Source organism: Gastrolobium bilobum, unplaced genomic scaffold (genome assembly GCF_033153095.1).
Source record: "Gastrolobium bilobum isolate Gb01-03AN ecotype WA unplaced genomic scaffold, APGP_CSIRO_Gbil_v1 utg49207, whole genome shotgun sequence".
Taxonomy (NCBI): domain Eukaryota; kingdom Viridiplantae; phylum Streptophyta; class Magnoliopsida; order Fabales; family Fabaceae; genus Gastrolobium; species Gastrolobium bilobum.
The window spans coordinates 1-71175 of NW_026899065.1; the positions used below are offsets into that span (position 1 = coordinate 1).

At 35.5% G+C, this 71175-nt stretch overlaps 1 protein-coding gene, 2 long non-coding RNA genes and 1 pseudogene across 4 annotated transcripts; 2 read left to right on the plus strand and 2 right to left on the minus strand.

The window, feature by feature from the left end:
* Positions 1-8510: 8510 nt before the first annotated feature.
* LOC133286841 (lysine-specific demethylase JMJ26-like) lies at positions 8511-20319 on the minus strand (annotated as a pseudogene).
* A 96-nt stretch (positions 20320-20415) lies between these two features.
* On the minus strand, positions 20416-21860 carry LOC133286842 (uncharacterized). Of its 2 annotated transcripts, none has more exons than XR_009748179.1 (3): positions 21605-21860; positions 20860-21103; positions 20416-20769 (listed from the first exon to the last, which is right to left on the minus strand). It is a non-coding gene; the product is annotated as an uncharacterized LOC133286842 (long non-coding RNA). The 2 variants fall into 2 exon arrangements; XR_009748180.1 differs by having other exon boundaries at positions 20416-20752; positions 21605-21859.
* A 1471-nt stretch (positions 21861-23331) lies between these two features.
* On the plus strand, positions 23332-25148 carry LOC133286839 (uncharacterized). The gene is made up of 3 exons (XR_009748178.1): positions 23332-23575; positions 24174-24262; positions 24848-25148. It is a non-coding gene; the product is annotated as an uncharacterized LOC133286839 (long non-coding RNA).
* A 34324-nt stretch (positions 25149-59472) lies between these two features.
* Positions 59473-71082, plus strand: LOC133286840 (uncharacterized; the record flags this gene model as incomplete). Its single annotated transcript, XM_061484337.1, has 8 exons — positions 59473-59528; positions 59841-59938; positions 60099-60204; positions 60319-60451; positions 67857-67952; positions 68725-70692; positions 70801-70918; positions 70994-71082. Coding segments are annotated over exons 1-8 (2664 nt in total), but the record flags the coding sequence as incomplete, so codon positions are not given.
* Between the last annotated feature and the right edge of the window lie 93 nt (positions 71083-71175).

The window sequence follows — 71175 nt, forward strand, 5'->3', positions numbered from 1 at the left end:
AGTTTCCAATGAAACTTATCTTTGGCATTTGAGGTTGGGTCACATTAACTCAAACAGGATACACGGTTTGGTTAAAAGTGGGATCTTAAAATCCCTGAACTTTGAACCAATACCAGTATGTGAATCTTGTTTAGAGGGTAAAATGACTAAGAGATCTTTCAAGGCCAAGGGAAATCGTGCCACACATCAGCTGGAATTGGTGCATACTGATGTATGTGGACCAATAAATATCCAGGCCAGAGGCGGGTATCAGTATTTCATCACATTCACTGATGATTACTCTAGATTTGGACATGTGTACCTGATGCGTCATAAGTCTGAAGCTTTTGGAAAATTCCAAGAGTTCAAGGCTGAGGCAGAAAAACATCTTGGTGTTCAAATTAAGACTCTTCGGTATGATCGAGGGGGTGAATACCTATCTGGAGAGTTCAGGTCTTACCTGACCCAGAGGGGATAGTTTCACAATTATCTTCTCCAGGGACACCCCAGCAGAATGGAGTCGCTGAAAGGAGAAATAGAACCCTTTTAGAGATGGCAAGATCGATGCTCAGTTATTCACATTTGCCTGATTCATTCTGGGGATATGCCTTAGAAACTGCTATAAACCTTTTGAACTTGGCTCCATCAAAATCTGTTCTAAAGACTCCAATAGAATTATGGAAAGGGTGTAAGCCCAGCTTGAACCATATTCGGATTTGGGGTGCTCCGACACATGTCTTACAACAGAAGCCAAATAAGATGGACTCTCGTACAGAAATGTGCATGTTTATAGGCTATCCTAAAGGAACCAGAGGCTGGTTATTTTATAGTCCGAAAGAAAAGAAGGTTTTAGTGAGTACACATATGACTTTCTTAGAGGAGGACTATATGGAAAATCACAAGCCGAGGAGTACGGTTATACTTGATGAGCTAGACTCGGATCAAGTTTCGCCTCAACCTCAAGGGGTTCCAGCTTTTATTCCTGTATTTGTTCAAAGAGGGGAAAATATGCCTGTAGTTGAACATACGCAGGAACCAGAGATAGAACCAGAAGTTCAGCATGATAATCAACAAGTGGAGTTACCACTTGTAGAAGAACAAAATCATGAAATGGTTTATCCAGAAATAAATGAGGGTCCTCCTCAAATTGTTAACCCACCAGACTTGAATCATCCTGTAGATGCCTAGCAACAAGTGCAGCACAGTCATAGTGAGAGATTGATTTGTAAACCAGCAAGATATCTTTTGTTGGGTGAATCGAGTCAGGATGTCATCATTGAGAATGATGATGATCCCACTAGTTATGACAAGGCACTAGAAGATGTTGATGCTCAGGAATGGCTTGAGGCTATGAGTCGTGAAATGGATTCTATGTATTCTAACTCAGTTTGGTCTCTTGTAGATGCACCAAAAGGGGTAAGACCCATTGGGTGTAAGTGGATTTACAAGAGAAAGAGAGGATCAGACGGAAAGGTTGAAACCTTCAAAGCTAGATTGGTGGCGAAAGGGTACACCCAAATAGAAGGTGTGGATTATGAAGAAACCTTTTCGTCGGTTGCCATGCTCTAGTCTATCCGGATTCTCTTATCTGTTGCAGCAAATCTTGATTATGAGATTTGGCAAATGGATGTCAAAACTGTTTTTCTAAATGGAAATTTAGAAGAGGAAATCTATATGCAGCAACCAAAAGGGTTTATAGCCAAAGGGCAAGAAGAAATGGTATGCAAGTTGCAAAGGTCCATTTATGGACTTAAGCAAGCATCCAGATCATGGAACATCAGGTTTGATCAAGCCATTAAGTCTTATGGTTTTGAGAAAAGTCCTGATGAACCATGTGTGTATAAAAGGATTCAAGGTAATGCAGTATCTTTTCTGGTACTTTATGTGGATGATATACTCCTTATCGGAAATGATACAGAGGTATTGTTAGGCATAAAGACCTGGCTGAGCAAGCATTTTGATATGAAAGATCTGGGGGAAGCCAATTATATTCTTGGTATTAAACTCTTGCGAGACCGGAAGAATAGGGTTTTGGCATTATCTCAGGTTAATTACATCGACAAAATACTTGCCAGGTTCAGCATGGAGAATTCCAAGAGGGGAATTTTACCTTTCAGGCATGGTATTCATCTCTCTAAGGAGCAATCTCCTAAAACTCCTTAGCAGAGAGAACACATGGGTAGAATACCTTATGCTTCGGCAGTAGGTAGTCTCATGTATGCTATGCTTTGCTCCAGACCAGATATCTGCTATGCAGTGGGAGTAGTAAGCCGGTACCAATCCAATCCTGGAGAGGAACACTGGGTAGCGGTTAAACATATACTCAAGTACCTACGGAGAACGAGAGATTATATGTTGGTCTATTCTAGTGGGAGTCTTGAAACCGTTGGTTATACGGACTCAGATTTCCAAGGAGATATTGACTCAAGAAAGTCCACCTCGGGATATGTGTTCACTCTTAATGGCGGTGCCATTTGTTGGAGGAGTGGCTGACTCTACCACAGAGGCTGAGTATGTAGCTGCTTCTGAGGCTGCAAAGGAAGCCGCATGGTTAAAGAAGTTCCTAACGGACCTTCAGGTGATACCAGGTGTTAGTCGTCCCATCACACTTTACTGTGACAACAGTGGGGCAGTAGCACAGTGCAAGGAACCAAGGTGTCACAAAAGGCAAAAGCACATAGAGAGGAAGTACCACTTGATCCGAGATATCATTGAGAGAGGAGACACAGTGGTTGCCAAGATAGCATCGGATGATAACCTTGCTGACCCTTTTACTAAGAGTTTGCCTGAACGTGTGTTCGAGAGGCATGTTACATCTATGGGTCTTGGGAGGATTCCAGATTTGCTATAGCTTTAGGAGTTAATTTTTCACTTCGTTATTTTGTGCTTTTTTGAGCAAGACATTATGGCTTTGTTATTTTTCTGAATGTTATAAATGAGGTATTTTTCATTTGTATGGCACACTATTTACAAACTCTAAGTTCCGGATCAATTGTGGAGTATATGACCATATGGATACGTTCATGGAGGACATGGTCATAAGTTCTCACAATTGATGAATAGGTTCACAGCTATTAAATTAAGTTGGGCACTTTATTTAGGCTGCAATGTTTTATGAGATGATTTTGTCCGAATCATTATAAAATATTGGTGTGAGTTAATAATTACATTGAAGGGATCAAGGAGAGATTTGATTAAGGTTGTTCTTTCTGTCATAAGGAATCAAATTTCCAGATAACTATAGTTATGTAATTGCCCTTAATCCTGTGTTTATTTTAAATAAATAATTAAATAGTCTTTATTCTTTGATTTACCAACGGGTGAGGTCCGATCTTTTGACGGCCAATAACTCGGTGTTTTGGGAGTGAGATTATTTGATTATCAGTATTTATGAGATAAACAACAAGGAATTTATAGGAAATGTCCCCTTGATATATTTCGGTACTTGGATATTAAAGACACTGGCCAGTGCATGTAATCCATTAGAGAAATTATCAAAGTCAAGGGAATAAATAATTGATTGGGTTACAGAAAACTAATCAATGAATTATAGACATTCTATAAAGGGGCAATGCATATTAATGTTATAAATGTCATTATTCTTGGAGTTCACGTTCGGGTTTTTAGTGGAGTAGCACTGAATTAGATAATCTTGTAAAGATTATCAGGAGCCTTGATCAATGACAAATGGTAGGTCCCCAGGCTAGCTCGAGACAAGGGATGAGGTATATTATCAGATGATGATAGCTTATGGGCTACATGGTCTTGGGTTTACGAACTCAAGTTTGTATATTAAAGAACAAGTGGGAGATTGTTGGATATATGCTCTTTTGGTCACTAAAGTCCTATTGGGCTTCAGTGACACTTGAGCCCATGAGGCTTAGGGTTGAGTTATGTCTAAGACCTAAGGTATATATTCATAGTTTTCTCCTCTTGTGCCTCTAAGGTGAACAGATCATCAGAAACAAACCCAAGAGGCAGACGTTCATCATCTGATCGGTTGCCCACACAACCATCTCATCCTCCTCGAGAGATAGTCTGGAAGATCGATCATAGAGGGAACAACTATTGTTCGTGGTCACATAACTACGCCCTTCCAGGTAATCAAAATGATGAAGGTTAATCTTTTCCCTCGTCGTGTCGGTTCGATGCTCTTCCGCGTTTCTGATGATATACCTACACTTTGGGCCTGATCATCAGCTCTACCTTCTTCTTAGAAAGAGGGGATGTTTAGATTGGATATGGCTACCGTGTGCATGTGTCACTTACAAGAAGCAATGTGTTATGGCTTCTGGCTAAATTCAAGAAATAATAGGTGAAAGTCTAGGCATTTATATTATGGTATAAATTAGTTCCGAATATTTGACTATAAGTTGTTTAATTGGGAAATAAACCTGGTTTCTTTGTTTCCACGGCAATCAAAAGTCAAATTTTGATGTTGACTTGTATATATGGAGTTCCAACTGATTAAGGCTGCTCTAGCAGGTACTTGTTTTTTATGTAAGGAATCTAATTGAGCTAAGGGAACATAACTGCTACTTTTCCATGATTTCAGCAGCAACAATGACCAGAATGGCAGAATTAGAAATTATGAACTTTTTTTTCTAGAATCACATATTCCTACATTGCACAAGAGCTTGAAATTGTTGCAGTGGAATGTTTAGTTCATAGTTTTGAACATCGACAATGTGGGGTCTCTTGTTCACTAATTTGAGGGATATTGGCCTTAAAATTGGGGGGAAGATCCTATGGTGATGTGCTACTTGTATAATGCTATGATCCATTTGGTTTGAAACAACGATTTGCTCTCTTTCTTATTTTTTCACTTACCTTTCCCCTTCTTGTGTTAAAATTTTCTCTTTGTCTACTTCCATTAGCCACGAAACAACTATGAAAAGAGATTTGAGAGAGACTGGATATTACTACTTGTAAGCTATGATCTACGAATAATGCTTTTCTTTGATTATGTGACTCAAGGGAAATTAGAAAGATTATGCCATTTGGATGATTCTTTTATGAGAGCTCCTTTTGTAGTCAGCTTCCTTTAAAAGATGCTATTTGTTTAGGTAGTTCGTTTGCTGTTAACCATGACATTAGGAATTCAAGGGAAATTCTATTCTTTTATTATCTCTTCTCTTCTGTTGTTTAATACTTTTGATAGCCCTGCCTAATTGTTCTTATCTTGTTATTTCTAACTACTTTGAAGCATCTTGCAATCATGAAAATTTGATGTTTTCTAAGAAGGAAAATTGATTATTTGAAAGACATCATTTACAAACTTTACTGCAATTTTATAATTTTTCTTGTTGCTTTTGGAATAATCAATTCTTTTAATTGGAACTTTCTGGTTTCAGATCCAAGTATTCACAGATCATGAAACCTGTCGTTTGATGGGTAAGTCTCTTGTACGATGCATTTGGTGCTAGGTTTTTTTGCCCCTTTTAATTCTCTTTGTTCTTGTGTTGTCAATGCGTGTTTGTGTTTTGGAAAGGAAAAGAGTGTATTTTTGGGGCCAAGTTTTTTCTGCATCTAAATCATCTGATTGAATCTAGAATTTTCCAGGCAAAGAGCATGCGCTTGTCATATCCAATCACAGAAGTGATATTGATTGGCTTGTTGGATGGGTTTTAGCTCAGGTGATTGTCTTATTTGGTATGACCTTTTCCACATCTTCAATGCAAGCAAATTAACACAAATTCACATATGTATTAGCATGAGTAGTTTATTTCATTTGATATTTTGGATTGTTTTGATTTGATATTATCATACATGGACAAAGGAATGCATATGCCTACTTAGACATTCGTGCTATTTTGTAATAAGTATGTTTCTTTGATTTGATAGTGTTTATGTGATTCATCTGGTTTGTGCTTCAAGTACTAATTAATTATAGAACACTATTATTATTCAACAGCGTGCAGGTTGCCTTGGCAGTTCCCTTGCTGTGATGAAGAAATCATCAAAGTTTCTGCCGGTATGCTTTGTTTCTACATATGATTGTGAAATAAAAAGATGGAATGTCGCTTGTTATGCAAACTTTATGGTTTAGTTGTTTGGTGATGGGTGTCAAGCATAATGTGCATTGATTATGGAGTATGGATTAGGAAATGTAGGGATGTTTGTTTACATAAATTGATCATTAATGGGATGATCTCTTGGCTGGTTAGGTTTATCGCATGACCCATGTCTGCTTAAGGTCTGATCAGACATGGAAGTTTTTGAACCTGCTTTACTTCAATTTTTTATTGGCTCCCTGTTTAGCTTAATTTATTGGGATACCGAAGGTGGAGCCCATAACCTGTATCACTTAGCACTAAAATGCAAGGCTGTCTACTTGCTTCGTGCTTGTGGTCATTTGGTCAAAGTTCTAAGTTGAAATGTTAAAATGTCCAGATAACATGCCTTGTGGACCAAATATTTCTCTAATGGGCTTGTTGGTAGCTGTTAATTGACTATGATATGTTTCTTGTGAATGGTCACACGCTTGGCAGGACTGGACCAGTTTTTAAATTCTGAATTGAGTTTAATATAGATTTAGCCCTTTTCTAATACGTGCTTAGAATTCTGGCGCCAAATTTGAAAATTTCTATATATTATGCTTTTATATATGTATTATATTGCATTGCATAGTAAAATTACAAAAGATAATTAATGAGATCAAAGAAATACAAACGTGTATTACTGAAATACTTATAAACAGTACAAGGAATTAATGCAACTGGAACAATTATGGCAGAAAGTTACAGTGAACCAGAGAAAGAAAATATAATGAAGAGCAATTAGAGAGGCTCTCCACTCTCCCAAGTCCCATGACCCACACAAGATTCCAGATCATTCTCACACTCCCTGCCCTCCATTTCTTGGTAACCATTTTCTGTTTTAGTCACATGTTACCTGTAATGTGATTAGTGTTTGTGTCAGTGTGTGCATTTATTTGTGTTTTTTTGCATTTCAATTCCTCAATTCAACGTTCCCATTTAATGTGAGTTATTCTGTATGATTTCATTTGGTTTTGCTCAATTGCTTAGCTTTTCTCATCAGAGCTAGACTTCATCCTCTTCATTTGGAAGGTAAGAAAATGGTTGCACAAACATGCTTTGCCTTGCTTTCTTATCCTTAGCTTCAGGTTATATATGATGACAATTCTACATGCATTTTATATATATGACTCTTTCCCTAACTATATATAACCTCCAGTGATACACCTTTTTTAAATTTTAAAATAAAACCTAACTATATAAAACCTCTTCATGTGAATACTTGATTTTTTAAATTTTGACGGAAATGGAAATATTCTCGTGTGATACTTTAATAATATTATTTTCTGTTTTAATTTTGTACTACTTATTCCTAATTTGGAGGGGAATAATATTAGTAATGGATGCAACATACCCTTTTCCATGATTTACATTGAAACTTGTTTCATCAAAGGGAAATAAATTACCATATCTGCACTCTTAATTTTATATCCAAAAAATACTTTCTTTACTTTGATAGTACCGCTACATTTTTTAAAAAATATATCGTCATATCATATCATACATGTATAGGACAGACTGTGCTTTCAATAGTCAGGATGAATGTCATTATCTTGAACCAACTTTACTACACATCAATGGCTACTTCTTTCATTCAGTATAGCTGTTCTGTTCCTATGGGCATCTTCAATGTGCTTTTGTTTTTCCTGTAAAGAATTTTACTGTTGACTGAATTTTATAATCTGGACAGGTGGAGAGATGAATACTGAAGTTGATTGGATTATTTCTTCAATTTCAGTCCAATTTTAGACTGATGATGCATATGTGAAGACTAGATGTCATTAATTATTATGATTACTTGCTGTATAATTGGTAGTTACCTTACTGGCTCAATTACCATACTGGCTCATCGTGTCATATAATATAGCAGCTGACACAACAGTTACACCATATTGGATCCTTCACTACTTCCATTCACAAGTGAGCAATTATGTGACAGAAGCTTGGGAAGTTTGGTTCATACAGGTAATCTCAGAAGTTGAACCCCTCCATCTTGTCATTTTTTGATATGATGAAGGACCAGAGAGCAATGCATCAGTTGCTGAGTATATATTGAAGAGCTCCTATTGTATGGAATCACCTCAGACTGAAACACTTACATGTATGCAAGGACCACATACTGTAGTATATGTATTTAACACCTGTTATGAATGTAATGGCAATGTAGTTGCCACATACTGTAGTTTGTTTTATAACGACAAAAGTAACAGCCTTACGAAGGCTTTTAGTTTGTATTTTTTGTAATTTAATAAACAATCACAATTTGTATACTTGATATGGATACCATTTTGTGTCATCCGAATATTGGATTGCAGTTCTATTTTACCCTAACTTCCCCAGAATGAAGTATCTTAGACTCTTTAACTCGTGAATCATGTCACCTAGCATTTGTGAGAAGAGTAACCTCACAGACAGTCTCTGCGTTGTATACCATTAAATAAGAGAATCCAAATGACTGCAGTAATAATTATCATTTACATTGATGCAACAGAAGTTCTAATAACAGATGCCTGAACTGGTACAAAAAAAAAAAAACAGATGCAACTTCAGCCAATCCTATATGGGTCCCAATCACTTCACTAAGTCGGGACATATACATATATACAAAATCTGATTTCATCTGTACAAAACCAAAATATAGTCAAATAGGATCACATATGCATGTCCTCAGCTATCTGACAGGTCATCAACTTTGTAACTTCAATCATAAGTCAACCTCATCCTGAATGCAACAGGTACTCGAAGTTGAAAGAGATCACCATACAGGGCACCTGTTCAGCTTCACAAAACACAAAAGGCCTTTTGCAAAAAATTACAAATCAGTATAAATACATATCAGCTTCCCTAAAAGTGGTTTGTGTACAAAAATAAATGTCTGTTTAATACACACCTGGTTAGTATTTGTTGTACCAGTTATCCTTACGTATGAGATGTGAATCAAAGTGCATATCCAAAAAACCATTTGCATGATGCGTCTGTCCTTAAATTCTATTGTGGCAGACTTCAAAAAAAAGAACATGTTGCTAATAGATGCATATCACAGACATCAAAATGTAAATCACATGTAAAGTTGACAACACCTCCCATATAACCATGTGGTCTCCAAAAAGAATAGTCCTCACTGACTTTGAGAAATTGTTAGCTAAAATGTAAATGTAACAAAAGTAATAACTCTATTATTACCAAAATTGTCTTATAAAATGCAAATGCAACAAATCCAACCACTCTATTATTACAAAAAGAATGAGAAAAGAATCACTCCATCGCGAGTGCAATTAAATACTCCAATCAGACGCTCTAGACTTAAACAAAATTTTCCATCTGCATATTGTAACTATTCACAGCAACTGATAGTATCAGCCACCAGAAAAGCTTGAAGGTCTTTGACAGCTTGATCAACGGCATATACTATCATCTTCTTTATCTATTTCATCAAAGATAAAACTCCATCAGCAAACATAAAAAAGGAAAATATTATATTTTATCCTATAACTTACTTATGAGGCTGACATTAATAAAGAGGAGAAGCAGAAGGAATTATATTTTAAAAGCAAATCACCTCAAGTTTATCTTCTCTAGCCTTGTGGTTCTTGGGAAGCTGACGGAACTCATTAGTTAAACGCAGACACTCATGAACATTTTCTGGGGACACGAAGTCTACAGCAACTTTTATGCATGACTGTGCAAGGTTTAACGTATGTTGATTAGAGCTAAAGATATAACCAAATGATTTGACAGTAAAGTAATGTAAAGAGATGTTTTACCTTGAGGTTCCTCACTTGATGTGGGCATCCAGCAGGAATAAATACAGCCTCCCCAAGTTTCTGCTCAAAAGTCCAGGGTTCTACACCTAAAAGTCAAGATTCGCATAAATGGCTAATTCTAGACACCCAACAAGAAATGATATGCAATTCTATGTACTAACCAAACTCCTCCTTCAGCTTCTTCTTGTGCTCCAAAGTCAAATAAAAACATTGGTCATGAATTGGATGAACAACCTAACCAAAAAAGAATTTGGTTTGAGCATCTACGCATAAAAAATAAGGATAAGCAAAAATGTAAATCATCATCATACCTGTTCAACCGGAGAACAATAAGTATGTCTAAATTCTTTTGAGTGTTTTCTTAAATATGTTTCTAACTTTTCAATATCATCTCTCCTAAAGATATCCCATAGGGCACCACCTGTTTCCGTTGGTTCATTTTCTGGAGAAATAGCAGCAAAAATGACCCCCTCAGACACATCATTTTGAAATATCTTCCCATTAATTTCAAAAGGGCGCTTCTCCATATCTTTAGGTTCTAAGACTTCCTTATCTTTTATATGTTCTTTGTTGTTATTGCAAGGTCCACCATTCAGGCATTCACCAATCCTCTCCTGTGCACAATGTTCTTTCTCATCTTGTGCCTTGTGTGCTTCTTTCAACTTTGAAATAATAGAGAGCTGCTCATCACTTAATATCACCTCGGCCGTATGGGTCAAAATATTCACCTAAGACAATTATTATATGATAAATTAGAATAAAAAGTCAATATGATTCCATTTAAAATTTGACAAAGGATAAAGTTTCCAAACAAAGAACCAAGTATACACCTCAAAATCACATGCATGCAAAAAAAGAATATTTGCACAAACTGAAATTCTCCTCCACGTCAAATTACAGTTAACACTAAGTTCATCTATTCTTTAGGAACCAAATTTTTATTTCCGCCATCTTACAATAGTTATACATATTAAGAAACTACAACATCCAACCATATAAAAAGTGTGATCTGAAAGAGAAAGAAGACTGAATAGATATATAGCGAGCATATTCAACGAAGGAGAATAGGCCGAGTACTACTTCAGCAACCAAATTAACACCTAATGAAGCTTGAAGCATACCGCATCTGACATATCACAGTGAAGTTTTGTTACAGAGTCTCCTCTACCAAGTTCTTCTTTAATCCCATAAGCAATGTATGTTTTTGGACCCATGTCAGGTTTTAGGACATGGGCTGGCAACTTTACAGCAAGATTGACAATTCCAGCCCCAGGATCAGTGTACTCTTGAAATGGCAAGGAACGAATAAACTCATCACAATGGCGAGGCAAAAGATTTTCAAATTTATCAGAGGGGGGCCAGTCTTTTAGCTTGAGCATCTCTGGCCAGAGATTTTGATATGTTCTTCCCTCAGTATAACCTTTAAAAAACTTATGAGTATTAATTTCTACCTGCAAAGGTTTAAAAGGGTAAATGTTGGTCAGAATTCTAGCATACTGCAGGAAATACAAACTCAAAATATTACACAAGATTTAAGAAGATGAAATACTAAGATGGCAGTTGAAGCTCCACGATATGTGGAATCTAAAGTATAAGAATAAAGACATGATGGAGGGCATTGCACATGGTAACATTGAAGTATCATAGTCAATATGACGTGCCTAATACATACCCAACTCAAATGTAGTTATCTTTTTTATAAATGATAAGTGGGGGAAATATAGGTATTAAAAGTATTCTTGGGGTACCTGGAAAAAAATTCCCAGACAAAACACAACAGAGGAGGGATTTGAAAAGAGGGAAAACTATAAATTTGGACATAATGTTCTAATTTGACCATATGTTCAAACCGAGAACCAAAAGGAACTGTAAGACCAAACCTCACAATTAGCCAGGCAATCAATGGCCTTAACTTCTGACATTCTTGAGCTGATTTCTGAAACTCTATTTTCACATAATACTCGCCGCATGACCATTGGCTCCCAGCTCAGACCTGTCCCCTGTTTAAGAATATCTCTAACTATAATTGGTTCACCATTAGTCCAATGCCTTTGAAAGAGTAATAATTCTTCTTTTAAAATGTCTCTTGACTCTGGACAGTATATGTTATTGTCGTTTGTGCCTTCTCCAAGTGCCACCCTTCTCATTTGTTCAATTTCCCAAATCTTCAATACATCACGAGCTTTTGCTTCCAAGTCAGATATCCACCCACGTTGAAGGATGCGCCTTAGCTCCAATTCAGAACTACCACAACCTCCTCCCTCCTTTGGAGCACAACTAACACTTCCATGACTTTTGGCATTCCACTTAGTAGATAGCTCAATATGTCCCTTTGAAGTCTCTACATCACAAGACACTGGTAGAGGGTCACCACCATGCATATAATCATAACCCCTATTCACGTATTGGAACTTCAGCTCATCCCGGGAAGTAATGTTTCCCTTGTGTATTTCTTGGCAACAAGTGAGACAGAGTTCATAAGAACACTCGGGGCACCTTCGGTGAAGGTCAACAATTGAAGTAGCACAATGGTCACTGCTCCAAGACCAAAAAATTAAAATAAAGATCTTAAACAACATGGGAAGAATCATGTTAGTTTCTTAAGAAAACGGACACTTACCAATAGACACGTTCATTGTCACCACAAAGACTTTGGTGTATCTCAATCTCACAAGAAGATTTTCCTAACAGAAGAGTTTATTGTTGGTGATTTCTTCAATGTAATAACAAAAAACCTAAAGGTGAAGATTAATACCTTGTATTTTAGCTTCAATATCCTCCTCTTGACATTGTTCATGACAAATTTGTTCAAGAAATGGAAGGAGTACGTTAATCATATATTGCATATATTGAGCTTTCTCATAATTAGTGATGTCCCTGCTGGTAGTCTATAAGTAAATATAAAATTTTTTGAAAGAGTTAGCAATATATGAAATTTTTGTTTCATTAAAAAAATTAATTTAAGGTGGACACTGCTGTAAGTTAAACCTTAATCATTCCTCTTGAACGCAAGCAAACATTGCAATTGCAGTTTTTACGGCAACATGGGCAGCTTTCAGCAATTTCTTCTATTGACATATTAGAGTACCTGTGTGCCAAAATTAGAAATAGCTCTATTTTGAAAGGCCATTCCATGAATTACATAAACAAATACATAAATCTTTTGCAGTATTGATTAATTAGATGTTATGTAAACTTTCATACCATAGATTGACGCATCGCATACAGTACATTTTCAGACATTTAGTACAAGGCACAAAAGTTGTTCTCTCCTTTTTCATGCACTGATGACATTTTCGGGGATTTTGCTCGACATCCTGTTAACTTAATTAGTTAAGCACAATAAAGTATATATAATATTCAAGCAATTGAAAAAATTGTCATAAGATCAAGCTTTTAACTATGGAAGTGAAAAAAATATGCATTGAGAAAGATAGTCACCATCATGTCATCCATTCTTTTAGCTCTGCTCCTGGTCTTTGTCTTTAAAGGAAAAAACATTTCTTCATCTTCTTCCAATTTGTTAATTAAGAAATCATCTTCAAATTTCTTTTTCTTGTTTGAGGCAGTAAGCTTCTTTGGCTCATCTCCTTTATTGGATGAAAATTTAGTGGTCCTTTTTGAACTTACCAGATTGTCTTCTTTCGGTTCTGACTTTGGTTTCGTGATATCAAGTTTATGAATCTCCTGAACCTTTCCCTTCTTTGACATTCTAAGAGGCCTAGAGCATTTAGAGAGTTTGTCCGGCTTATTACTGTTAGGTTGATTTGACTGTTCTCGTCTTGCAGCTGTAACCTCCATTCTTACAGCGGTACTGTTCTTTAAACGTCCCATATTTACTTGTTCCCCTTCAGGTTTTGGTTTCTTATTACCATGCTCATGAATTTCTTCAGCCTTTCTCTTTGAAGTTCCAAATTTTTTTGAGCATCTTGAGAACTCCAGCTTATCCTCATTATGTTGATTTGACTGGTCTTGTCTTGGAACTACAACCTCCATTCTTACTGCGGTACTACTCTTTAAACGTCCCATATTTACTTGTTCCCCTTCAGGTTTTGGTTTCTTATTACCATGCTCATGAATTTCTTCAGCCTTTCTCTTTGAAGTTCCAAATTTTTTTGAGCATCTTGAGAACTCCAGCTTATCCTCATTATGTTGATTTGACTGGTCTTGTCTTGGAACTACAACCTCCATTCTTACTGCAGAATGACATGGAAATACACTCAAATAGTTACAACAACAACAAAACTATCACCATTATCCGAAACTAATTGGATTAGGCATCTTTAAATAATTGCAAACATCCAAAAATCACAACATAGATTATCACTCATTTAAGCATTGACATGCCAATCTTTTATAATAGGTGGAGTCTAAGCAACAAATATTGTCAGTATATAATATCAATCCTAAACCTATACATATTGCGATCAAGAGTTTACTACCACATTTATCAAGGATTCAAAGATGACATCGTGCTTTCTATTACCACACAGAAAGGGGGATGACAATGGCAAACAGAACTAAATCTAAGACCTTACGAGAGATCCCAATTCACATGATTTCTGAATGCAAGGAATTAATAAGGAAACTCATATTACCCATTCACTTCATGCATTCCCACATTATGCGGGTTCAGTGGATAAAAAGAACACCCAGATGACACATTGAGTGACATTCATAGCATATCCAATCATCTATTAGTTCTGATACACTACATAAGTATAGGTATCTAAATCTACAATTTCTTTAGTTAATTGACATTATTGTCCAAGGTAACCTCAATCTGTTATTACAACCATGCCTTCTTTCTTAAACGTCTAGCATGCCATGTTTAATCTCAACAAACCCTTTTCTAAAGTGCGCCATGCTTTTTATTTTTTAATAGTAAATTGCAAAAGACTCGGTGTATCATATTGAGTTACAATGTCAACAATGTTAAAAGTATCCTAAACGATCCAAGCCATTCCATCCTACAAAATCTATCCACTTCAACCCCTACTTACTCCCTCATGGGTAAAATAATCTCCATGATTTAGAGCTATCTAAGCAAGCATGTTTGATTAACACAATCCAATCAACAATATCACATATAATGCACCAGAAGACACTATATAACAAAATGCACAAACTGATCAACATATTCGACCCAATTGAACCGCAACAAGTACTACAATAACAAATAAACAAGCAAACCAGTTCAGTAATCCCCATAAACCCCAACCCACATAAATACCCCCCCCCCCCCAATAGTTATCCCCACAAATCCCAATGTAAGCATATTTTCCTCACATAACTCAACTCATGCATATTACTATTCCCTAATAGACCCACCATGCATGATGCCAATACATTTGCAAAATTCCCAAGTTCAGCCAATTCAAGTATTCTAATTCCAATTTTCAAAACCTACAGCTGTATAATAACAAGCAAAAGCACATACTCTACTCCATTCACTGTAACTCACAAAATTTTTAAAAACAAAAAATCGTATCATTACAAAAAGCATACCAAACGACCAATGCTAAAAACACAGAACACTGCCTGAACTGAGAATGCCGCGCTATCAGAAAAAAGAATCAAACATAACCGAATTGAAATTGCAAGCAATAATATGAGCAAAACCGAAAACATAATGATCAGAGAGATCAGAGACAAAGCAAAATGATTAAAAAGTAAAAAAAAATGATTTTGTTTGATGTCCAAGCCTTAAAATTTTCTGCCATCTGAGAGAGTGCCTGATTAGCTGTTGTTGTTCCTAATTTGTAGTTTTCTGCATTTTCCTTTATTTTTCTGTTCTGGTTTTTCCTTTTTTCCTTGTTGTTTGCTGGCGCCTTGCCCCTTTCATGTACCAAAAAAAACAAATGTGAAGTCCATGTAAAAAGATGAGAATATTATTTTCGTCTAAATTTTTGAATGACCACTACAAAGAAGTGGGAATTTGATTATTATTCTTTCTTTTTTTCACTAAATCGTGGCTTTGATGTGTGGCGCCAATAATAATTATTGAATACTTTATTAGCATGCACGATTTTTTTTTATGGGGTAAGATGAGTAGGAAAAACCCAACATACAAGCTACAAAATAGACACACTATGCACCCTACAAAAAGACGCTAAATCAGCAACATAAACAGAATCAATCTGGGGGGGAGGTGAAAATACACGTCTCGAGCACTAGGATTATCTAATGGGTAATTTGCTAAGTCAGCACATTGATTGACTTCTCTGTGTGTGTGGACTATACGGATTCTCCAATCTTTTTCAAGCCAAGCCTGTATTCGAGTCACCAGATAGGGCTCCCAGGCTGCAACACCCCTCCTAGAGAGAATGGTGATTGCAGACTAAATCATTCCTCGTCTCCAAGCTGACCAGCAGATGGTTCCGAAAATAATGCACCAAGGGGTGTTATTTCTAGACTTGTTCATAAAAGACAAATTTTTTTCCAACCAAACTGATAAATTGTCAATGGAAAAAGAATTATTGAGGCTGTTTGGGATCAAAGCTGACAAAATCCTTTTAATAGATTTGCAATCTCTGAGCAAGTACAAACAGGTTTCAGGAAATTCTATACAAAGCGGACAAGAGGGTAGACCAAAATTGAAGGTGCTCAGCCTATCTCTAGTTGGCAACCTATTGTGAAGGACTTTCCATAAGAATAACCTTATCACCTGAAGGCCTTCCCACTTCCAAACTTTCTTCTAAATCGATGTTGTTATGAGGGACACCATCATTTCATGCAAGTGTATCATAGATGTTTTTAACTGACACTTGAGTTGAATTCTTTAAATTCCAGCAGACATAGTCTGGCCATCTTGAGAATTATGAGGCAGAATGCTTCTAATTAGCAACACAATTTCCGATGGGATCCATCTAGAGAATAGTTTGATGTTCCAATTTCCCTGATCATCAATATAATCAGCTGTCTTTTTATTAATTTCTTCCAATGGAATTGCGGCTATAGCCATGTCCATTAACCTGTGACCATTTTATATCCATCTATCTTTCCAAAAAGAAACATAAGCTCCAATGCTCCATCCCCTATTTCCCAATTGAGATGATTTTCTAACTTCTTCCAAATCATGCAGATATAATTTCACATCCTTGAATCTCCATTTTTGATATGAAACAGATCTGCACCTTTGCGCTGCTCAAAGAGGAACTGCACCCAAAGCTTTTCCGGTTGAGAAAAAACAGCCCAAGCAAACTTTCCTACAAATGCATCATTCATTAGAGTTAAATTCTTTAAACCCAACCTCCCTCTGTCTTTGGCTTTGTAATTGTCTCCCAACACATAAGATGCATCCTCTTTTTCTCCCCTGTGTCTCCCCAGATGAAGCCTCTATGCAGTCTCTCAAGTTCATGTCAAATTGATCTAGGGATTTTGTCACACTGCATTTGGAAGAAAGGGATAGTGGACAGAACAGATTGGATAAGTGTAATTCTCCCTGCTTGAGATAGGCCCTTTGATTGCCAGCCATTTAATTTAGCATGAATCTTTTCAACAATATTGGCATATGTTTCCCTAAAGGCTCTAGCATGTTTCATCCACACTCCAAATGGCTACCCACATTACGCACCCTCTTAAAGACACACAAACTTGTGATCTCCTCCTAAAGGCTCTAGTATTGATAATATGACTGAGCTTCTCCATTCCAATGACAAATAGGTAAGGGGAGAGTGGGTCCCCTTGTCGGACACCACGAGTAGGCTGAAACTCATCAAACATCCCCCCATTCCAAAGGATATTGAATTTAGCAGTGAAAATTGCTGCCATAATTATGTGAACTAATATGTCTGGGATTTGCTTCTCCTGAACAGTTTTCCTTATAAATTCTCAATTCAATCTATCATATGCTTTTTCTATGTCCACTTTGATGGCCATGAATGGTTTCTTTCCTCTCATTCTATGCATTGAATGTATCAATTCCTGCACTAAAATTATATTGTCATGAATATGTCTTTTCGGAACAAAGCTGGCCTGAACAAGAGAGATTACCTTATATATAACTGGACACACGGAGATGGGTCTGAATTGAGACATTTGAGAGGGACATTGGTCTTTAGGGATGAGAACCAACAAAGTAGAGTTGATAGTTGCCAATAAATCTGGATTTTCCCAAAGGGTTATTATGTGCTGAAACAATTGATTTTTCATTTTATCAAGGGTTATTATGGACGATTTTAAATGCTTAGAGATGGTAAAACATTACATGGAATATAATTATATGGTAATATAAAAGCCATAATATGAAAGCCTAACGTGTTTGGTGGACTAAATACAGCTTCTGACCATCCTTAATCATGTCCACATCAGAAATTTCACAAGCATCTTCTGATAAAATAAAAGAATCGCTGGAAACTTCCATCTGCTCAGTAGCTGTTTGGGTGCATTTTGTGTTCAATGGTGTGGTGAACCATTGAAATAGAAGGAAACACTGAGCACTTCTTTGGGTGCATTTTATCTGAAAATGTTTGACGATTTCAGATATGAGTTAACAATAGAAGGAAATGCACATTAAATTGGAATAGGATTTTATTTTTTAAAATTACAATATGTCAGTACCTGTAAATTCTTGGGAATGACATGGAAATTCTGACAATTGAGCAGATTTTGCATCTTCCAGTAGCTTGATAAGATTCCTATTTCCACACATCCGGGCTCCATCGAGCGGGGTATTTCCCCATCTGTTTGTATGAAACGAAAAAGAACCAAGTTTGGTTTACGCTTTTTATGTAATAATGAAAAAGGAAAGAAACAATAAACACAATATATTCTTAAGGGCTCGCTTAAGACTTTTTAGGGGAAATATAGGAAAGGAGAAAGAGAAATTTCACTTATATCTGTGTGTCGAACTTAATGCATCTTTTTTACAAAGGATGGGGAAAAAGGAAAAGGGAAACTAGTCGAACAAGGCAGCCACCATGTACACAGGTCAAGGTAAGATGCTGCTGCCAATACCATGTTGAAATTCGGTTTTGGAATTATATGTCCAGAATATGACAGTAATACAAACAAAAATATATGGTTTTTGGACATGCTTTCCAGAAACCAGCTCCAAATATCATCATGGTGTCAGGCTTCCAGTTGTTGTTACCATACACACACACACACACACACAAACGGGTGCATGCAAACTGCCAGTATCAAAATATAGAGCCTAGTGCAGTACTAGTGAATTTGGGCAGACTTAAATAAGCACATCCCCTTTTATTTTTCAAGTGAAAACAAGTACAAAAAAGTTCCCTAATTGCAAACACAATTCATGTCAGCATGAACATGCAAAATGAGTATTGAATGTTAGCTGTCCTTGGCAAAAACACTAGCTCCGGCTTCTAATGGAAACTTTCCCACGAAGTAGAAACCTTCAGCAGCAGCAACATGCAGAGGGCTTCGGCAATCATAGTCTTTCGAGTTAGGATCCATACCATTAGGTAAAAGCCTTTTAAGATAATCCGAATCTCCCCTTGCAACTGCTGCACATAAAAATCACCAGCATTTTCTATCTTCATAGAGGCCCCTTCTCTAACAAGTAAAGAAGCAACTCGATGATGGCCATTCTTAACGGCTTCAAGTAAGGGTGTGTTGCCAAAGTTATCTATAAAAATTACCACATTAATGATGTTTGTGTCAGATGAAATTTGTTCCGTAACAATGAATATTTGATAAGTTAGACAATTACCTTCGATATTGATGTCTACACCTTCTTGAATAAGCAAAAGTGTGATATATTCATATCGTCTAGATGCAGCATGATGCTAAAGGAAAAACAAAAAAAGTTCGTAAGAGGCAAGCATTTTATAACGGAATCGTTAAGTTGCTTTAATCACAAGCAACATCATAGATGAAGATAAAGTAAGTAATGAAGAAGTTGCAAGCTCCTCACCAAAGGTGACCTTCCATCATATTCTTTATGGCACTTTGTCTTGCTGAAATCTTTTACAATCTTTTCAAGCTCCAAAGTACCAAGAGCCTCGATTGCTTCATAGTAATTTTGCCTAGTTACACCGAAGCTTCCACGGAAAAATCTATAGCCCCACCTACCAAACCAAGAGTGCCCATAAGCAACTCCATCAAGTAACCGAAGATCCATAGACCTCTTCTTTGAAGCATCTTCCACTGCGATTTTCAGGTTGCACTCTTTCGCCGACCCCGGTTGCCCCATCACACCTTCTAGTCCATTTCGTGACAACGTTCGGTTCTTTCTTCAAGAAGCCAGAGAACTCCAAGATTACAATGTCTTTGGCAACCCACTACGGTGCACCCTTCTCATCCACGACAAGACTAACCTAATGGCTCCTCTCTACACCATCGAAGAGGATGCTAACCAGTCTTCCCATCCCTTCTGCAATCATTGCCAGTGTGTAGGTATGTTTACAAGTTCCAATCTTTACCTCTTGGGGTTGGTTTGGTTGATGATTATTGAATTGGGTCGGTTCGATTTTGCAAGAATTTTGATTTATTTGTTTGTTTTCTGAACTGGGCATGCTTGAATTCTGCGTCTTTAATTTGTGGGTTGACTGCTTAATGTCCTCTTCGATGGTGTAGAGAGGAGCCATTAGGTTAGTCTTGTCGTGCATGAGAAGGGTGCACCATAGTGGGTTGCCAAAGACATTGTAATCTTTGAGTTCTCCAGCTTCTTGAGGAAAGAACCGAACGTTGTCATGGAATGGACCAGAAGGTGTTATCGGGCAACCTGGGTTGGCGAAAGAGTGCAACCTGAAAATTGCAATGGAAGATGCTTCAAGGAAGAGGTCTGTAGATTTGTGTCTGAGTTGCTCTAAGATGAAGCAAGGTTTGCTGAGGCTGGGTTGCTTAGCAGAGCTTCGTTTTGCTTCAGTAACAATTGTTCAAAGGCCAATAACTCGATTGCTAAGTCATCCAAACCATAGGCTTTTTCACACAAACGAACGTTGAGGACGAACGAGTTGTAATCTGAAGGTAAACCTTCGAGTATGTAATCAATTTGGTCTTCTGTAGATACAGGATTGCTGATAGCCTCAGTGAGTTGCAGAGCGTCTTGATTAGAGAACATTGAATTCCAGAAGTGAAAATAATAAATGAGTTAATTATTTTCTTACCTTGCTCAAAGATTGATGCAGTTCCTGTCCCAGAGATCCATGATCCCTCTCCCACTGAGAACTTTATAACCCCCTTCTACGCCATTAATACAAAGCAAATGGCCGTATCCATTGCAGTGAATAACCCCATGCAAGAGATGACTCTGATTATCAAGAGCACCTTCACTTGAGGGTTTATGCCACCCGTTGTCCATCGGGATTATGAAATGCTACCTTCTCTTTGTTACAAAATGGCCACTCCAACCTACCAATCATAGACCAAACAAATCCACATATTAGTATCACACTATCAGTATCAATAGCAACCCCTTTCAGTTTCTAATTAAAAGAGAGAACTAAATCATAATTACAAAAACCAGAAGCAAAATTCCAACGAACCCTTTTCAGAATAAATCAATATTCTTACAAAACAAAACTAAATTCACGAGTCACTAGCTAAATCTAAAAAAAAAAACAAAAATCCAAAATTGGCGACCAACCCATATCAACTTCGTTATCAAAAGAAAGACCCTATTCAGAGATATTGATCACGATGACAACAACCACAACAGACGTCAAAGAAAGCACGAGACATGCAAAAAGAACCCTATCAAGACTCGAACAAATTAAAGACGCAGAATTCAAGCATGCCCAGATCAGAAAACAAACAAATAAATCAAAATTCTTGCAAAATTGAACCGACCCAGTTCAAGAATCATCAACCAAACCAACCCCAAGAGGTAAAGATTGGAACTTGTAAACGTACCTACACAGCGGCAATGATCGCAGAAGGGATGGGAAGACTGGTTAACGTCCTCTTCGATGGGGTAGGGTAGAGAGGAGCCATTAGGTTAGTCTTGTCGTGGAGGAGAAGGGTGCACCATACAAAGACATTGTAATCTTGGAGTCCTCCGGAAGAAAGAACCGAACTTTGTCACGGAACGAACCAGAAGGTGTGACCTGTAAATCTTGGGCCATCGTTTCTCTTCCTACAGATGAGAGATAAAGACATGTTGAGCGAGACAGTTTAGCAGAAGAAAGAGATACATCACGATGTTATATTTGGATAGTAGCGTAAGTTTTTATTTCACAAGTACAAGGACATATAAATGGGTTTGATATTTGTACATAAGTAATGTAATTCTACGAGAGACATACACACACAAGAAATAAAAAATATGGGGAAAGTGAGTGATTTTTTTAATTTAAATTTTAAATTAAAAAAATTATTTTATGTTTATCTATCTTTAAAATGATATAATTTTATATCATTTAAAATGACAAACGTGTTTTTCCCGTATAAATATGAGTTGTGTTTCATTTTAGGAGGTATCAATTTATTTTATAAAGGATACTCTAAAAAAAATTCACACAAATATAAAATATCATAATATTATTTATTATTAAATCTGCAACAGCTTTAAAGGACTAAAATCCATTTTTTTTTGTTTTAGGGTGTGATGAAAATTATTCTGTTTAGTGACACTATTTTTGGAATGAAACAATTTTTTCTATTTCTATGTCTTGGAATAGTTTCTGATAAAAAAAAGTATTTGATAACATATTCTATTTTTATTCCAAGAATGAGAATTGCTTTTGATAACACAATAAATAATATAATAAAAAATAATTCCTATTAAGCATAATTTTTTTTTGAATCATTATTTTCCTTTTCATATGGTGCGGTGTGGTTGCGGGGGCAATGGTGGCGTGGTCGCTGCGATGGCGTGGTGACACGATGGTGGCATGGTTGTGGTGATGACACAATGGTGGTGGTAATAGTGGTGGTGATTGTAGTGGTATAACACATCTCATATTAAAAATGCATTATTATGATTGAATTGTGGATTATAGGACTTAATTGGTGAAATCCTGAGTTTCGGGTGAAAATGCACTCGAAGGGCAAAATGGTAATTTGACAATTACTGAACCCAAAAATCATGAAATGATATAATTAGACATTATTTGGTGAAATTAATGTTGAATTTGGATTCAGAATGAAATTTGGAAGTAAATATGCATTTTTCTGAAAAATTGATAAATAGTGATTTTTAGCGGATGAAATACCGCAGTATAATTTTACAGAGCGACTCAAAAATTATATAAATATTCTGGGAATGGGAGTATGTTGGAAGAAGTGTTTAGAACCAAGACAAATAATTATTTGAATTATTTGATGAATTTTGATGTTTTTGGAAAAAATAATTAGTTTGTAAACAGTGGCAAAAATGGAATTATGCAAAAATTACTTTGAGTTTTTTGACACTGTATTGTGACATAATTAAACTATAATTATGCATATTGAATTTATGAAAATTCCTAAGTCTTGAAATTTATTGAGATTTCAAGAAGATTAATTAAATAAATTGAATTTAGATATTTTCTAAAGTTTTCCAAAAAGTCAAATAAAGTGGCTAGGCTTATTAATTAATGAAATCAGCCATTTAAGTTTGTCTTCTTCCTCCCTTATGCTTGTCTTGGCCGAACCTTCATTGGAGAAAAAGCTTGATTTGCAACTTCTTATTTTTACTTCGAGTTAAGAAATTTCAACATGAAAAATACCCGGAATCCCTTGGTGATCAAAAACTGTAAAAGAATTTCTTGAGAAAGTGAGTGTGTGAGGAGATCCAAGACCTTGAAGGTGGCGGTTTTGTGAGGTTAGTGTAGCCGTTGTTGGTGATTTTTGTTGCTTGGAAGCTTGTATATTGATCTCTGGAAGCCTAGGAACCCATTGGTGGTAAGATTTCTTAATTTCACTGAGTATTTTCTTTGGATCAAAATTTTGGACATAATATAATGTGTATGTTTTTTAGCATGGTTAGAGAAGTTTTATGGCCATGTTCCTTTGGAATTTATTGTTCATATGGATAAATAATCGGTAAAAATGCAATAAAAATTTAAGTGATTTTGGTTCCAACACTTAGTCAAATTTTCAAGGATGTAAGAATGGTGATTTGTAAAGGAAGTCTTTGATGGATGATGTAATAGATTGGTGGTTGTTTGAATTATTAATTATGGAGTTTTAAAAGAGTTTTAAGCTTGTGAATTGTTGAAAAATCCTTTGATTACACGATGTATCAATTCGGCCATGTTGATAAAATTAAGGAAAAATATTGTAAATTGTGTTGTGACTTGATGGAAGGTGTGTGAATGTATTGGTGATTTGGTTGATAAGTATGTTCAAGTGATGGAATTGGATTGTTGAAATTAAAGCACAATTAGTAATACTTTGAGTTTTAAATGCCGTGAGCTAGGGTTTTCTGAGAGTTGTTGTTTATATTTGCTTGCTTATTCTCAAGCATATGATTGATCATATTATGGTATGATCATTATAGGTTGACTCTCTTTGATCCAATCTTGAAGGATTAAGCTTCGGAAGCTTTTCTCTGTTGGTTTGTGAACTTGGTTGTGGAACTTTTTACAGGTAAACTTTGGTGTGTCCTGGAGTCAGTCCCTTTGTGTGCTCTGCCATGTCCTTTGGGAGTGGTTACAATTTGTGACATGTGGTAATGTTTAATAAAATATGTTCATGCATATAACATGTTGTGTGAAAAATGCATGTTGTTTGTGAAGCCTGATTGCTTATTGAGCTTGATTGCTCGTGGGGCCTGATTTCCTGTGAAGCCTGATTGCTTATTGAGCTTCATTGTCGTGAGGCCTGAATGCCTGTTCTCTGATCAGTAGAATTTGGGGGGGACTTTCGCTGGATAGGACTCTTTGTGGGGGTTCCAGTTGGTGTTGGCCTTAGAGTTGTTAACACTCTAGGAATGTCTCGGGAGTTATATGATGGGGTCCTTGAAAAATATCCCTGATGAATGTTCTTGGATTTGTGCCCAGTTGGTTGTTGATAGTTTGATTGATTGATTGACTGTTTGATGGTATGATGTACTATGTGGATATTATTACTGTTTGCACATTTGAGTGAGCCATTGGATGGAGTGACCCTCTAGGACCCGTGGTTTACTGAGATTGTCAAATCTCACCCCGCATTATGGGGCATTATTTTTAGGTACAACAAGTGCTGCTGGAGAAGCCTTGGGTAAGAAGCTCATCTAGTGTGGATACGAGCATATGGAGTATTTTGACATGTACACAGGAGTGCATGAGGATTATATGACATTTTGAGATATTATTTTGATGCACTTGATAGTTGTCTATTTTGTATCATTGACTTAGTGCATGAACATTAGTCTTGTATGAGATGTCGTGGACATGTTAGAGTTGTTCATGTTTTTGTTTCTAAGTCATTTGATTAATATGTTGATTATGTAATAGTTCAATTTGATAGTTGATGTAATGTAATTGTATTACTGGAGAACCTTGTTTATGTAAATATTGATGTATGTTATGGAAGGGCCTAAAGCCTATTATAGTTATTGATGTTGTTAAATTATAATGAATTATATGGATATTGTGGGTTGTAAGTGCACCAAGGTTGTTAGGATGCCACCCTTTTGGTCTATTAGGTACCATTTTTGAGTATTGGAACACACTTGTATAAAGTGGGGAAAAGTTATAAAAACAAAGGAGACTCTGTCAAAATTTCTAGAAAAATTTGGTGTCATAAAATTTGAAGCTTAAGACTTAACATACCTTATTTTGAAGCTTAAGATGTTCCCTGTGTTGTCATAAAATTTGGTGTCTTTTGGAGTTGTATAAACTGTCTAGTTTGTGTTTGAGTGAAAGATGTTAATTTCGCGCTGTAAGCTGACAGCATTGGTTCACGTTTTTGAAAAATTCATATCTCTCTCATTTCTTACCCAAATCAGGCTTATGATATATCAAACCGAAGCTTGAGCTGTCTCCTAGAACATATTAAAATTTGGTGGAAAAAAAACGTGTGAAATTTCTGCAGTTTGAAAAACAGTGAGGTATGTTTGAGTACTTGAAAGTGCAATTTTGACAGTTTTAAGGAAGTAACTTACGACGAGCGTATCTGGAGTTGTAGAACCCATAATAGGGCAAGTGATACCTTATTGGAAAGGTAAAGGAGCGTAGAATAACATATCAAAATATGGAAATTTATGGACAAGTAGTCCATGTGCAGTTTTGGAAAAACTAAATGTACCTTAAGTTGGTAAAACGTCAAATTGTGTATTTATGCTTCGTTGGTTTATGGGAATCGTTTAGCAACTTGAAATGGACGTTGTATGATGTTAAGCAATAATATTTATGGTTCCGCAATATTTTTGAGTTACAATCACATTTTGGGAAATGTTTATTACGAACGTTTTATAAACGGTAACAAAAAGAAAAAAATTTACCATAAATTTTAAATGATTTGTTGTGATTGTAACTGCGCTTAATATCATAAATAATGATAACATGATCGAATGCATATGGGGTGTTACAGGTGGCATGGTAATGGCGGTAGTGGTAGTGATGGTAGTGGTGGTGATGGCAGTGGCTGCGGCGATGATGGTGGCGTGGTGGCAGCGGCAATGGCGTGGTGATGAAGGCAGTGGCGATGGTAGTGGTGGTTGGTGACGGTGGCAATGATGATGATAGTGGTGGCAATGGTGGCGGTGGTAGAATGGTGATGGATATGGTGATGGACCTGATGGTGGTAACGACAGTGGCTGCGATGATGGTGGTGGATGTTAGGGGTGGCAATTTGGGTTGACCCGCCCCGCCCCGCCACCAACCCGTCAAAAACGGGGCGGGGCGGGTTGACCCGCCAAAAAATATAGGTTGGTAAAATGAACCCACCCCATTTTTTGGTGGGTTGGCGGGTTGGCGGGTCAACCCACCAACCCGCCAATTAAAAAAAATTAATTAAAATTCAAAAATAAATTATATTCTATGAATTTTTTTAATATTATTTTATTTTATGTCACACTTCTCTATATTTTTTTAATCTCAATCTTAAATGTATATTAATATTTGTCAAACATTCTTTAGGAACTTATATATAGATAACATTTGTCATAAATAAAATTGTTATTCTTTATTTTTTCTAGGAAGTACTAAGATAAAAAAAATTGGATATCACAGAAATTTAAGGACTAATAAAATACTACCTAATTGTAAAAAAAAAAAAATATTTATAACCCGGTGGGTTGAACCCGTTTTGACCCACTTCTAGGCGGGGCAGGTTGAGGTGGGTTGGTGGGTCGAAAACCTCAACCCAACCCGCCCCGTTTTGGCGGGTTGGCGGGTTGACCCGCCGGGCTCAACCCATATTGCCATCCCTAGTGGATGTGTTGATGGTAGTGGTGAAGAGTGATTGATAAAGACAAGTATTTCTCATTTTGTGTCCGGGAACAAAAAATATAGAAATTTTTTTATTCTTTTTTACATTTCCTAGCACAAAAATTAAACCGGAAAACTCAGGATTCATCTGATCAAGTATAATTAAAGGACAAGGGTTAATGTTAAAAATTAGAGTTTCTAAATAGGTTGTGAATTTATGGACGTTTAGTGGAATCGGAGGAAAATTTAAATAAGTTTAAAATCGTGAGGTGGCGGTGGGACCCACCCCACCTAAGGCCACTTAAGCCACCTAAGCAAGGACTATTCACTATCATTGCTCTTCTCCTTCCTTGATGAACCCGCGGACAGCCCCCTCCATAGCCAAGCAAGTTTAAGTTTTCCTTCCTCTCTATCTCCATCAAACCTTAGCCAAATCATGAAAATTTTAACTCTAAATGCATTGGAAATCATCTTCTAAATCCATTGGTGGTACCCTTGAACCTTGAAAGCCACTAGAAATTGAGATATTCCATCCTCAAGGCCGCAGCTCATAGTGTTAGATTTGTGTTCATGGAGTTGTTAGATGCTCCAATGGTTGAGTATGTCTAGGAGGAGCCTTGTGCCAAGCTTTTAAGTAAGTTCCCTTGTATTTCAATGGTTTAATCTTTGGATTTGTTTCATGAACCCTAAAGGGGGATTTGATCATTTGTGTTGTTAGAGAGCTCAAATGGAAAATGTGTATTAGATGATAATGTCTTAAAATGATGTGTTAGAGCTATAAATGCAATAACAATTATTGATGAAAAAATGTGATTTAACTTAGGAAAATTTGGAGAAATGTCATGACTTTGTGTTTTGGATTGTTGTTAGAAGTGTGTTGGGAGTTGTTGTGTAGTTGTATGATGTTATAATAGGATTGTATGAGGTGAGGAATAGTGAAATTGGATTTAAAACCTCTTGGGAATTGCCTTGGTGCAATTCGGCCATTAAGGGAAAAAGAGAGGAAATTATGTTGAAAAATTATTTGGATGATGTGTTGTGTAATGGTATGGTAATTAGATGGGTAGTGTGGTGGTTGGAAGGTTGGAAAACTAATGGAAAAATAATTGCTAGTGTTGAGTGGTTAATTGGACCTAGAGCAAAATATTAGGCAAAACGACGTTTGAATGATGTAAAATGAAAAATGGCACTTGATATGGCCTTTTGGTAACCTAAGGATGCCTAAGAAAATGAGAAAGAAAATTTAGAAAAATAAAATGTAAAATAACACCTTGTTGGCCGAACCTACCTTATGTGGGTGAGGTTTTTTGACGTTTTCGTACTTTGATATATTTGCCTTGTATTGATGATTCGTACATGATTGTTGTAGGTTGTCGTACATAGATTTGAACCCCGAACCGTGAGTTCGGTGGACTGCCCTTGGTCCCGGATCAAGTGGGATTGAGGTGAGTAATTGGAACCATGCTTGTATATTGGTAACTTGCATGTGTTTGTATGAATTTTAAGTAATTGGAAATGTCCTCTGTGTAGCCATTTCTGCTGTATAACGAGCTCGGAGAATATACTGCTGGGAGCTAAGTTAAGAGGACTATACAGGTAACCTCTTGGTACTGGGACTTGATCCCCTTGTGTGTTTCACCATGCCCGTTGAGGGTGATGGTAGGAAATGTATGTAAGTAAAGTAGAATAACATGATCATGCATTTAGTATGTATGTTGTACATAGGATGTACCGAGTCTCTGGCCAGTAGACAGTTTGCCTTCGGGTGTTACGGACTTCCACTGGATAGGTCTCCGAGAGGGAGTTCCAGTTGACCTAGGGTCGTGGTGTGTGATCCGGATAGGGGCACACTAGGAAGTCTCGGGTGTATATGGATGGAGGGTGTCTTGGTTGGTTGTTCTAGGAACACGCCTTGGTTGAGACCCGTAGGCTTATATGCTGAGCCATTAGGCAGGACGTTGCGTGGTACTGGCATCGACCATTCCAGCTTCGTCGTATTTTGTATCCCTATGTTCCCCGGTTTCTCAAAATCCCTTGCTTTATCCTGTTTTAAATATGTTATTTATGTTATTTATATGCATCGAAGTGAGCCATTGAGCGGAGTATTCTCCAGATCATCTGGGTTACTGAGATATATTCGTATATCTCACCCCGTCTTGGGGGCTTTATTTCAGGGAGTAGCAGTGGTGCAGGAGCGGCGGCCAAGAAACCCGTAGGATTAGTCGTTGGAGGACTTCATATTTTGCATTTTGATCGCCACTGGGCCTAGGCTAGACTTAGGTCATGAAAATTGCATATGTATTTAGGATGAGATTCAGTGTCATATTTGTTCATGTCATTTTGCCTAAGTCTAGTTGTATATGTCATTTTAAGGTTTATGTTTTATGTTGTAATTAAAGGTTATGAATTTGCAAGTTGTAATATGTAATTGAGACGTTGTAAATTGTACATGGATACTTGATGTAATATGATGGAAGGACCTTAGGCCTATTTTAGGATTATGATTATGTGTATAATTAGCAAATGCATGCAATTGGACTTCAATTATTGAAACGTGTTAAGTATTAATAAAGGAAGCAATGTGATGCATATTGTATAATTAATATAAATTGTGATGGGTTGTAAGTGCCCCAAGGCATTGTTGGTCCTTTTGTGTGCCACCCATGATTATTAGGTACATTTGAGGTCTTAGATCACATTGGCAAATTTGGGGATTTTTGTAAAAACAAAGGAAACTCTCGCGAAATTTCTAGAAATCAGCATAATTTAGACGAACTTTGGGAGAGCATATCTCCCTCCATAGAGGTCCGACAGGGACGTGCCATACGCTATTTTGAAGCTGAAGATGTCCTTTATCTTGTGGTAAAATTTGGTAAAATTATAGGTTGGGAGTCGTCCTGTAGAAGGCTGTAAACTCATACTGCCCATTTGCTCACTGCACATGTGGCAGTCCTGGACCGGTTTTGGGAAATTTATTACCGCTTCGTTTCTTGGTAAAATTAGGTTTATGATATATCAAATTGAATCTTGAGGTGTCTAGTTTGTTGTATAAAAATGTGAGAGCAATTGGTTGAGCGGATTTTTTGCAGTAACTGATTGAGTGAAGGATGTTAGGAGCTGTTTTGGGGTTGGCTGGCAGCTTTGCTTTTCCAACTTCAGACGGCGATATCCAAAGCAAACAAAATTGAAATAACTCGTGTGATAGCCTCCTAGAAAGGTAATTAAGTGTATAATAACATATCAAAAGATGAGAGGTTTGCGACGTGCGGATTCTCCGCACAAATTCAGAGACCGAACCACGTTTGGATATGTAGAAAACGTAAAAGTGAGAAATTGGCTAAGTGGGTTTATGAGAACCCCTTAATGACTTGTGGTAAGTAAAATAAGTTATAAAAGTAGTTTAAATAATTATTCCGTGAAGAGTTACAGTTACGGTCACAGCTTTTGATTATTACGCTTTTTATTGTTTTAAATGCTCGCATAATAAACGGAAAAAGTTTACCCACATTTTTATAAATGAATTGATGTGATTGTAACTGCGCTTAATATCATAATTAATGTTAACAATACCGGTGTACAATAGATTGTTACATATACCACATCACATATATATAAGAGTGCATCATTTCATAAATTCAAGTACAAATAAAACACATATACAATATATAAAACAACCAACTTCCCTAAGGAATTTGGTAGAACAAACAAGAATTAACCATGAGAATCGAAAGCTTACTTGTCAAGCAGAATGCTCCAATACTAACTCGATATCAACGAAGTCCCCAACATGATATCCAACCAACATAAATACCACCAACGAAGTCCCCAATAGAATGCCACGATTTATTTTCACAACATAAATACCATCAACATACATATACTAGCCCCTCATGCCTAAAGGGACTATATTTCTTTTTCGTTTCACATACTGCAAGCTTTTTCCAAATCCCCAAGCACTCAATCAATTAAGGGTCCACGCTAATTAAAATACATTTTGTTAGGGTGATTTCGCAGAAAATGCAAAAATAGGGCAATATCCGGATATTTGTCGGGGACCTATCCGAATATCAATATCCAAATATTCCCAAGCCCATATTCGGATATCAATATTCGGATATTTCATGACAGAAATGCAGTTTTGCATTTCACATAAAGATATCCCTCAAGGTTGCATTTTTACCAACAACAGGGTTCCTAACCATTGTTTTTAGGCATATTTATACTATTTTACACTTAGGTTACTTAGTTATCTCTTTTTACATGATCAAGACACCATCTTTTCATAGAAGACATAAAAGGAAAGGGTGGAGTGTATATCTAAGGAATCATTTCGTTCTCACAAGGTCCATGGCATAGGGCCTAGAAAAATGCAGCAAGAAAAGCGTTTGAAGCAATATCAAAAAGAATTGAAGATGAAGAAGATGAATAGCTCAGACACACCATATATGTCTCTAATGAGAATGAGGGAAGCTTAAGCTCGTTTGAATACTCCCTATCTTGTTCTTAGTGGTCATGTCAAATGAAATGTTTATGTTAAATGAAATGGGAAACTAGGTGCCTACTTCATTTCTTGATTTGCTGATAAAAGTTATAGCTGCAATGGGGAACACACTTCTTAAGACTATTTTCTTTCCCTTCTCTTAAAGCAATGTACTTTATTTCCATGCATATCTACCTTATGGAGTAGTCGTAAAAACTCTTGATTCTTAACAATGAATAAATATGACATGAGTTGGTGCGGGTTCATATAGTGTTCCATATCTTGGTCTATAATCAAGAACAAGCTAGATAATAGAAATAAATTGATGCTTTGATTATACTGACAAATTCCTTGTTTCTACCATCATGTCCTGATAGGATTCGTGATCCATTGTCATTTATTTCATATCGTCTTATTATTCCCTACCTACTGCCAGCACTTCTTCCCATACGTGTGTTTTGGGTTGATTTATGAAAAATGTGTCAGTGAGCTTGTTTTTATTTGATAAGTCTTAAATTAGTTGTCATCTCCAAAAATCAAAGGCTATAACTTGTGATTGAATTCCAATATATATTGAAATTGCTTTTGGCAGGAAACAAGCACCTACCTACTTTTTGTTAGAGAATAATATAAACCATTAAAAATCCTCACCCAACACCTTAAGATTTTAGGTTGAAGTGATTTTTTTTACAGGATATCAGAGCTTTAGTGACCATAAGGTCTCAAGTTCGATACTCACTACCCCCATTTCAAGTGGAATTAAATAAGCACAAGGTAAAACCAAAAAACAAATTGGGTCTATGCAATAAATATCCACACTTCAAGCCCAAAGGGCTCTTGTGTAAGGGGTGTGTTAGAGAATAATATAAACCATTAAAAGGCCCTCACCCAACACCTTCAGATTTTGGGTTGAAGCGGTTCTTTACACTTTTACCAAAAAAAATGCAATTTTTCTCCTTATGCTGGTATTTAGAATCTATTTTAAATTTTTTGAAAATTGATTGTGTTATGGACATGACAAATGTCTAACGACTAACAAAGAATTAATGAAATATTCCTTAATTATACTAATCATGCTACGACAACAATGGATTAACAAATGTACCCCAATATTACTTAGAGGCCCAAAAATTCACTCCTGTCAGGTAACCCATCTATAAATAAGGAGTTAAACAAATAAGATACACACATTCTAAACCCTTTCTCTTAGCTGTCACTGTGCACACACCCTACCTTTTGGCTATGCCGTATATTATAATGTTACACAGTGATATGCCTACCTTCTAAGTATCTTCTCCATAAATACCTGAGAGATGGCATCTTGATCCAACAAAAACATTACCAATCTCTGATTGAACATCTCTATCATCACGACATAACAGTTTGTTTTGGAAAATGGTTTTGGCTTGCTAAGAAATAACCAAGGTAGTTAATGTTGTTAAATTGCATTGACGGCAGAGGCATAAATTGACCTCTGAGGACTGTTGTGTTATGCAGATTGTAGACTAGATAGTGACTTTTTGCTGGTGAAATCACAACTGTGGAAACTGGGACTAAATTCCTATTTTACCCATGCTAAAACCTCCACCCTTGTTCAGTCAGAGGGTGATTTTTGCAGTTCTACACCCTTTAGGTTAGAATCCCTTAATCTATAGGAAAAACCTATCAGTTACACACTGATTCACACCTCCCTTTTTGAGCAGTTGACATCGGTGTCTCTTTACACCTACAGTCCAAGAACACAAGAGAGGTAACGAGGCATATCTTAAAATTATGTGTGTACTGGAAATTATTTGGCTGCTGCATGATCCATTCTGGTGCTTTTGGTTTTGGGATTGGCCATTCCGCACCGCCATCTAGGGACTAGGATTAACTACTGTAGAAGTAAAGCACCAGCATTATATTGTGTTACGATTTCATGCTTAATGGAACATTTTTATTTATTTTCCCCAAGGATATCATTATGCCAGTAGATTAAAAGCTTTTGTGCTTGAGCTGTGCAATTTGGTTTTGAAGCTTTTGAAATCTTAAAAAATTTAAATAAACATAGTAAGCATAGTTGTGACCAATGTTATAAAAATCAAATCGATTCCGCAAGGTCGACCCAAAAATCGGTGAAATGATTATATAACTGGTCTGATTTTCATATTGGATCGACCATGTAATGGAATCGGTGCGACCTAGTGTGACTCGGCCAGTTTTTGTAAAAATCGATACCCGGTCGGTTCAACCGATGATCCGACCCAATTTATATAAAAAATGGTTTGTTATGATCAATTGATGCCTTTCTTTTTTTACTATCACACAAATGATTTGTTTCTTTTGAAATATTTGAGTGATCTATTACTTATTGACTTACAGAGGTTATGTACCTACACAGTGGCGGAGCCACGTTGTCTTCTGGTAGTGCCTTGGCACTACCTAACTGGCTGATTTTGGCTGGCATGTTTAAACGATACCATGGGCTGGCATGTTTAAACAATGACAAGGCATTTGCTGATTTTGGTTATTTTGGCTAGCATGTTTAAAAAATAAAAAATTGCAACCGGTTCTTGTATCTCCATCCATTTCAACAGCCCAATTCAAAAGGAAAATGTTGCCACTTGCAAGGTTTTATGACCTGCAGCCCATGGACCAAAGTGGGCTAAATCCTAATTTTCATTTTCCTGAAAGAGGACCCTTTTGGAGTGGAATTGTTCATATAAAACAAAAGGAGACATCTTAAACATGCTAATTGTTTATTCATTGTTATTGACATCTTAAACTATGGCCACCTTTAGTTATATGAACATAGGTATTAGCAATGCTAAATTTTTTTGGCACAGCCTAAAACTTTTGCCTGGCTCCGGCATTGTACTTACAACACTAATATTATCTTGGGTATATAATATGCATGAAATTTTGATTTGATTTATAGTTAGAGATGTCGTCTACTGAACCTGAAGCACCAGTATTACAAGTATTATATATTTGATTGATATTTTGTTGAACAAGTGTAATTTATTATTTTTCATATTAAAATATTTAGAATTGGTATTATTTTTTACAAATATTTGAGTATATTTATAGTTTTTTAATATAAATTATAAATTTATATATAATTACGGGTCATGTGGTTGAACCAGTGATCCATTGGTTGAACCATTGATCCAGTACCTCGACCAGATCATTAGTTGGGCCAGGTTTAATAACATTGGTTCTGAGTAGCTTAGTGATCGAAAGGTAATTTAGGGTGTCAGATAAGCTTTGAAAAAAAAAACTTTTATGATATAGTTTTTTTAAGAAGCTACTATTTCTAAAATTTGAGAAAAATACTAAAATTGTGTTTTTAGGGGCTTATATCTTTTGTTTGAAAATTTATTTTTGTACTTCAAATATTTTTAAACGTATTTTTTGTTGATAAGGACTTATTTTACAAAAAAATGGGTTCTTAATACTTGCAAGACTATATTTTTTTTTTTGATGTTTTGATGCGCATGACTAGACACCCCCCCAAAACACCAAAAAAATTGCTATAATAATAAATAAATAAAAATCTAAACAATGGAATATATATAGAATTTGGTGCATGTTTACTTTTCTCTTGATGTGATGGGTTTAAAAACTAATCAAATGATCTATGTTGCATGGACACTTCAAAAAATTTGAAGTGTCGTATCATACACTCTCCGACACCCAGACACTCTGACATGTTCATGAAAAAATTTATCGATGTTTTACCAAACTGATATAATAAAAAATTAAAATGGATACCGAATAAATATCATTGGAGTGTATAAGAGATTTTCAATTTGAAAATATGATAGTAAATATTTACATCTTATATTTTTTTGTAAAATTGATGGATATTATAAGTTTAGTTTCTTTTTTTTTTGTTAAATTATTGAATATTAAATATAATATAAACTACATAAATTAAAAATATTATTTAATATCAAAACGTGTCCTTTATAGATTTAGACTTGATCAGAGTCATTTTGACGAGATTCACCTCTTTGAATCCGGCTCACCCTACCACAATGCTTTAGTTATCTTTGCAACAGGTAAGTTGCAGTGAATATTTCCTCGTTTATTCATAAACAATGAATTGTTTACATGACTTTGTCCATATAATCGGCTTTAAATTACCCCTATACAGAGCAAAATTTTGCCTAAGTATTAAAAATATAACAACATTAGCCTTCCCCTGTAACTCAAATTCTAGCTGTAATATTGCTTCAACTTGTCTGCTTCTTTTGATACGTTTCTTCTCCAAAGTTTCTAAGATGTAAGCTCATTTGTCGAGCTTTTCTTTCACCCGATAAGGGCTTTACTAATTTGCAGCTAGCTCCTCATCTCTTGCATTCTTGTTTTCAATATCTGCTTTTCGGAGTACCAAGTCGCCTTTCTCAAATGACCTTGGTCTCATTTTTTTTTTGTATTTCGCCACAGTCAGTTCCTTTACGGCCATATCTCGGCAGTGTGTCATGGCTCTTGTTTTATCTATCAGATCTAGCTCTGCTTGCCAGTTCTTCACTATTCTTTTCTTCCTCTTCTCTAAGGGACTTCATCCTTCTCCAAGAAGGTCCCTTAGCTCAACCAGGATTATGGCCTCGCATCCATAAGTGAGTCTGAATGGAGCTTCTTCTATTGCAGTTTGAATAGTTGTCCTCTATCCCCACAAGACAAAATATGATTATTAAATCCAATTTACTTTGATATCATCCAACCGCTTTCGAAGCCCATCTATAATTATTTTATTCGCAGTCTTGGCTTGACAATTTGACTAGAGGTGCTCTACTGAAGCAAAATGGTGCTTGATGTGGAAGTCGATCATCAATTCTTCGAACTTCTTATCTGCAAATTAAGTTCTGTTGTCCGTCACTATCTCGACTGGGATTTTGAATCTGCAAATGATATTCCTCTAAAAAATCTCTTCACTTTTGTTGAAGTGATAGTTGTTACAGGTTCAAATTCTATCCACTTCGTAAAATAATCAACAACTACCATTTAGCCATCGTAACTGTCCTTCAGCCGCTTTGAATGGTCCAAGAAGGTCCATGCCCCATTTGTAAAATGGTCATGAATCAAAGATGGAAGTTAATTCTTCTGGTGGAGCCAAAATCATCTTTGCATGTTTCTAACAGTTGTCACATCGTTTGACATGCTCCTTCGCATCTGCCTCCATAGGGGGCTAGTAATACCTGGCTCATAGAGCTTTTTGGGCTAGTGCTTTAGTACCCATGTGCTAACCATTGATTCCTTCATGATCTCGGTCAAAACATACTAAGCTTCTTCCGAGTTCAGACACTTCAACATTGGGGAATGCAACCCCTTTCTGTACAACTACTCCTCCACAATGGTGTGCATGACTACATCTCGGACTAATTTCTTAGTCTCACCTGAGTTTTTTGGTAATATTTATCTTTCCAAGTAAGCAATGATTGGCTGCCTCCAATCTTCTGCTGTCGTGATCATCATTACACAACTTGGCTTTGGAATGCTTTGTTGTACCACCGTTCTATGATTCCCTGGGTTCTTTGTACTTGGAATTTTGGACAAAATATGTGCTCTGTTATTTTCACTACGGGGGATGTGGTTGATGGCGGCTTCCTCAAACTCAGATAAGAGTTCTCTCACTTTGCTTAAATATTTTGCCAACAATGGCCCCTTAACTTGGTATTTCCCCTAAATTTGTGAGGTGACAAGCTGTGAGTCACTGAAAACTTTGATATTCTTAGCTCTGTGCTCCTTAGCTTGCATCAACTCGGTTATCAAAGTCTCAAACTCTACTTGGTTATTTAAGGTAAGGAAGTTCAAATGGAGGGAATACTCTGTTGATACCCCTTCTAGGCTTTCTTTGATTATCCCGACTCCACTTTCCTTTGTATTAGATGAGCCATCAACAAAATCTTCCAAGTGTTGTCTGGTTCATGATACTCTTTGATGGATGGAGTGAGTTCCATCATGAAGTCGACCAATGCCTGAGATTTGATGGCATGCCAATTATCAAATTGGTCGATTGCCTAGTTAGTCATTCGTCCTGCTAGATTCGGCTTGTGCAATACTGCGGGATTGGTTGATTAATTCTAAGAATGACTTGATGCCCCTGGAAATACAGACGAAGTCTCCTTGCTGTGGTAAGTATGGAAAATACCATATTTTCCAATTTTTGATATCTAAGTTCGGGACCTTAGAGTGCCCCACTGACAAAATAAATTGGCATTTGACCATGTTTATGTCCCACTCCAGTACGACACTTTTCGCTATTTCTCCAACGACTAAATACAGCACCAAAGTTTCCCCAAGTTGTGGTTTTGATAAGACTGGGGGTGTAGCCAAGCACTTCTTTATTTCATCAAATGCAACTTCACTTTCTGGACTCCATCCATACTCCGCCTTGTTTTTCAATAGCTTAAAAAATGGGAGTGCTTTTTTCGCTTATTTCGATAAGAACCTTGTAAAGGCAGCAAGTCGTCCCGTTATATAACTCCTCATAATTCTAAAACACATATTAATATGTTAAATATGGATTAAAGGGAAAGATTAGTGAAAATCCTGAAAATTAGGTTAAAATACAAAGAAAGAGTAAAACGGTAATTAGCCAAACACGCACCCCTAGGAAGGTAAAATTCGGTAGGAGGCCTCAAATGATAAAAATAACCCTGGAAATGGATTCAGAACAAAAAATTGAGTGGTTAGGCAAGTTTCTGAAAATTCGGTGAATAGTGTTTTACCGGGTAAAAATACCGCGGTACAGTTGCACCGTAAAGCGTGCCAATTGAATTTTGAGCTCTAGGTTTGGATGTAAGTTATAAATGGTATATAGGACTAGAAAATAGATTTTTGATGAAAATTGATGGAAATTAGTGAGTTTGGAGAAGCGTGCCTACGACGCGCGTAACAGCTTAAAACTGCAATTTCTCCGAACGACCGGAAAACTCCGGATTCATCTGATCAAGGGTAATTAAAAGACAACGGTTAATGTTAAAAATTATAATTTCTAAATAGGTTATGAAATTATGGACGTTTAGTGGAATCGGAGGGAGATTCGAATTAATTTGAAAACGCGTGAGGTGGTGGTAGGATCCACCTTAAGTCATAAGATGACAACTAAGCCTAAGTCACTATTCACACATCCCCTCCCCCTTCTCTCTTCCAAACCCGCGGCCTCCATGGTCATTGTGCAAGTTTTTGTGCAAAAATTATTTTGCTCCTAACTTCATCATGCAACCACCAAATCAAGTAAAGTTTGTCACCAAACTTGTTGTAAATCACCATCGAAACACAACCATGGTAGTCTTGAGCCATGAAACTCCCTAGATTTTGAGAAATTCCCCCCTCCCCCAAACTCGCGACCTATGTGTGGAGATTTGCACTCATGGAGTTGTTTGGTTCTCCAATGGTTTAGTATGTTGTGGAGGAGTCATAGGCCAAGCTTTTGAGTAATTTTCATCACATTCTATTGGTTGGATTAATTGATTGAAATTCATGAGCCCAAGACTTTATTTGTATGATTGATGTTGTTAGAGAGCTCAAATTGAAAATGTGTATTAGATGAAAGTGACTTAGAATGATGTTTTGGAGTGTTGTATGTCATAAAATTTATTGGGAAAAATTGATGATAACTTAGTGAAATTTGAGCATGATCCCATGACTTTGTGATGTTGGTTGGTTTTAGGATTGTGTAATTGAGTTGTTGTATGAGTTAATAATAGGATTGTATATGAGGTGTGGAGTAGTTGAATTGAATTGAATAACCCTTGGTGTGTGGCTAGGTACAATTTGGCTAAGAGAGAGTATTTAGGGTCCAATGACGCAAAAATTATGCAATTGATGTGTGGTGTTGTTGAATGGTATTTAGAAGGGTTGTGTGACGAGTGGATGCTTTGAAAATCAAAGGAAAAAGTGGTTGGTTGTGTGGAATTGGAAATTGAACCTAGAAGAAAATAAATAGCAAAATGAGGTTGTGATGATGTAGGATGTAATGTGGCACCTAAAATGACATTGTGGTAGCCTTAGAATGATAAAGAAAATAAAAAGAAAATAAAGAAAAATAATTTCTAATTTAACACTTAAATGGTCGAACCTACCATTGTGTTGGGGAGGATTTTGATATTTTTGGATTTGGTGGATTCACCGTATATTGATGATCCGTGTATGATCAATGTAGGTTGCTTTCCGCTGATTTGAACCCTGAATCGTGAGCTCGGTGGGTTGCCCTTGGTCCCGGACCAAAAGGGATTGTGGTGATTATTTTGGAACCATGTTTGTTGAACTAATAACTTGCATGTGTTTGGATGAATGGAAATTAATTGGGAATGTCCTATATGTAGGCATTCTGTTTGTGTACCTAGCTCGGGAAATATATTGCAATGGAGCTGTGGGAAAGGATTATACAGGTAATCCCTTGGTACTGGGGTTTGATCCCCTTGTGTGCTCCACCATGTCCGTTGAGGGTAATGGTAGGAAATGTATGTAAATAATATAGGATAACATGTTCACGCATATTGCATGTGTTGTGGTACATAGGATGTACCATGTCTCTGGCCAGTAGACTTTTGCATTTGGGCGTTACGGACTTCCACTGGATAGGTTTCGTGAGGGAGTTCCAGTTAACCTGGGGTCGTGGTGTGTTATTTGATAGGAGCACACTAGGAAGTCTCGGGTGGATATGGTGGTGGGTGCCTTGGTTGATGTTCTGGGAACACTCCTTGGATTGAAACCCGTAGGCTTATATGCCGAGGCCAATAGGCTGGACGTTGCGTGGTTTTGACATTGACCATTCCAGCTTCATTGTATTTTGTTTCCCTATGATTCCCTATTTCACTAAATCCGTTGCTATATCCTGTTTTCAGATGTTATGTTGTATTATTTATATGCATCGAAGTGAGCCCTGGGGTGGAGTATTCTCCAGAACCTTTGGATTACTGAGATATATTCGTATATCTCACCCCGCTTTGGGGACTTTATTTCAGGAGGTAGCAGTGGTGTCAGAGCGACGGGCAAGAAGCCCGTAGGTTGAGCAGGACGACTTTTACTATTTTGCATTTTGTTGGCCATTGGGCCTAGGCTAGACTTAGGTCATGAACAATGCATATGATTAGGATTATTGTTATCATTTTGTTCATGATGTATTTTGTCTAAGTTTAGTCTTTTGATTATCATGTCTTATTCGAAAGTTATGGATTGTAATTTGTAATATGTCATTTGGAGGAGTTGTAAATTGTATATGAAGACTTGATGTAATATGAAAGTATGTAATATGATGAAAAGGAAATAAGCCTATTCTAGAATGTGAATGATGCTTTATGATTCTAAGAATGCATGCAAATGGGATCTTGTGATTGAAATAAGTTAAATTGAGAAAGTAAGCATGAATGATGTATATTGATTAAATTGGATATAAACTGTGAAGGATTGTAAGAGCACAAAGGCATTGCTGGTCCTTGTGTTCCACCCAATTATTATTAGGTACAAATTGAGGTTAAAGAACACTTTTGCAAATTTGGGATTTAGGAGAAAAACAAAGGAAACTCTGACAAATTTTCTAGAAATTAGGCAAATTTTGGGAGAGCATATCTCCCTCTACAGAGGTCCGATAGGGACGTGCCATACTCCGTTTTGGAGCTTGTGATGTCCTCTACCTTGTGATAAAATTTGGGATTTTTCTGGGCTGTACGTCGGCCTGTAGAAGGCAGAGAGCATGGACTACTCATGTGGCCACTACACATGTGGCAGATTTGGTGCGAGATTGGGAAAATTATTTCCGCTTCATTTCTTGGTCAAAATTAGGTGCATGATAAGTAAAATTGAAGCTTGAGGTGTCTAGTTTACTGTATAAAAATTTGAGAGCGATTGGTTGAGTGGATTTTCCAGAATAATTGATTGAGTGAAGGCTGTTTGGAGCCGGTTTGAGTTTGGCTGGCAGATTTGCTTGTCCAACTTCAAACAGCGATATCCGAAGCAAACGAGAACTTTATGATCTCGTGTGATAGCTTCCTAGAAAGGTAATTAAGTGTAGAATAACATATCAAAAGATGAGAGGCTTGTAGAATGCGGTTTATCCGCAATAATTAAAAGACCGAACCATGTTCGGATAGGTAGAAAACGTAAAGGTGAGATTTTAGCTAAGTGGATTTATGGGAACCCCTTAGTGACTTGAGGGAAGTAATATATGATATAAAAGTAGTTTAAATAATTATTCCGCAAATAATTTACAGTTACGATCACAACTTTTATTTATTACGCTTATTATTGTTTTAAAAGCATAAACTTATGCTTTGACATACAAGTCTCACACACATGGTAGTTAAGGAAAGAAAAAGAAAAAGTTTTATTTTTAATCCAAATAAAATTTTTTAATATTTGGTTTTTGATTTGGAAAAGAAAAAGTTGATTTGAAATTAATTTCCTTTTTTAAAAAGATTTGATTTGATTTGGTTCTTTATTTGAAAAAGAAAAGGTTAATTTGAGATTAATTTTCTTTTTAAAGATTTGATTATATTTGGTTTTTGATTTGAGATTGATTTCCTTTTTAAAAGATTTAATTTAATTTGGTTTTTGATTTAAAAAAGAAAAATTTAATTTGAGATTGATTTCCTTTTTGAAATATTTGATTTGATTTTATTTATTTCTGGAAAGTTAATTTGAAGATTTTGATTTTATTTTTAAAAAGATATTTTGGAAAGTTTTCTTAAAAAATCATGATACAATATCTAGTGCATAATATAACACCTTGTATTTTGTAAAAGTATGATTATATATGATAATATGATTTAAATGGTAGGATTAGTGAAAATCCTGAAATTAGGGCCAAAATACGTAAAAAGGGCAAAATGGTAATTTACCAAACACGTAACCCGAGACAAGAAAAATTGAGTAGAAGGTCTCAAATGGTAAAAATAATGCCAGAAATGGATTCAAGATGAAAAATCGAGTGGACAGGCAAGTTTCAGAAAATTTGATGAATACTGATTTTACAGGTGTAAAATACTGCAGTATAATTGCACCGATAAGTGCGAAAATATGATCAGTATTTTTAGGAAATAAAAATATGACGTAAACGAGAAAAATACGTAAGTTATGAATTTGTGGGTTAAATTGGGTGATTTAATAAAGTTAAATGACATGTGGGACCCACATAAGTGTTTTAAGTGAATAAGTGACCCTTTTAAAGAGAAATCTGAACACTCTCTTCTCCTTCATAGTGTTCTTCTCCATGGAAAAGGGGTTTTTGAAGCTTTGATTTCTAACTCTCTTTTCTAGCAACTTTTGATAGAAACTTCTAACTACAAAGTTTTTTCCCTTGAGATTGTGAGTAACTTTCATGTAAAGTGCACCTTGTGGGGATCATTGGGTGAGGAGTTATAAACCTAAAACAGCCACAAAATTGTGACATTTTGGAGAAATTTTGGGACTTTTTGTGTTGATCCATTGATTGGAGATCATCCCCTTGGACCTTAGGAAGCTATTGGTGGTAAGTTTTCACATTCTCATGGAAATTTTATTGAGATCATAAAATGAATGAGTCTTTGATTATGTGTTGGTTGGTTGATGTGGTTAGGGGCTTTTAATGATGTTGCTCCTTTGAAATTTAATGCTTAGAATGGTAAATGATGATGATTGATGTAATAAAAATTATTGTGATTTGGGAATTTTAACTTACGCAATTTTGTGGTGAGATTTCAAGACTTTATGAAGTGGCATAATGATTGTAAGAACCCGCACCGCTAATTAAGGAAATTAATTAGATAATTCCATAATTGACCCTAATAATTATGATGAAGCTTTAATAATTATGGTAAGTGGGTAATAATGTTGAAAGTCGCTTTTCTGACGAAAACTGCAGATACCGGTTCTGCTAGTCGGTATAAATGCGTACCGATAAAGTATCCCATAAAATTATAATAAGTGCATGAATATTCCTAGAATAATATATAGGACTTTTAAAATGAATTTCAAGTTAAAATAATGAGAATTGGTGTCAGAACTGATACTGGCTATGGAAAAGCGCGTACCGAAAAGGTGCTGCGAAAAATATAAGAAAAATATGATAATTCTTGTAAAATTAAGTAGGTTAAGAATCCTGAGTTTGGGATTAAAATGCTAAGCGTAGCAATTAACGATAATACTGTGTTATTAATTCATAAGTGGCTTTATATAGGCTTGTTGGCACAAAACCCTAGGCCATGCTATTGCTCTACGTGAGGCTTTATGGCTGCTGATCAGACTCTTCTTCTTGTCACCTTCAACTTCTCTTAGAACCTCCAAAGTAACCACATTTCTCTACCTTTTCTTCATCAAAACTCTTTGGTTGGGTATGATGGACACTTGTGAGTGGGAGAGGAGCTTGTGTTCTGGGTTTAGAGGCTGCTAGAGAGGTGGTGAGGGGCTGAGTTGGTGTGTTTCCTTGGTGTGAGCCTTTGTTCATGCCATTGGAGGCTCCAAGAAGCCATTTTTGGTGAGAAGGAACCTTGGTAGTGTGCCATTTCGTTCTCTTTTGCAAGTTTGTACCTTAGGAGCTAAAGAGTGAGCTCCAAGAGCTTTCTTTCAACTGTTTTGAGTTGTTGGCAAGCTCCATCAACCTTGACCTTATGTTTCCTTGGTTAAAAATGGAACCTTGATGCATGTAATGGATTAAAGTTGATAACCTAACGTTGGGTAATTCTAAACACACCTAGAAATGCATGTTTAAGCTTCTGTAATCGGTAAAAATGGAACCTTGGAAGTGGTATTTCGCGAAATGCAGAATCTGAGTTCTGCCATGAAATATTTGGATATTGTGTTGGAAATATCCGGATATGGATATCCGGATATGGGGATCTGAATATCTGGATATGGATATCTGGATATTGGCTGTGAGATATCCGGATATTGATATCCGGATATGCCCCCGACAGATATTCGGATATTATGGGATTTCGAAGAACAGTAGCTGCACTATTCATACAGTAGGCTATTAGGGGTTTGTGGACCCTAGTTTGAGGAAGTTGAACTTCTGTAATAATTGAACTAAGTCAGAATCAAGTGATTAAGGGCTTATGGCTTGTGTGAAGCCTTAAGACGTAAAACGTAAGGAAAGACGTTGTCTTTATGATGTATGCTTGTAGAGTATGATTGTTGATATATTATTGGTCCATAACAGATTGTGATTCTGCTGTGTTTGGACTTTGAGCTGTGGACTCTTGGCTTGGATTGTTAGCTTGCGAGATAAGCTTTCGTGTCCTCGATTTAGCCATGTTGTGGTTCCACCATGTCCCTTGGGGGTATGGTTATATGCATGTTGTGTTACATGTTTTGATATATATTGAAATGCTTTTGAGCTTACATTGTGCAATGGCTTATGATATGTATGTGGTGTTCACCCGATGGGATGGTATCCTAAGGGTAGGTACGGCATGGCGCGTATTGTGTGGGTAATAGACGTATTCCTACATTTCTCTGGCCAGTAGATTATTGTATTGACACACATGACATGATTATCTGCTCCATTGCACTATTTTGGAAATGATATTGTTAAACTGTTTTGGAACTTATATTGCACATGTAAGTGAGCTTGGGGTGGAAGATCCTTAAGGACCCCTTGCTTTACTGAGATTTATTGTTTAGAGATCTCACTCCACGTTTGGGGAATGCTTATTTCAGGTTCAGGTAGTATGGGGACTGATGCCTCTGGCGGTAGGAGGCCAAAGCTTAGTTGATGATTATTGCTGTTGTATTTATGCTGGCATGACTGGATTGGATGCTGTTTATGTTTTCTGTCATTTATGATTATTGAGTTGAGACTTATGTTGGGCTTTGTTGCCTTATTTGGGTGAGCATGGGAGTTGTCCATGCCACTATATTGTTAGTACTTTTAGCTTGAGTTGTATAAACTACTAGTTGGTCCGGTCTACGTGTTGTAGTTCCGTGACTAGAGACATACTTATGTTATTTTAATTAATGAGGTATTTCAGTTAGCTGTCTTTTGCAATCTACATACAGGCAATATTTTATTAATTGATTTATTAAGCAAGTTGATAATGATAATGACGTCATAATTGAAAAGAAAAAGATATTCCGCATTTTTGATTAAGCGCAGCTTAATACGATAACATGATAACATTACCGGATATATACAGGGTGTTACAATGATAGGATTGGATAATTGAATTATGGAGCATTGGTATGAATTAATTATAGGATTAAAGGATGTGTATAAGTGTTAAATTGAATTGAAAGCCTTGGTGGATGCTTCCTTGAAGAATTCGAACTATAAGGAAAAGTAAGGAAAAATGATGTGGAAATAGAGTATCATCAATGGTTGATGCATTGGTGAATAAGTGGTGAGTTAGTTGGAGGATTAAAATGATGGAGGTAGTCGAATTAAATGTGGCATGGCCTTTAGGCCTAAGTGATTCTAATTGGTAATAATTCTTGTGAATTGATTGACTTTATGCAAGTGTGATGATCTTGGTTGTTTGATCATATAGGTTACCATTCACGGAACCAATAGAAGTGGAATAAGTTTGGAGCTTACGTGTGGGGCATTTCGTATGGAGTTGAGGTAAACCATTGGAACTTTGGTTTTAATCCCTTGTGTGCTCCACCACACCTAGTGGAAGGTTGTGGTTAGATTTTGTGATTTTTGACTTTGTGTGAATATGTATGTTCATGCATTTTTGCTTGATTGCGTGACATGCTTGGAGTATGTTGTGTGATATATCTGCGATCTCTGGCGAGTAGATGTGTGTGGTTTGGACTTCCGCTGGAGATATCCTTTGGGAATTCCGGGCAGGTTTTGCTGTGGGGCCGACTCTGGGAGAGGTACCAGGATGATCCAAACGTGGGACTTCCGCTGGATAGGGCTCATGAGGAGTTCCAGTTGGGTTTTGCCATGGGATCGTCTCATCCATGGGAGAGGCACCAGGAAGCTTCCCGGGAGTAAATATGATGGAGGTCCTTGAACGGAATCCTTGTGTGGATGTTCTTGGATATGTGCCCAGTCTTGTGCGATATTTGTATGTTATGCATTTCATATTATGATCATTGTATGCACATTGAGTGAGCCATGGGGTGGAGTGATCCTCTAGTACTATAACACCTCACGTTCTTAGTGTGCTCCTCTACGGATAACACACCACGACCCCAGGTCAACTGGAACTCCCTCATGGAGACAGTGGAAGTCCGTAACGCCCGAAAGGCAACTGTCTACTGGTCAGACACTCGGTACATCCTATGTACCACTATTTATACAATATTCATGATCATGTTATACTACATTATTCACATACACCTCCAACCACTACCCTCAACGTGCATGGTAGAGCACACACAGGGATCAAACCCCAGTACCAAGGGATTACCTGAATAATCTCCTTCTTACCGCTCCAATTCAATACATCCTCGAGCTTGATACAAATAAAAATGCCTACATATAGGACATTCCCAATTCAATTTCCATTCACCAATGCATATACATTATTATCAGGAAATTCATGCATCAAGTCATAATCACTTACCAAAATCCCTTTGGTCACGGTTTCGAGTTCACTTCCGCGGGAGGCAACCTACAATGATCACGAGAGGATCATCAATACAAGGTGAAATCAACAGGATTCCAAAACACCAACAATCCCCTCTCCCAACACATAGGTTCGGCCAACATAGGCCATTTTTACAAAATATTTTTCTAATTTTTCTTTTAATTTTTCTTTAGCATCCTAAAGCTACCACAACACCATTTTAGGTCCCACTTTCCATCCTACACCATCACAACATCATTTTTCCAATTATTTCCTTCTAGGTCCAATGTACGCTCTCACACACTCCAAGTATTTTTCCTTTAATTTTCCATGCATAAACTCATCACACAACACCTCTAGATACCATTTAACAACACAACACATCAATTGCATGATTTTTGCATTATCCAACCTCAAATACCCTCAAATGGCCGAATGTATCATGCTCCCCAACCAAGGGTTATTCAATCCAATTCAACATTTCCACACATCATACAATCTTACTATTAACTCATACAAACACTCAAAAACTCAATTACACAATCCTACAACCAATCAAGTTAACAAAGTCATGAACCACAACCAAAATTTACCAAGTTAAAATCCCAATTTCATCAATAATTTTTATCACATCAATCACTCTAAAACATCATTCTAAGACACAATTTCCATTTGAGCTCTCTAACTACATCAATCATACAATTTAGCTCTAGGTCACAAATTTTAAAACTCTTGATTCAATAAATGGAAAGTGTTAAAACTTACTCAAAAGCTTGGTCTAGGACTCTTCCATAACATACTGAAGCATTGGAGGATTTAAACCACTCCAAGAACACAAATCTTTTCACTTTTTCGTGGCTGATTTTTCCTCTTTTCTCCCAAATAAGTGAGTTTCTAGGCTTGTGGATGGTACTGTTATGTCCGGATGGTCGTTTACTTGAAGTTTGATGACAAATTTTGTTGAATTCGGTGGCTAAATCATCAAGAACCAACCAAGCTTCCTTCCCCCTTTCTTTGATAAACTCCACGGTTTTTAGAGAGAGAATAGAGGTTTGGCGTGATGATGAATAGTGACTGGTCCATGTGGCTAAGTCCACTTAAGTGAGGTGGACTCCACCGCCACCTCACGCGATTTCAAACTAATTCAAATCTCCCGCCTATTTCACTAAACGTCCATAATTTTATAACCTATTTAGAAACTCTATTTTTTAACATTAACCATTGTCCTTAAATTTCCCTTGATCAGATGAATCCGGAGTTTTCCGGTCGTTCGGAGAAATTGCAGTTTTAAGCTGTTGCACGCTTCCCCAAACATACTAATTTCCTTCAATTTTCGCCAGAAATCATATTTCCTAGTCCTTTATACCATTTTTAACTTATATCCAAACTTAGAGCTCAAAGTTCAATCGGCACGCTTTACGGTGCAACTGTACCACAATATTTTTACTCGGAAAAACACTATTCACCAAATTTTCAGAAACTTGCTTAACCACTCAATTTTTCGTTCTGAATCCATTTTCAGGGTTAGTTTTCCCATTTGAGACCTCCTACTCAATTTTACTTTCCTAGGGTTACGTGTTTAGCTAATTATCGTTTTATCATTCCTTTGTATTTTGACCTTAGTTTCAGGATTTTCGCCAATCCTACCATTTAATCCACATTTAATATAATAATATATGTTTTAGAATTGCGAGGTGTTATAGTAACCAGAATCGACTAAAATTCAGATAGTTTCCCAGTAATATTTATTCTCAGTAACTCCACCAAAGCTATCCTTTTTACAGTAACACTCAACTTGTACGACCAAATTATTAAATGGCCTCGTACTGGAATTCTTTATATATATATATATATATATATGTATATATATATCAGCACTCTTATTCCAAATCACAACTCTTTATATCAGTGTATTATATTTATACATCATTCTTTAATTTGTTATCAGATTCATCACTACACATCATTCTTTCTGCTGACAACAAAATCACAATAATATTAAGTACCCACAACACATAATTTCAACACAAACATACTCACATCAAAACACAGAATTTCAATCATCAACACAATCAATAAACACATCAACAAAACATATTAAATCAATCAAACCATATCAGATAACACATCAATCAAATATAATAAACACTACTGCATGTTATTTACAAATTCAGGTTCAACATCATGCATTAAGTGTAAACATCAAAGCATGCATATTACTTCTATTGACATGTTATTCACAACAATCATATGTAATGCACATGTTATCAATGCATCAATCATTTTGCATGTTAATCACAATAAATCATACATTTACACACGAATTCATACATCAAGTATCAATATAATAATTTACAGCAGTTAAATCAATTTACATACAATCATATTTTTAAAACATACCAATCATATATAAATATTGATCCTATATGAATGCAATCTACGCTAGGATTAACATTTCTCACAGATATTTCAAACAGGAACCATAATCTACTTGATTATGGCGGAACATTAAGATGGAGAAAGCTCCTAAATCGAGAACTTACCTGATCAGCGTTCCTATTAATAACTTATTGTCCACGTAACCTACATTCTTTACCTCCACTTACTGTATCCGTTTAAACTATAATATTATTCATAAAAAAACAATCGATCATCAATTCAAAACACATATCACTATGCACACAAACAAATGTTGTTCACATATTAACTTAATTACCCACTTGGTAATTCTTTTAATCACTCTTTATACTAACAATTCATGCTATACCACACGAGTCTTAGCATAATCTCACACCTTAACATTAGATCCATATTTCTAGTTCGTTAAATCACTAACCCAAGTAAGTATTTAATACTTTATTAAGGCTTAGCATACCTTAACACCACTTGAATCTTACTTGATTGCACTTCACAAACATCATACAACCTTTAATTAAATTTAATTAACATATCATGACATTTAATTCCTCATGGCCGAATCATTGTCCTAATGATTCATGAATTTCATGCATTCTTTTCTTACAATTAATTTATCCAATAGATACATCATTCAACCAAATCCATAACCACTTGATATTAGGTTAATTTCACATCACACACAAACTTTACACAACACTTTAACTTACATTCTTTCACACACAATTTACACACACCTTACTAGTGTAACTTTCTTTACAAATTATCATTTTACAAACTTACATGATATAAATTCAACTTCCATTCTTTTATTATTTTCTTTACATATCCATATTAACACCTATGTAAATTCAGTTACTTTTTCCCACATCAAATCCAATTAAACTATGTTCAATCTTCATTCTTCTTGTTAATTGAACATTACCCAACATTCAATTATCAATTTATATAATTTTAAGTAATTAAACCTATGTTGGCCGAATTTTTCATGTCATTATTCTACATGATTAACCAACTTAACCACTTTACAATTCACATCTATTTACACTACACAATTCTTGAAACACTCTAGTTCAATTACAAAATCATTACTTGACATTTACGCTCTATATTTCTCCAATGACAATTATACAATTTCTATGTCATTAATTTGATTTCTTTTCAATGTAAACCACTTTAAATCTTAATTAATCACACACTAGGCATACTTTAGACAATTAAACATAATCAATTATTAATCCTAGCTATTTAAAGTGTTCACGGTCGAATGGCCTTAATTAGAAATCCATGATTTCATCTCACATTTTCCAATTGATTTCTCTCGAACCAAACATCATTAAATTATCCTTTACTCTTAATTTCATTTTGACATTTCATTAAACACATAGTTTACACAATTAACCACATTTGGCCTAATTGTATTTTGTCAAAAATACAAGACTTTCGAACTTATTTTATACATTTCCAAGCATAGTTTTACACAGTTTTAACATACAACCTCAAACCACATCAAACAACATCAAATATTCATGATCTTCACAAACCCTAATCAAACTTTAACACAATAAAATATAAGTTCCAACCATCAAAATTAAGAAGTAATACCTTGAATAGTTTCCTTGAACACCAAGCTTTCTTTTCCACTAACCAATTTATAAAAACCCTAACTTTCTCTCTCTAGGTGAATAGTACCAACTCTCTTTGGATGAAGGTTTCTCTCACCACAAAGCTCTTCAAGAAGAAAAGAAAAGAGGATGGGATCACAAGATCAAAAGCTATCACTTTTTTGTAATAGGTTTTCTCCAAAAAGTGCTTAGAATCCAAGAACTCACAATCTCTCTCTCTCCCTCCCTCTCTCTCTCTAGCATATGCCACGGCCATGTGAGGAAGAAGAAGAGAAAAAGCATGCATGGGACTTAGGAGCACAAAGGATGACCAGTTATATTGTAAAAATATCACCAAAGTTACTTACTTTTACATTTTCTAACTTACACACTAGTTAGTTTCCTATTGATTGCTTTTCTTCACACTTGCTTTGCCATCTTTCTATACAACATTCTAGAACTCTTCCACATGTATAAACTGTTCAACAATGGCAAAGGTGACTAGGATTGCTTACTAGGTATTTTCTACACTTTCAAACTTTCAAACTTTCCATTCATTGGGCCATTTGTTCATGATTCGACTTTGATCACCTAGACCTCGGCCACCATTGCTTCTAACTCGGAGCCAGTTGTACTTCATTTGCATTTCTAGCCTCGTTCTCAACATTGTTATCGGTTTTTCTGCTGTGGTGAACTTCTCTATTTCTTTCTCTTCTTCTATGCTCTTCATCTCGGACTTCGCCTTCAAAGCGCTCCGGGTTCCTCCATTGTAGCAACCGCTTTTCCATCTCTTACATCTTGCGAGCATCCTCTTGCCTATGGAGTTGATTAGGATTTTTCATTTCTTCCATCTGCCGTAAAATTGCGTTGCGCAATACTGGTATCTGCGTCCGCAGCTGGGGGTTGGTGAGGTGTTGGCTGACCTGGAGCTAGTTGACTTGGAGGATTGGATGTCGGGGTGGAAGCCGTGTCCAAGATGGTGTCCCTGTAGCGTACAACATCATAATCAGATGTAGCGCCATAATCAGGCTCATTGGAAGGTTGATCAACCTCCACCAAAACAGGATTTGCCAGCGGCGGCAGGGGGCTTCTACTTCTGGTATTTACCATATTTGGTCGTGGGAATAGGAATTTACCAAATTTTTCACAGACAGCGTCAATGTTCTGTTATAGGGATAGAGATGTCTAGTCAAGAGACTAGTAGGTTGATCTTAGATCTATAAGCTATCTCAGATATATATGGATTAATATTCCTAAGTATAGCAGACCACTATGCGCTGATAATAACAATGTTAGACAAAGGGGTGATATGTGTGAACAGTGATGATATAACAATAAGAGAAAATAAGGTGTCCATACCTATAAGTTTTACCTCTTATTTATAGGATTTACTTGTGGGTAGTGAAATTATGTACCTTTGGTGCCTCCTCTGAAGGTCCATGCCCAGGTTCATTGATGTTGTATTAAAATTAGTATCCTAGATTGATGTTTTCCTTTAGTTGTCTTAGTTTCCTCTTTCCATTGCCCCTTCTTGGGCTTTATAGAGTACAGACCATGTCCATAACAGGTACAAAGATTGGTTGTGAATAAATTTTGGATAGAGATAATAAGAGAATTGAAGGAGGAGAATGGAGAATTAGAGAATAGACAACAAAGAGGGATATGGGTTATTTATAGTGGGAAGAAATGATTTCAAACGGCTAGAATTGTGCCATGTGGCACATTGTCCAAGTTCTCCAATGGGGTCGAAACTTGTTTTTCATTTTTTTGAAAAAAAGAATTCCTTTTATCAAAAAAAAAACATGGACAGAATAATCAAAATCGATAGACAACTTGTCCATATTTGAAGTAGTGCATTTACATGTAACAAAAAAAAGTAGTGCATTGTAACACCCTCCCTTGTATGCATCCAAGAGAGTTGTTTGCTAAGCGGATTAGAGTTCTTTAATCGTATTTTAGAGACTGAAAATCACTTTTACAATGCCAATTAAACTTATAATTGAAATCGAGTTCGTCACAAAATCAGAGTATACTTTCAAAATTTCTCAACTACTGAAAATATAACTTTCCTGGCAGACCTTGCTGTCTTTAAAAATTCGTATAAAATTCACTTCAACGATTCAAAAACTATTCTTTGTAATCTAGAAACTAGACATCCGGGGCTTCGCGTTCATATAAAATAATAGTAATTTGAAGTTTGTTTGCCCCTCGAAACGTAACTCGCAAAATAAGAGAGAAAATAATGGAAATATCACAAATGTCTTGGCTGGTAAAACTCATAATAAATCGATCTTTCAGAATTTCTTTGCAAGGTTTATATATAATGAAACTAGACACCTGGGGCTACGCGTGCATATAAATTATAAGAAAATTGGTGGTCCGTAGCCCCAGTACGACAACTTACAAAGTGCTCGCAAAGACTTTTCAAAACTCAGCATTTAGATAACATGTCAAAATCTTTTTCGCAAACGTTTCAACATCTGTTTCCAAAATACTTGCTGGTCATAAAATCGTAATGCAATAATAAAATCATAGTTCACAGTAATAAAAGCTTCTCAAATTTCATTTAGTCATCCATAAAATATCACATCAATAGCAGCATGCCCAAACAGTAGAAGCCAACAGCAAATATCCAAGTCCTCAAAAGTTTTTATGTCCTATTGCCATTTTGTAAAAATAGCAGCCCCAAAGGGGTGAGAGAAAATCCCAGTAGTGTGGCAACAAAACCATAATGCAACAATATTAACCAGGCACAAAATCATAAATAGTCACTTCAAACATTTAATCCTTTTCATCATATATCATAACGCGTATATAACGCCCTTTTTCCTTTACGCTCATAGCACCGTCGTGCGCGTAGCATCACAGTGGGTATTCCTAATGGCTCCCATGAAGGTGAATCCCACTATGGAACCTATGCGGACTGAAGCCAAGTGTCCCCTCTCCTGGTACCAGGCATGCCTATATGATGCATGCTCAGTCACATGTCCTCAATACAAATATATATATATATATATATATATATATATATATATATATATATATATTCAAGATGTCATGAATCAAGTATACATGCCATGTTATGCAATCGCACCCAACAGAAAAATGTATTATGATGTAAAATGCATGCATATATCATATCATCCTTTCATATTCTTACCATTGGCTCATCATCATCATAATATACATAGAACAAATGTGAGCAACACATCACAATTCCATACACTAGCCAATAGTCACATTAGGTAATACCGCCTACACATACCTTGGCACTTTACTTTTAAATCAGGCATTCCAAACATCATCGAACAGTCCCATTATCTAAGAACTTGTGCACCTAAACAAATACATACATCAAATCAGAATTTATCACGTTTATTTTCTACATATTACACGGTTGTCCCATCCTCCTAATCCTTGATTTGTGATCGGTTTCCAGGTCCACATACTAAGCGAATTTTCTGCCATTAATTTAAAATAATTTGTGTGAAATATTCGTGTAAAATAATTGAATCGGTTCCCACATAGTTACAACAAAGGTTTTCATTAAATACTTTATGTGTAAAACTTAAGTCAGAATCCATAGGTTAAACAACTAAAATTCTGCATACAATCATTGCTGCGAAAATGAAACTTTCTTCTTAAACCTGCCTGACTTACAAAACTTATATAAAATTGGTCTTAATAGTTTACAAAAAATTTCTTTGTTACGAAGGAAGTGCACATCTGGGGCTACGCATACATATAAAATATAGCTCAATCGGAGTTCCGTAGCCCCGGAAACAGAACTCGCAAAATGCCTAAAATTTCAGCCACTTATATATTTCTCTTTCAGGTAATTGGTGACCGAAATAAAAGGAAGAGAAGAGGCTTAAACTCAAATTTATCATCTCTCAATTTCTAGTTTTCTAACCAAGTTATTATGCTTCAATGTTGGCAGCTTTCTGCCCTTAATTTATTTTCTTAATAGATATCAATTGACAAAACCATAATTTTCGAACAAAACATATTTCCAAGACAAAATTTCCAACAGTTCTCAAACCAGTTCACGTTATCATTTCTAAGGTAGAGTTTTCAACAAGCCATAATCCAATCCAAGTTATTTTATCCCAAAACAGAATTTCAGTCTATTCTTTGAGAATTATGCGCACCTTCTTATATACGGATAGCAAATCAGAAATTGTTCCAGGCCAGTTCTATAGTTTTCAGATCACTTCCTTTCTACCAATATTTATAAAAGAGATATACTCCAATTTTCCAAAAATCTGTTTTTAGGCATGTATGCACACTAGTTCACGTTTTAGAACAGAATTAATGAAAGGGTTACGAAAATAAATTTTATTTCCTAAGAGCTACTCAAAAGGGCAGAATTTATGTGCACCAAGTTTTACTTCAACAATTTATATGGGGTTATTTCCAAGTTCCTAATTTTCGGTTAAGGTTCACATGCATCCAATCCTAATGCTGCACATAACTATATGGTTAAAGGAGTAAAGATGGCCACAATAATTTATTCTCCTATCATACAAGGGGGCCGAACAATCCAAGAGCAAGGAAGAGTTTAATATTATACTTACTTCTACTTGCAAACACATGAACGACCACAATTTAGTCAATGATCAACCTTTCTCCCTCCCTAGGCTCCACGAAACAGAGTTCATCTGTTCCCTCTTGTGCAATTTGTGCGCACAAGGAACAAAAGGCAGTGGGGTATAGACTTCAGCCTGTATGCAGAGGCCCTCCATCAAAGTGAGGATAATACGAAGGAACAATGGAGTAATTAAATATAATACCTCCGTGCTTAGAAACTGCTTGGACGTTTTGTACATTCTCAAAGAACCCACGGCTTGGAAAGAAAAGGGAGGGAGGGGATGTACGCATGGTTTGTCTTAATGCCCTTCCTTGAGGCGTGCAACTAAGAAGGAGAGGTGAGCTGAGCTTTGATCCTAAATCCAAATGACCATCGGTCCTTGTTTGGGTCTTTGTTGTGCGCATAGAAGGAGAGGTATAGGAAGATAACTTTGATTAGGAGTCTGAACCCTTGACCAGAAAGGAACTTTAGTTTCCTCCCATTAAGCGTACAGGGACAATGATGAGCTGAAAGGGTAGAGATAGCTTGAGACTCATTAGAAAATAGGCATCCAGATTTCACCACTCATCCACTAGACGTCCGGTGAGGGAAGGTAAGAGGATATGTTTGATTCAATGCAGTGGGGATGAGAGGTGAGCATTTTTATCCAAAAATTACAAGTAAGAGCATAATAATCAGATTTCTTTTTAGTCTCATTGGGTGCTAGAAGATGTGGCTATCAAAGGCCAATAGGATTTCATGCAATAGGATTACCTTCACCTTATTGGCTGCATGGGGTGGCCAATCGGATTACTTAGGTCTCTAATACTAGTAACTAAATTTTTTTCCTTTCCTTTACTTCTATACTCAACGCATAACAAGGCTAAAAATCTAGCATTATTTTCCTAATAAGTCACTCATCTCATGTAATATATATATATATATATATATATATATATATATATATATATATTAATTACATATAGATACTAATGTATGTAATTTTATATATCCACTAGTTAATAATTAGGGTCCCTACCTATATGGTAATTTAATGCAATACTCTTCCCTTTTAACTAGTATCTTGAATTCTTAAAATTTCTACATAATTATGTATCACTTATAATGGCCATAACAATCATTTTCCTACTTTAAATTAATTCCACTCTAAACTAACTTTAATTCGAGTTCCAAGCATGCTATGCATTCTTAATTATAATTTATAGAAGTTCCTAATTATGCGGGATGTTACATGCATTTACCCTTAAAACATTCCCTCATGTGCCACTGTTTTATAATGGTAACATTTCTATGCTCTTTTGCTAGCCATTCTTTCTCGCTCAACAACCCGTGCTTCTTCACATGTTTCACTCCCTTTTATTGTTATCAAATTGCTCCATCTTGATTAATTGTGATCTCGAATTTTAAGCCATCAAAATAAGAAATACTAAATTCAGCCACACTCTGATGCCATTTGTTGGTAATTAATCTATTCTGGATATTAAAACCAGTATCACAAGATTTATTTTTATTTACTGGAAAATTACTTGGTTATTTCTTTCATAAAAATATTGTAAAAAACAAACAAACATGAAAGATGAATAAAATCACGTAGGAACAAATTATGAGATTCATCCAAAAGATTTGAACATATCTAAGGAGGATATCAAAATCCATTGTATGAAAAATTAGAGAATTACAAATACAAACCACCTATTATATCGAACTTTATATACACTCTTATAAACCCTTTTAATGTTTCTCATCCAAGTGAATTTTCCTATGATTCTATTCATCCCCCTCTCCTTGCTTTTTAAGAAGTTGCTTAGAAAAACAATTTTAGTTGACCACATTATTCTATTCAGTGTTGTGAAATCTAACCCGACCCAGAATCTGGTAAACTGATTATAGGACCTGTTGGAGTCAAGCATCGACCAGCCATGCATCACACTCGGCCAAATCCGGTGATCCAGTCGATTCATGTATTTTTATAATAATAATAAAAAATTCAAAAACCAAAATTATTTCATCTTGTTAGAAAAAAATGGGGAACTCATTTTAAAATTTTTTGTAATTTTTTTTGCTAGTAGTATACTTTTTTTTACAATGACCTCAAATTTCAGCTTACTGAAGCAATTTGTGAAAAAATAAATTAAGAGAATGTGACATATGTTATTTCAAAGTAGATGAATTTGAAAAATATGAACTCACAATATATGACCTTTTGAATGTCATTAAGAAGTATGCTTATGGGTATTTTGAATTGCAATTTAAATTGGCATAGTAATAACGTTCATTTTCATTCATTTGGCCTTTATGAACTTGTAAAAGTGTCGTTGAGTAATTTTTGAGCTTATTTAGTGAACTTTATTTAACTCATTTTAGATATGGAGAATATAATTAAATAGTATTTTTTGCTTACCAAAAAAAAAATTTATATGTTCATATTTATATATAAAATATATCCTGGTCAACCGGTCTAACAAATGACCCACCGATCCGACCAGTGACCCAATGACCCAGTACCTTAATAACAGTGATTTTGTTTTTGATTGTATCAATTGTAATTTCAATTTAGGGTGCATATTTTCTTATGTTGTAGGATAGTAGGAGAGAAAAAAAGTAGAGATAAGTTAAATGTGGGTCCCACATTTTAAATTAAAAAAGAAAAGAAAAATTAATTGGCACGGAAAACGAATTTGTGTAGGAAAAAGTTCTTATCTCATGTAGAAGGAGATAATGATTTCCCTTCAATTTATTACTTGATATTTTATTTTTATTTTTATTATTCTATACAATTTCATTCTTCACATTAAACATAAGGGTTTGTTTTTTCTAAAGTTACTTTAGATAACTTTATCTAATGTTCATCGAAACAACGTCGTTTTGGGACGGAAATCATGGTGTTTTTATAATTTTAATTTATTTCAGGGTTATAATAGTCTTTATTATTATAATTTTTTAATTTTTTAACCTCAAAACGACGTCGTTTCGATGAACATTAGACAAAATTATCTAAAGTAACATCAGAAACTTTTTTCCTTAAACATAATATTATATCATTTTTTTTTGGATATCAAAATAACTTTATTGTATCTAAAGGCCAATGCAAAAAAATAAAAAAAAAATAACAGTGGATTCTCATGCGGCAAGAAATCACATGTTTAAAGTCGGTTATCTCACCTCACTTTGAAAAAGCGCCAGTGAGCATATCAGTTTTAAATATTTTAATCATTATTTTACAACCGCCTCTATTAATATTTGAAATTTGAATTTAACAATAACAAACTTTCTCTCGTTTGACCTATCTTCTTTCATCTTAGCCGTCGCAGCTCATATTCTCAGTGATGCAGCGATGCTTCCCCCCCCCCCCCTAAATCCTAACGAAAAATTCTTCTTCATTTTGGATTTGTGTTAAGTGAATCTGATCGACCTTCTTTCATGTATCAGCGTCCAAAGCTCTGCGTTAGAGATTAGCTTTGATGAATCTCTGAAAGGTAAAATTATGTTATGGCTTTTTTTTTCTCAGATTCGAAAATTTAGTGAAAAGTGATGTTGATGTTTCTCTTTTTCTATTAGCTTTTTAGATTTGCATCTGTTATGACTTTTTTATTTTCCCACTTCCCAAATACCCAGATCTCATCCTTTTCCCTCTTCCGATTCTTCCAGTTCATCTATTCGACTTCAATCTCTTAAGATTTAATATATATTTTTTTTTTTTGTGGCTGCTGAGTTTTATTGTGTTTTAAAGTGGGTTTGCAATAACTTGTTTATGCTATTTGGTATTTCCTATTTCGTATGGTATTTCGATGGACTTGGGTAATGCGTATTTTTTCGAGTTTAGATTAGGCTTGCTAATATGGTTATTGTTCTCGACTTCTCGTGATAATGCTGGCCATTAAGGTTTTAGATACTTGGGTTAAACCAAGGACATGGGAAAAAAGGTTTCAGCCACACTAGAATTATTTTAAAAAAAAAATAAAAAAATAAATAAAGTCTAGTCTGACAGGCATGTATGATTTTCTACTGCTGCTTGTTCTGCAATTTGGATGTTATTGAAAATTGTGTTACAACTTATAATTGATAGTAGCTGATGAATTAGATTACCTAATAACCAAAGACAGAGCTGTGCTCCACGATCTTTTCATGCTTACTACCTTCCCATTTTCCAGATGTATATTAATAGGTAAATTTTCATAAAAGTAAAATTGTTGTTTCTGACTTTGTTATTTCTCTTGACTAGTAATACACTACAGTTTAGGCAATTCAGGACTTATTGTGCTTATTTATACAGGTGTAGCAAATGCAATTGACCTAGCTGATCGATTTCTTCCGAGGCTTACATCAGTAAATTGTGAGTAAATTTCCATTTCATTTTGAATTTCTTGGATAATGAAGCTAGCCTTCTACTTGGGTACATTGGACATTATTTTATTTTTTTTGTCTTCCTTTTTTTTCTTTTTAATTTCTTCCCTTTGTTATGTTCCAGGCAAGCCTATTGTTGTAACTTTTAGGGCATACTCTAAAAGTTTTGCCAGCTGCACTACGTACTCAAGCAATTCAGGCTGGTTTAAATTGGTTTGAGCTGGAATGTGTATCTTCTGACAAGGTGTGTTACTGGTGAACTTTTATTTGATTGCTCCTCTAGTGATACAATATTAATCTATTTTCTTGTGTTACTGGTGAACTTTTATTATGAACAAAGACACTAAAATACTTTTTTCTCTGTATCAGGTTGGAAATCAGTTCTGCATCAGCAATTTTATTTGTTGTGATTGCTTCTTGTTTCTTGGTTATGCTGTACAAACTAATGTCATACTGGTTCATTGAAGTTCTGGTGGTTCTATTTTGTGTTGGTGGGGTAGAGGTTAGTTATTCTTGATTATAGTTTATCCCTTCCTCTAATCTAGATCATAATCAATTTACTGATTAACCAGATTACCATTCTTTTCTCATCAATTATCATCATTTTGAATCTTCTTTAAGACATGTACAATATCTTAGTTTGTAAGGGGTGTTCCATTTCTCCTCCCTTTTTAGTGATAATGAAAGCAAAATAGGGATTTTAGGGGGAAAAAGAAAGAAAGATGGTAGTTCAAGTTTGTTATTGCAACAGAATTTATACAAGACTGAAGCATGTTAGATATCAAAATCATAGGATCTAGGGAAATTAGCAAGCAAGAAGCCTCTAAAAAATATCTTGTAAGAAGGGGAACAGATCTTTTATAGAATAGCATCATATTACAGCGGATGATCATATTTTTTTTTAGGTCTATCTGTCTGTGTATTACATATAATAAAAGTTTTGTAAATATATATATATATATATATATATATATATATATATATATATATATATTACTATTTTAGGGTTTTTTATTATAATAATTTTTTTTTTTTTAATTCTTTTCAATGTTTGTTTGTAATATATTTGACGGTAATTAGTTGTAATAGAAGTGGGTTGTGATCTTAAACAAATATTACATACAATTTCAACTGTTTGAATTCCAGAGCTCGGAAAAGACTTTACCTAACCACCAACTTCAACTTGAGATATTAGTATCACAAATATACTTGTGGTGATATCTGTTAAAAGGTAATAAAAAAAAAAAACCTTAAAAGAATGTCTTACAAAATGAATAAAAAAATGTAAACTTATTCATAATAAAAACGGATAGCTATAATAAAAAATTAAATATAATTATTTTATTTCCTCTTCCTCCGTTTGTATTCTGATAAACATCATGTATCATTGTTTTTAAATAATTTTTGGAACATTTGACGCACACAAATAATGTCATCTATTTATGATGAAAATGTTCGGTCAAAGTAAAAATATTCAGTCAAAGACCAATTGAAAAGGTAATAGTGAATTTTTCAATTGAAGTAAGAAATAAAAGCCAAGTTTCATGAATTGATGATATTATTCCAGTTTTTCTTTGCATTTTAAACTTTTGTTTTGTTTTTTTTAAAAAAAAAGAAGATAAAATAAAGATAACAAAAGAACCAGGAAAAGAGAGAAATACAAAGAGAAAAAAAATAAATAAAAAGGATGCGACGTGCTGGACAAATTTTGTTTCTAAATACAGATATTGAAATTAGTAAAACTTGTGATAATTAAAAAAGAGAGGATTATTTTTACAAACTTTTTATTTACAAACTCTTACAAACTACACTATGTTCTCTCGGGAGTACATTAGGTTACACTATGGGTATGCATGACAATCTTTTCGGAATCAATTTTTTTTTTTTTTTAATTTCTACTATCGGAAATAGAAATGGATAGAAAACTCGTTTGGTAAAATCGGTTTATTTTTTTGTTCCCGGGATGAACCGGTTTAATTTTTGTGCTGGAAAACAGAAAAAAAGAATAAAAAAAATTCTGTTTTTTTGTTCCCAGACACAAAATGAGAAACACTCATCTCTCTCAAATTACTCTTCATCACTACCATCACCACCACCACCACCACCATCCCCACACGACCATCGCCATTATCGTCATACCACCATCACCTCCACGTCACCACCGCCATCATCGTTGTACCACCACTACCTCCATATCACCACCATCATCGTCGTACCACCACTACCTCCATGTCACCACCATCATCATTACCACCACCACCACTACCACTGTCATCACCATTATCACTATAACCATCATCGTAGTCACTGCCAACACCACCACGACGCCACGACTACTACTGTTATCGTTGCCGCCGTCGCCACCATTATCGCCGCCACTACACCGCCACCACCATGTCATCACCATTACCATCGTCGCAGCCACTGCTGTTACCACCACCACCACCATTACCATCGCTGCCACCACATGTCATCATCATCACCATTGTCGCAGCCACTGCCATCACCACCACTGCCACCACTACCGCTATCGTCGCCGCCACTATGCCACCGTTACCACCACTACACCATCGCCACTGCCACCGCCTTCCTCGCCGCCACTATGCCACTATTACCACCACTACACCATCGCCACCGCCACCGTCATGTCATGACCATCACCACCACTACTGCCACCACCACCATCGCCACCATCGCCACCATTATCACCACCATCGCTACGACCACTGCTGTCACCACCGCCACCTCTACATCACAACCACATCACCATCATCACCACCACCACTACCATCACCATCATCACCATTATCACTACCACCATAACCAACCACCACCACCACCATCATTGTAGCCACTACCACCGCCGTCACCATGTCATCACCATCATCATCGTCGCAGCCATTACTGTCACCACCACCACCACCATCGCCGCCCCCACCACCATGTCATTATCATCACCATTGTCGCAGCCACTGCTGTCAGCACCACCACTATCACCGTCGCCGCCACCACTATGCCACCGTTACCACCGCTACACCATCGCCACCGCTACCACCATGTCATGACCATCACCACCACCATGCCATCATTATCACCATCATCGTTGTGGCCACTGCTATCACCACTGCCACATTCACTGTCACCACCATTATCACTACCACTACCGCCACCATCACTGTCACCACTATTATCACTACTACTACTGCCACCCTCACCGTAGCCATTACCGTCACCACCACCATCGCCGCTACCATGCCATCACCATTGCCACCGCTGCCACCATCATACCAGTACCTCCACCACCACCACCACCACCACCACTACTACAACCATCACCATCGCCACCATTACCGCCGCCGCCGCCACCACCACCACACATAAAAAAGAATGATTTTTTATTCTATTATTTGTTGTGTTATCAAACACAATTCTCATTCTCGGAATAAAAATAAAACATGTTATCAAACACATTTGCTTTTTCTCTGAAACTGTTCCAAAGCACAGAAATAGAAAAGAATTGTTTCTTTTCAAAAACAATGCCAGGGAACAGAATGGTTGTCATGCACACCCTATGTACTCTCAGGAGTACATAGTGTAATTTGTAAAAAAAATTTGTAAACAGATCCTTCCCATTAAAAAAAGTTATGGAATTAATTCCTCAAATCTAATAAGGAATTAATTCCTCAAATCTAATAAGGAATTAATTCATCTATAAATAATTAAAACGGCATGATCTCACTTGAACATCAATTGCCATATTTTGATTTTAATATAATCACATTCAAAATAATTTACAATGTTACATTGCCCTCAAATCATACGATACTAACCATTTAAACATGAGATATAGAAGTTTCCAAAAAAGAAGAAGGAGATATATAGAAAAAAAGTATACAAGAAAATAAGGAAAATATTTAATATTAAGTATAACATAATATACTTATTCATAATACAAACGGATGGCTAAAAAACATCTTAAAAAAATGGGTTACAAAATGAATAAAAAAAAAAATAAACTTATTCAAAATAAAAACAGACAGCTAAAATAAAAAATTAAATAATAACTATTTTATTTCCTCTAACTTCCTCCGTTTGTATTCTTTTTTTGGAAACTGATCCTAATTACCTCTTTGAGGCGAATCAGAATCCCCCGGTATCCCCACGAGTTCGACTCTTTGAGCCGCCTATGAGACTAATCCAGAGTTCGAGTGCGAGTCCAAGGATTACGGTACTTATGTCGCTCCCCAGATAGTGTTGGTGGAATTCGAACCGAGGCCCTCTCCCACCACTCAGTCCCCATGCTACCAACTGAGCCACTACACTTGCTTCCGTTTGTATTCTGATAATTAAACACATGTATGATCATTGTTTTCAAAATATTTTGGAAACATTTAATGGACACAAATATTTCACAAATAATGTCATCTATTTATGATGAAAATGTGAAATGTATGTATGGACAAAATAAATATTGGGTCAAAGTAAAAATATTCAGTCAAAGACTAATTGAAAAGGAAACCGTGAATTTTTCAATTGAAGTAAGAAATAAAAGCCTAAATTTCATGAATGAGATTATTCCATATTTATTTTGCATTTTTAACTTTAAAAAAAAGGTTATTTTTTCTGCGACTATTGTAGATGAGTTATCTGCATTGAGCCCAAAACGATATTGTTTTAGGGTAGAATTAAGATATTTTTATAATTATAATTTATTTCAGTGTTATAATAGTCTTTGTCATTATAATTTTTGAATCTTTCAACCCAAAATAACGTCGTTTTGGAAGTGAATATAGATAATTTATCTACGTTCAAAATAGAAATATTAAAGCCTTAAAAAAAACAAAAAACAAAATAAAACATAGAAAGTATAACAAAAGAACAAGAAAAAGAGAGAAATACAAAGAGAAAAACAAATAAATAAAAAGGACGCAACATGCGGGACAAATTTTGTTTCAAAATACAGATATTTTAAAGGGTATAATATTTCTCCTTTTTTTTTATAGGAGATAAAAATTATTTTATATACATACATAAAAGTGTGTGCGGTTTATTTTATTTTATTTTTCTTTCTCTTCTCTTTACATGACCTCACATAGACCCCACAAAATTTTATGTATGTATTGAAAATACTTTTATCTACTATAATATGAGAAACATTAAAACCTATATAAAATTAGTAAAACTTGTGATAACTAAAAAAAAGTTATGGATTCGGCAAAAAAATTAAAATATTACTATTTTAATAAATAATTACGAAAATATAATTGTTTCGAAATTATATACGGATCTATTGCAGTCATTCACGCCCAAATTGGGCGTGACTATTCACGCCCAAATTAGGCATGACTCCTAAGGCATTCACGCCTAAATTAGGCGTGACTCGTCTGGTTTTGACACGTGGCACCAAAAATTAATAATTTAACCGTAAAACTTTATAAGGCCATAACTTTTGACTCGGGTATCCAAATGAGGTAATTTTTTTTTGATTCCACATAACTTTTCGAGATCTACGCAATGACATCTCATTTGATATATTATATATATCACATTGCAACAACGATACTGTAAAGATGGTATCAAAGTGGATTAACTCATCTATAAATAAGGATACTTAATATCATATTAAAGTATATACTTCTACCAAGTGTTTGAAAAAAAATAGTGTACAAGGTTATTTATTTAATTATTAAAATATATACAAATTTATAGAATATTCTACTAAGTGTTTAGAATATTTATTTAATTATTTTCTTTATTAATACAGATTTTTCAAATTGATTTTTGAGTTTAAATCACAAATTAAATCTTTATTTTATTTTTCTTATTAATAATAATTTTTTAAATTTTTTGTAATACACTATATAATACAATTATTACAAATTTGAATTGTATTTGTGAGAGATAAAATGTATCAAATGAGATGTCATTGCGTAGATCTCAGAAAGTTATGTGGAATCAAAATTTTTTTTACCTCATTCTGATACTCGAGTCAAAAGTTATGGCTTTCCAAAGTTTTACGGTTCGTAAGTGGACTTTTTTTGTCACGTGTCAATACCAGATGATTTACGCTTACGCCTAATTTGGGCGTGAATAGTCATGCCTAATTTGGGTGTGAATGAGTGCAATAGATTCGTAAATAGTTTCGAAACAGCTATGTATTCGTAATTATTTATTAAAATAATAATATTTTATTTTTTTAGCCTTATGAATTCCTTACATTTAAGAGAAAATGACTATACTGAAGTAAAAAGAGAAAGAAAACCTTGTCAAATCTTTTATTTTTTTTCGGATTAAAAACGGCATGATCTGCCGTGTACAGTAATTACAAGAATTTGATTTTAATATAATCACATTCAAAATAATTTACAATCTCACATTATCACCACCAAATCATACGATACTAACTATTTAAACATGACATATAGAGAAAAAAAATATACTAGAACAAAAAAGGAAATTAATTAATATTAAGTATGTGTAACAGAATATACTTATTCAAAATAAAAACGGATGGCGAAAAAAAAAATCTTAAAAAAAGTGGCTCACTAAATGTATAAAAAAAAAAATAAACTTATTGATAATAAAAATGAATAGTAAAAATAAAAAGTTATAATAATTATTTTATTTCATATTTCTTCCTCGATCGGTTTCTATTCTGATAAACATCATGTATTATTGTTTTCAAATAATTTTTGAAACATTTGATGCACACAAATAATGTCATCTATTTACGATGAAATTGTGAAATGTAAGTATGCACAAAGTAAATATCCGGTCAAAGTTTCTACTAAAAAAAAAAAAATTCGGTCGAAGTAAAAAACTAAAAATATTCAGTCAAAGACCAATTGAAAGGAAACCGTTAATTTTTCAATTGATGTAAGAAATAAAAGCCCAAATTTCATGCATGAGGAGATTATTCCAGATTTTCTTTGCATTATATTTTTTTTAAAAAAAATGATAAAATAAAGATATCAAAAGAAACAGAAAAAGAGAGAAATACAGAATGAAAAACAAATAAATAAAAAGGACGCAACATGCGGGACAAATTTTGTTTGTAAATACAGATATTTAAAATTAGTAAAACTTATGATTATGAAAGAAAAAAAATAAAGATACTGAAAAAAAGAAAGAAAGAAATCCTTGTCAAATATACACAAACGAAAAAGGAAATTAATTAATATTAAGTGTGTATAAATAATATACTTCAATGGCATATATTGGTAATAAAAAAAATAAAATATTATTTAAATATTAGCTTATTATGTAGGTTTCTTAATAGTAATAAATTTTTAAAGATATAAGAATAATAATTTTTAAACACCCACTGTTGTATAATAATTGTATTTACAATTAAAAAAAAAGGTACCTATACGATTATTAGATTAAACCTCTTCAATCCAACAATCAATAAAATTCATCGGATACCACAATTATCAATTTTCTGATACGATAATTTATTAGCTGATATTTTTTTTTTTTCCGATACCAATAAAAGTACCTATACGATTGTATTTTTTTTTCCTCTTCAACAATTAGTTGGCTCAAATAATAATCAAATCTTGTAGGATATCAGGGAAACTAACTCTACTCAAAGAATAACTCAAAAAAAATATATTTTATATTCTTATTGTGTTTGAAGGCGCATGTGCTCTTAGGAGAGTGATAAAACCCAGCAACAAGCGAGACTGAGATGAGATGAGTCTTTTCTTTTCTTGCGGACAAAGCATTAAAGGAAACAGCTAAACAAGAACCGGGTTTGGTTGGTTAACGTGGTTTCTTGTTGTTGTTTGATAGGTTTCAGCATTCTTGATCGTTTTCTTGGCTTCTTGTCATACGGTTATATACGGCGTTCTTGATCGTTTTCTTATAGCTCTGAACTGTAGTTGAAGATGTTACACTGTACTAAGGTTGTCGTGTCTCAGAATCAGTCTCCAATGGAGGTTGAAGATGTTAAGCATTACGGGAACAGGAAAAGAAAGCTTCTTGTCAATGAAAGAGTCGAGGTAATGCTATATAGTTTTTTTTTTTTTAAATAAAGATATGGTATTCTTTTGTTCATGAATTTCTGGGGTCGTGATTTCGTTTATGTTTTGTACTTTTTCGTTATCTTTTCAATGCTATGTAGTTCTTTCTTTTAAAAAAAAAATAAAGATATGATCTTTTTTATTTATGAATTTCTTGGGTCAATTTCGGGTCTGCTTTGTAGTGTACTTTTCTGTGTTCTTACAGGTAATCTTTTGGGTTCTTTGTTTTCTTAGATTACACAATTGGTCTATTGTTGTTACGCCAATAATTCTATAAATCTTTTAAAGTTTTTATGGGCTCTAATTTATTGTGTTTTGTATCTTTGTTTACAACTCTTTGATGTCCTGTTTTTTTTTTTTTTTGTAAATAAAGAGGGGCTAAGCCCCTTTGATGTCCTGTTTTGTTTACAACTCTTCGATGTCCTGTTGTCAATTTATGGTTACAATATGTTTCCACGATGAAAACCCTTCTGATTGTTGGCTTCATGATTGAACTTCCATTCACGGTTTGCTTTGCTTGTCTCGACCCTTTTGGCCGTTCATGCAAGTGTAGAATTTTGCCACTGTTTATGATAAAACATTAGGAGGATTCAATGTTATTTTCATGTCTCAGTATTTCCCTTTATTATCGTTTGCATTTCTTTTACTACTACTTTTTGTATAATATGAATGTGGTGATCTTTTCATGTGAAATTTCCAGTTAAAGAAATTGAAACATTAATTATTATTTTTTTATTTACTTTATTTTCAGATTAGGAGTATGGAAGATGGTCTTTTGGGCTCATGGCACCAAGGGATAGTTATCAAGTGTGGGAAGCAGAAGCGTCGTGTCAGATATGACAACTTTTTAGATGAAGCTGGATCAAATCATCTTGTGGATGTGGTAGAGGTTTCACCCGTTTTGGATGGTGGTAGTTCTTCTTCTTTTTCTTCTGCAGATGGTTGCAATGAACGTGGGCTCATTAGACCACTGCCTCCTCTGATTGAATTGGGGGTATGGGACCTTCCATTTGGTCTATGTGTTGATGCATTTTATGAGGAAGCTCGGTGGGAAGGTGTTATATTTGATCACTGCAATGGAATGGAAGAAAGGAGCATATTCTTCCCAGATTTGGGTGATGAACTGAAGATTGGAATTGATCAATTGAGGATCACTCAAGATTGGAATGAAGCTACTGAGAATTGGGAGCCACGAGGGAAGTGGATGTTTCTTGAAGTGATTGAGGAGTGTGAGCAGTTTTCCTATATTGCAGTTTCATTTAAGCAAATTTGGTATGATTTAAGGAATAGTAACGAATTTGATAAAATAAGGGACTGGACTTGTAATGTGAAAGACTTGTGGAGAGACCTTGTAAGGGAGATAGTTGGTGATTACTTTACTCTCACGCTAGAAGAAGTTTGCAAAGTCTTGGACTTTTCGGGTGCTTTCTTGAAAGAAACACCAGAGCTGGAGTCAGTTGAACATACTGATATTGTTCATTGTGATTCTAGTCCTAGTAATGTACTTGGTTCTAAAATTGGAATATCTGATTGCCCAATGGAAAGTGGTGACTCTACGAACTTGCTAGATATCGATCAAAACGGTGGTGGCATCGTTTTCATTCAAGAGAAATATGATACAAATCCTTTGGTCGATGGTGCATCTGAGAAAGAAATTGTGTTGGTAGAAGAACCTGAGTCTCAAAAGGAAATTTCCTGCTATGATGCTGGTGAAGTAATTTCAGATTCTAGCTATAATGAAAGAAGTGAAAAACGTAGACGTTCTACGTCCATATATTGGCAACCTCTGGTGCTATCTGAAGTTGAATTTTGTCCTGATGTTATTAATCAATATGGAGCTGGATGTGAGAGCAAGATGACCAGGGAAGGTTTGAAGACAAAAGCAATAAAACATCTAGCATATCTTGGATGGAGAATTGAGTGGACTCAACACAAAAATTGTCCTGGGCAAAGACGATACAGGTACATGTCACCAAATACACAGGACAAGAAGGTTTACTATTCAATTCCTCAAGTTTGTAGTCATCTGAAAAAGGAGTCCAACATGAATTTTGTGCTGTCCCAAATTGACCAGAGTAGGATGCATTCTACAGTTGACAATAATCTTTCAAATCTAGATGTTCATCATCCGATCGGGGCATCCTCTCCTGTCGAAGTTGTAGCTGAATCACATACTCCAGATGGTTTACCAATTGGGAATACAAATCATAAACGCACCACAAAATCAAAGGCCTGCCCACCAAAGCACAAGAGGAATGGATTACCTACAAGGGTGCAGAACGTAAATTCCCCTTGTCTATCACATCAAAATGTTTTGTCTTGGTTAATAGATAGCAACATGGTATTACCAAGATCTAAGGTCTACTATCGGGGAAAAGGAGGCAAGAACACTCACGACATTGAAGGGAGGGTAACTCTTGATGGAATCAAGTGTAGCTGTTGTCAGAATGTATATAGACCTGGTGGCTTTGCAATTCATGCTAATGGCTGTTATGACTGCAAGCCTTGTGCTAGTATCTTTTTGAGGGATGGTAGGTCACTCTTGGATTGCATGATACAACTAATGCATAAAAATTGGGCAAGGGAAGCTTTGGAAAAACAATGCAATGATATGTGTCAAGGTGAAAATGACAATTTTTCTGTTTGTCATTATGGTGGTGAACTTATTTTATGTGACAAATGCCCATCTGCATTTCATGTGGAGTGTCTTGGTTTGGAGGTATATTAACTGCTTTCCTTCTCAATCATGTCATATTAAATGTTATCTTGTGGTTACTTCAATTCTGTACTTTCATACCAATAACTGGTCTTGGTTCTGTTTGTGTAGGATATCCCTGATGGTGACTGGTTTTGTCCATCATGCCGTTGCCGGATTTGCAACGAAATCAAAATCCAAGGGACTGAAGATGGAGATTTTCTTACTTGCATTCAATGTGAACATAAGTGTAAGCTGATAATTCATTTTGTGTGCATTAATGCATATGTTGATGAATATTGTAATGCTTATGGTGTCAATGCAGATCACATTGGATGCCTGAGAAAAAGAGCAGGAGATAAATCAAGAATATATTTGAAAAAAAATTGGTTATGTGGAGAAGAGTGTGAACAGGTACATTATATCCACCTCCCTTCTTTCTTGTATCTATGTTTGCGAAAAATTTAATCATAATTTTCCTAAAGAATTGAGTTGTGATGTTGGTGG